This window comes from Thalassophryne amazonica, chromosome 15 (assembly GCF_902500255.1).
Source record: "Thalassophryne amazonica chromosome 15, fThaAma1.1, whole genome shotgun sequence".
Classification (NCBI taxonomy): Eukaryota; Metazoa; Chordata; class Actinopteri; order Batrachoidiformes; family Batrachoididae; genus Thalassophryne; species Thalassophryne amazonica.
This window is the reverse complement of record NC_047117.1, coordinates 58260901-58332989: the sequence shown is the minus strand read 5'-3', so window position 1 is coordinate 58332989 and position 72089 is coordinate 58260901. Positions and strand designations below refer to the sequence as shown.

The 72089-nt window shown below is 41.5% G+C and overlaps 3 protein-coding genes across 5 annotated transcripts; 1 reads left to right on the top strand and 2 right to left on the bottom strand.

The window, feature by feature from the left end:
• Positions 1-10046: 10046 nt before the first annotated feature.
• Positions 10047-17717, bottom strand: LOC117526896 (C-type lectin domain family 4 member E-like). Of its 2 annotated transcripts, XM_034188977.1 has the most exons (6): positions 17538-17717; positions 13475-13561; positions 13181-13300; positions 10782-10945; positions 10593-10702; positions 10047-10276 (listed from the first exon to the last, which is right to left on the bottom strand). In XM_034188977.1, exons 1-6 carry the CDS (start codon positions 17620-17622, stop codon positions 10111-10113), a joined length of 732 nt encoding a protein of 243 aa, XP_034044868.1. In that variant the 5' UTR covers positions 17623-17717; the 3' UTR covers positions 10047-10110. The 2 variants fall into 2 exon arrangements, with proteins under 2 accessions (XP_034044868.1, XP_034044869.1); XM_034188978.1 differs by lacking the exon at positions 13181-13300.
• Positions 17718-30115: 12398 nt separating this feature from the next.
• Positions 30116-48512, top strand: LOC117526890 (zinc finger MYM-type protein 1-like). Of its 2 annotated transcripts, XM_034188971.1 has the most exons (4): positions 30116-31090; positions 31174-31232; positions 45243-45332; positions 45641-48512. In XM_034188971.1, exon 4 carries the CDS (start codon positions 46910-46912, stop codon positions 47873-47875), a length of 966 nt encoding a protein of 321 aa, XP_034044862.1. In that variant the 5' UTR covers positions 30116-31090; positions 31174-31232; positions 45243-45332; positions 45641-46909; the 3' UTR covers positions 47876-48512. The 2 variants fall into 2 exon arrangements, with proteins under 2 accessions (XP_034044862.1, XP_034044861.1); XM_034188970.1 differs by having other exon boundaries at positions 30116-31232.
• LOC117526893 (CD209 antigen-like protein E) lies at positions 33509-54980 on the bottom strand. Its single transcript, XM_034188973.1, has 6 exons — positions 54714-54980; positions 54100-54195; positions 53861-54025; positions 53512-53660; positions 38723-38826; positions 33509-34130 (listed from the first exon to the last, which is right to left on the bottom strand). The coding sequence occupies exons 1-6, from the start codon at positions 54877-54879 to the stop codon at positions 33983-33985; spliced, it is 828 nt and encodes a 275-aa protein (XP_034044864.1). The 5' UTR covers positions 54880-54980; the 3' UTR covers positions 33509-33982.
• Positions 54981-72089: the final 17109 nt, after the last annotated feature.

The window sequence follows — 72089 nt, the reverse complement described above, 5'->3', positions numbered from 1 at the left end:
GGTGAGAAATTTGAATATCTGGGAGGGACTCAAAGTAGAGGCATTGCTTCTTCACATCAAAAGGAGCCAACTTAGGTTGTTCGGGCATCTGGTGAGGTTTCCCCGTTTGTCTCCCTTGGCAGACAACCAGGAAGAGACCCCAAGAAACACCCAAAGCATGCTGGAGAGGTTTTGTTTCCCAGCTGGCTTGAGAATGCTTCAGAATCGCCCAGGAAGAGTTAAAAGATGTGGCCAAAGAAAGGGACGTGTGGGATGACCTGCTTGGTCGACTGCCACATGACCCAGATAAGCTTTTGAAAACAAATGAATTGTCCAGTTAATTTTGGTAAGTTAAAATAGGTAACCACATATAAAAAGTGCTGTAATTTGTGCATTGTTCACCCTGTGTGGATTTAATTACATCCGCCAAGGACGTGTGGAGGCAAAAATGATTGTTAAGTCAAAGTGTCTGAGGCTGTTTGTGGAAATAAAGTCAAAGAATTGGCAGATTAAATAACAGGCTTTTAATTTGAGGCCTCGAAGACACACGCAAAGTCAAAAATCTGAACAGCAGGATTTTTTGTGCACAGCATTTCTGAGGGAGCTGTTTTGTACATGCAGAGAAAGGGTTTCTGCAAACAGTCACGTACGCATTTACCAGAATATGAAAGTTCCAAGTTTCCCATGAAAATCCTCGCTGAACAATGAATGAATGACTGATGTTATCCCAGGTGACCATCTCCGCTCTCAGTCTTTGTGCTGCTTGTCATTCAGCCACAGCCTGGATTTCTCACATTGTTGGACTGGAACGAGTGTCTTTAAGAGGCTGGTCAGTTCTTCACCTGTCAGTCTCCAGGCTTGACAGAAACTAGTCAGTTCTCCTGTAGCGAGGCTGCAGCTGGTGGATCTGGCTGGGGCCGGCAATAAACAGAACACCAGGCTTCCCCTTGCGGACTTTAACCTTTTGACCTCAGACCAACAAGGCTCAGGTTGGGTGGGGTGAGAGAGAGAAAAGGATTAATAGGTGATAATGTTTTGTCCCGCGGGTGTTTGTGTGTGTTTTCTTTTTTTCATCTGAATCCTTCTTGTCAACGTTTAAATGGACTGCATTTATATATCGCTTTTCCATCTGCATCAGACGCTCAAAGCAGTTTACAAATAATGCCTCGCATTCACCCCGATGTGAGGGTGCTGCCATACAAGGTATTCACTGCACACCGGGAGCAACCAAGGGATTAAGGACATTGCCTTTGGGCCCTTAGTGATTTTCCAGTCAGGCTGGGATTTGAATCAAAGATCCTCTGGTCTCAAGCCCAACTCTTTAACTATTTTAAGGTAGTCAGTGAAAAACCAGTGAACATTTTTTCACTGTTTTTGTTTTTATCTCTTAAATCACATTAATTTGACCACACAGCATACGATGAATTTCCTTTTAATATGTCCAGTTGATTTCAGCTTAAGGTCCTCCTTTTTGCTCAGACACCAAATCAGTGTCCTACCTCAGAGTCACCTCAATGACCCCTACACTCAGCAATAATACTTTTTTATTGACTACAGGTCAGAGAATTAAAATTCTCATACAACTCAGAGATAACACACAGAAGTGTGTTTTTTCCTACAGCTCAGAATTGTTTTTTGTGTGACTCCTACATAACTCAGAAAACCACAGGTCTCCAGCAAAGGCCCAAACTCAGTTAAAATAAAGTCTTATTTTAACCTGCGATGCCTGTTGTCAACCGGTCAGTTTTAATTTCCACAACAAAAAAAACAGCCTTGCTCACAGGTGCTGTGTTGTTGACACAATGCCCACGGTTGGTGGAAATGCTGCACTAACCCAAACCGGTCGGTTCCTCCTCCATCAACACCAGGTATGAGGCATATTTCGAGTTTCCCATGAAAACTCTTGCTGAACAGTTTTCAGCCTTGGAGAATAGACTGTGAGTTTTATCAGTGCAGCTGCAATGCTGCAATGTTACATAAAGACAATGAATAGAGTTTAGAAGCAAAAGTAAATGTTTTAAGCAGGCTATCTGTAAGACATTAAATGAATAATTTTGACACTACAGACGCAATTAAATCATTGGTGTTTATATATTTGTTTGTTTGTCTGTCTGTTAGCAGGAGTACATCAAAACCACTGCACGGATTTTGAAATTTTCAACACAGACGCATATTCAACCATAGAAGACTCCATTAAATTTGGGAGGTGATCCGGATCTAGATCCGATTGTGGGTCAGGTTTCACTTTATATAGGCTTTGAAGGATTACGTCAAAACTACTTCACGAATACTCACCACATTTCATGAAAGACTCCACTGAATTTTGGAGGTGATCCGGATTCTGGATCAAGATTTATGTAGGTTTTGAAGGACTATTTCAAATGTACTTCATGGATTCTCACCAGATTTGCACCACAGATAGGTATTAGGGAATAGAAGATTCTGTTTACAAATAAAATGCATTTAAAAGGGTAGAAAGCATAGTACCATACTATGCCTGTATACTAGCTGAACGAAAGGGAAAATAAGTCTGGACAGGAAAATCTCTACAGAATCTGACTTGACTGATGCAGGGAGCTCATTCCACAAAGCAGGTGCACGATAAGAGAAAGCTTTGTAAATGGACTGCATTTATATAGCGCTTTTCCATCTGCATCAGATGCTCAAAGTGCTTTACAATGATCCCTCACATTCACTCATTCACACAAACACACTCACACACCGATGTCAGGGTGCTGCCATACAAGGCATTCAATACATACCGGAAGCAACTTGGGGATTAGGGACCTTGTCCAAGGGCCCTAAGTGATTTTCCAGTCAGGTTGGGATTTGAACTGAGGATCCTCTGGACTCAAGCCCAACGCTTAACCACTAGACCATCACCTCCCCATATTTAAAAGTATTTAAATATGCAAAATAAATAAAACAAAACTGCACATCAAAATAATAAATCTACTCCCACCCAAAAAATGCAATAAAATCACAGAGCTCAAATGTCTTTAAGACATTTGAGACACCAGCTCATCTGTGATTACTGTCTTAATTAAACCTAATGTTCCCACACTGCAGCTTTGAAACAAAGTCTTTTGAAATTTATTCTCCCAAACATTCCGGTTGGGATTTCACAGTTGCCAGGAAAAACAACGGTTAGGGCCACTTCACACAGTGTGAATTGGATGATTTGTGTACAACTCCAGGGCGACACACTGCGGTAGAGTCGCATGAGCGCACCACAAAACATTGTGCCGACGGGCATGCGTGCATGACGCTGGCGCGATGGTTCATGCATGCAACAGTGTCTGTCGAGCAGGAATACAGTGTCAGCTGCTGCAGCTGCTCGCATTGTGTTCCATGGGATGAGCTGCACCACGTTGCGCTGCTGATGTGGAGGAAAATGAAATAAAAACCAGCTGTATAATTAGTGAATGTCACTGGGTTGATATAAATAATGCGTAAAGGGGGACGCAATACAGAACCCCTCAGTTAAATAACCCTGGTTAAAAAAAAGAAACACCACTCACATGATTTGAACCCGCACATCTTGATTACCAGATGGAAACTTTACCACTACACTACAATCACTATCTCATAATGGGAGTGTGAAATAGCTAAAATCAATAAGCAGACAAATGTATTTTCTAAAAAACAGAAGAAAAGCGCTGTGATAACTGGCGTATTTGTTGTACTGTGGCGTATTTGTCTTACTGTTGGCCTGTCATACGATCCTGCGGTGCCCCTCTCACTGGCCTGTCAGACAGACGTGATGTTCAAATTACCTGCTGCATCTCCACATAAACTGACGGTCCTGTCCAGCTGGAACAGACTGTCAATGTGCGCGCTCTCCAGCCCTTTCCAGAAGCAATATATGCTTTTATGTTTTTCGATGTGAGTACAACAAGCACTTACACACGCATGTCCATCAAAACACAGTGCGTGTTCTGCAGCTCTGATGTCCAGGACCTGAGATTTCAACAGCTGCCACACCCCCGTCCATTCAGAGCACAAACCAAGGTGTCACTCTGTGATCAGATGAGATGCACCTCGCCTGCTAGACATTCATGTTTCTGGGTCCTCAACCTTTGAAATCAAAAACTCCTGGGAAGAACTTCAGGAATCATGAGATTGTGAGCAGAGGTCTTTGGTGACTCAGATACCTTTGCAGAAGATTGAAGGGGCGATGTTGTTATGGTACTCGTGCTTGCTAGTGATGACTGCATGTCCTTGATACTAGGTCTCTTAGGATGACCTTTTGGATAGTGCTGGTATGACATTGTGTCAAACAAGCTGTTGCTGAGGCACCTATCTCCCTCAGCTGTGACTGTCAGAGAGTAGTTGGAGATCCAAATTAGCAGCCAAATATGCAAATGAGTAACAAATTCGCAATTGATATCTTAGTGTGGTACAAACATTTCGCATGGACTCGTGGTAATGATGTCCGCATAATATCACATGAGTGGCCATGTGGCACACTCATGGAAGTCTAACACCACTGTCAGATGAAATATGTAATGTCCAGTCGTCCATGCCACCGAAAAGCTCCTGGCTGCCACCGTCATGCAAGGATCACGTTCAGTCATCAACCGCAGGATGAAATATGTAATGTCCAGTGGCAAAGAGGTTCTGGTTGCCACCGTCACACATGGATAACATGGAATGTCTTCTTATGGACGGTTTCTGTGAAGGCTCTCAGTTGTCCAGGTGGTTTCCATAGTAGAGAAGCTTGAATCTTCGACTAGACTGGGTTGCTTGATGCGAGGACGTTTCACTTCTAATCGCAGAAACTTTCTCAGCTAAAATTCTTGTTCTGGTAGTCTGACTTCTGTCTTGACTCTTGTAGAGAAGAAGTCAAGAGTCAAGAGTCGATTAGAAGTGAAACGTCCTCGCGTCAACCAACCCAGTCCAGTCAAAGATTCAAGCTTCTCTACTCTTATGGACAGATGTCTACTGCTGTGCTGAAGCCCACCTCTGTGTGCACTGACTAACCATGCATGCACGTGGCTTATGGCTGCCAGCTTCAGACTTTTACCCATTGTGGTTCTGATTTAGAAGAAAAAAGATAATCCCAGCTGCTGCAGACAGGTGTGTTCAGCCTGCTGAGCATGAGCTATGGCTGTTGGACTCTTTTCCAGAAGCACTATCTCTCACTAATCATCTCTGCTATTTTGGTATGCTCCCAGAGTAGCTCGTGCATGCCTGCTATGGAGAATGTCAGCTCCTCATTTCTGTCTCCAATCACAATGCGGTTTCATCAATTGTAAACCCCTCACAAAGTTCTCTCATGATTCTTGCACTTTATAAGTTGCAGGGACTACATTCAGAGAGCTTCCTGATACTTGCGAAGGCTCTGGGAGTGTGTGGGACTGTGTAGCGAGGATGGATATCACCACACCAACTTTGAAATGTTCACAATACAGGCGCAATGCATAAGACATGCAGGATGCTGTGCAACACCCTGCAAGTCAAGTGAGGGAAGAGCACAAGCCAGCGAATATCGCACAAAATTAAGCAATTTCCCTCACAATTTCTGTCATCCAGTCAGATAGGTCTCTTAGAGGAACTAAGATGAGGAGCAGAAATTACATTTTGACGCAATGTCAGTTGTAATACTTTGTCTTGTGGTGCAGTTTTTCTGTGCATGATCCCAGACGACTGAAATGGGAGACCCCCAGCGGGAGCGGAAGCCCAAGTTTAAGCCCACATTTCACCTGGTTGTCACAGATAGATAATTACTTCCAAAACAATGGGATGACTGGTTGTCTACCTGGGTGGTTGCTATCCAGGACCCAGGGCAGTAAAGTTGTGCTGCTTTTTTCCACACGCTTTGAACTCTGTGGCTTAAACAACAACATATTTTAGTAAAATTGAGTAAAATTGATTGGCTGAGTAAAATACACATAGTAAATATAAATTCTTACCTGTTAGTTTCTGTGGGATTCATCTGAATCGATAATCCACATAAAGCGTCCTTTTTTTAATTGAAAACGGTGTCTAAACGTGAAGAAAAGTCCCTCCCTCTGTACACACAACTCCTCTCCCCCACCAAGTCTTGGCAATTAAATTACAGCCACAAAGAAATAAAATAAATTAATGTTAAAATTAGTTTTAGTTTTTGTGTCAAACGGACTCACTCACTGTAACATCCAAAGTGAACCTGAACTACACTACCCACAATGCTCCCTGTATCGACAGGCCAGTCCCTTTTGCGGTTCATGATGACGATATCAGCAAGCGACAGGCAGCCACACCCTGGTCAGAGTGCCGCTCTCATTGGACCGACATCTCTGTTATTTTGGACTTGTGGGACAGCTCGCACCCACAGATTGTGCTCACTGGACCTACTTTCGCCACCCTGTTCAGTGTGCCGCTCTCGTTGGAGCAACAACACATAGAATGTGTCTCTTCCCAGATAGATCTCTTTCAGTGCAGCTTCTTGTTCTGAATTTAACACCCAACTCTTTCATCGCCAACTGTAAATGGTAATCAAAACATTCCAATCATATCTTTCTGAAGTCTTCTGCATCAAACTCCATCGTGTCAATGTTTACAGTGTGCTTGAGTGATAACAAGCAAAGTTGCTCATAAACTTTAAGTTTCTTAAACATTTATTATGGCTACTCTTCAGTTATCTTTGTAATTTATTACTGGTAAAGTTTAGAATCAATTTAGATGAGATATAATCATTATCTCACAGGAATTATGACAATTATCTGGGAACTACTTTTTGCGCAGGAATTCATCAAGCATGTCAGCTGTGGGTGCGTACTAACACAATACCCCGAAACTGGCTAGAAGTTCGGCCAAAACGAGAGTGTCCACTTTAGCTTGCCATAAGCTAAGCTAGTGGCGCTCGTGAGAGTGTGAGCCAACCAGTCTGCTACAAACTCAGTTCAGTTCGTGTCCAATTTTGGAGGGAGTTCTGACGTCTCCTCGGGGTTTCCGTCAGTTTAACATCGGGCTACCATCCACAAACCAATGGTCAAACCGAATGTCTAAATCGGATTTAGAAAAGGGTCTCCGTATTCTTGCCTCACAACAGTCTCGCAGGTACCCTGGATAGAACTGGCCCATAATCAATTGCCCTCTGTATCTACCGGTTTATTCCCCTTTTCATGTCGTTTATGGTCACCTCCGTGTTGGAAACCATTCGGAAGATTCAGACGGCTTTCGGTGGCTTTCAGTCAAGTGAGTATCCGAGAAATTGGTGTAACAGCTGGGCATGCCACAACATGTCCTGTGAGACTTCCACATGGCGTTGTTTGTTGTTGTGCGCCATGAACGGTTCCGTCCCGACGCCGCGAATTCCTCCGCACATCTTTCATTACAAAATCTCCTGTAACAGTGGAATGTTGCCGCAAAAGTGCTGCTGTCCACATTTTTCTTGCGATTTCTTTGGTAGTCACACGACATGCCGGATCAACACAGCCTTCACTTTTGAAAATGATCTGGTCGTTTCAGCCTGTCGATGGCCGCTCGGAGCGCGGCGCGCCTCCGCCGGTGTGGGCCGTCTTTAATCCAGTTCTAATGGTCCTTAATCTGTGTGACGCCGATAGAATCTTCACCAAAAGCCATCTGAATTTTGCGAATGGTTTCCACCTGGCTGTCTCACAGTTTCTGAAAAAATTTTCATGGAGCAAAGCGGCAGTCACTCAGCCATTTCCCTGACAATGAAAATCCGACGAGGGGCTGGACCAGTGCTCACTCAAAGCCTGCCCACAGGTGAATGATGCAACTGACAGGTGTGAAAAAACTCACGCATGCGCATGAAGGTTCAAGCTTGGCTGATGCAAGCGCACATGATTCAAACCCATATAGTTTTTGAAAAAATAAAAAGGTCCTTTACTTTTTGGACAGACCTCGTAGATCAACAGGGATCTTTGACAACTTTTTGTTTTGGAGATTGAGGACAAGACAGGGGTGCCTGCTCTGTCCTGTTTGCTTATTTGTCAAATCCCTCACCCAAATAATAAGACAAATCAATATGGTTAAAGGTTAACGAGGTGGCAGGGATTGAACAGAGGGTTGCTGTTGTTGCAGATATGTCTCAATTATTTGTTTGTGGAAGTGCAAGGAACTGGTTCTAATGTCAGAAGCCTGTTCCAATTACATTCCAGAATAGCACCAACTTTGGGCTGTGCCAAGAGATAAGAACCTAGTAAGAACAACTGGCCTCTTTTCCACTAACAAGAAACCAGGTGGTGGCACCAAGTTGGATGTGTAAGACAGTTTGGAGTCGATTTTATTTTGAACCTTCTAAGAACCAGGTTGATTTTCCACAGACTGCGAGCTACAGTGGAGCAATGTCATTACATCACTGCCTGTTGTGTGTTGGGGGGCTTGGCTGGACACTGTTTTGCGGTTTTGTGTTTGTTTTCCTTCCCAGGTGGTTTGGGGCTGATCTCTGGGGAGAATGTGCTGCAGAAGAGTCTCTCACCTCTGTCACGGTGATCTGCTGCACCTGTTGCACTCACGTGCGATTCTCTAATCAGGACGATCTACGACACCTGTGACATTCACGTGCAGTTCTAAGGACTCTCAGCTGGTACCAATGAAGAGATGAAGAACTGCATTTAAGCCAGCAGTGATCTGGGCTTAATTGCGGAGAATACGACCTTGTGACGACCGTTTGGGGACGCTGAGGGCCGCTCCAGAATCTGACATTGCGCCTGTGAAGGAGGATGAGGGTGAGAGGCAAGCGCTGTCAGCACACGTCAGAGGTGATTATCCTTAAAAGCTTATCTGTGAATATAATATGGTGTTTTTGCGCAGCTAAATTTAAGTATTGAAGAAAATTGTCTCATTTGCTCCTCACAGCTGTGGCATGCGGATTGATAATCCTCCACAAGCTGTGAGCAGCTGTTCTTTTGAATTAAGTCTGAAATCAGACCTGAACGTGTTGCTGATAAGTGTGCCTCTAAATAGTTTTTCTTGATAATAGTACTGAATAACCTCACCTCTGTTCCTCCTTCACAGAGTACAGTCCTGGGAAAAGCCACCTGGGGGGTGTCGGCGGAACTCCTGAGTCCAGAACGTTCGGGCTCCGATCCGTTGAGGCGCTGAGAGAGCGCGCCGCCTCTTCACCTCACCAGACTCATTTATTTTGTATTTTGTGTACAGCACAGGGGGAAGAAAATTAATTTGTTTCTTTTGGAACTGCTTCTGGTTATTTAGCGCTGGGTTCAGTCAGACGCTGGATTGCTCCTCAACCCGCGTCCAGATCATAACAACTGCCTACGTCTCTGGTAATACGTCCCTGGTTATATGTCCCTGGTTCCCAGCATCACTTTTGAAAAGACTTCAGGAAAACAACAAATGTAGACAGCATTGTCTCTGTTTTAAGTGTTGCTCCTGGGTTTACAAATTTGGCACTGCTCTGAACCAGGACCAAAACCAGGTCGGTGGAAAAGGGCCTTTAGACTCATGGGGAAGATTGCGTCAAGGCTTCTCTGCCCGTGCATGTGTACATGTCATGTGGAAAGCCTTGCATGGATCAGGTAAACCTCCAGGTGACAAGTGGAGCCAAAAGCACATTAGTGAAAAATGCAATTACTTACAGTTTCTTTAAACTCCACTTTTTTCCAAAACATATTCAGTGACTTGGAAATGCTCATGTATCCATCCCAACTTGTCTAAAGAAAACTGGCTGTAAAAGTGATGTGTTAATCATTATTTTTACAATAAACCACTCACATCCCAACACTACATCATCCCAACATTTTCTGATGTGGGGTTATAACAGTTATTTTCATTATTGATGAATCTGTTGATGATGTGATTAAACCGTAAAATGTCAGAAAACTGTAAAATATATTGATCAGTGTTTCTCAAAGGATAAGATGACATCCTCAAATGTTTTGTCATCATCCCATTCTGTTTACTGTCAGGGAGGAGCAAACAAACCAGAAAATATTCACATTTAAAAAAAACTTAAAAAAAAAAAAAGAAGATTCAAAACAATTAATTGATAAACAAAGTAGTTGACAATTAATTTAATAATTAATTATTGCAGCTCTTGTATGAGCAGTACTGCACACAGTAACATAGAGTATCGCTTTCTAAAAAAAATGAGGTATTGCTGCACAAATACTTTATTTATTTATGTTAATATAAAGCAATTTGAAACACTTCTTCCAGCTATGTAGGCGTTGCACTGCCTGCATCCTTCTCACATATCCAGTGCCGCCTTACGTTACAGTTGAGGTCATTCCAGTTGGACAGGATATGGAAGGGCTTAAAAATCTCAATGCAGTTCTCCACTTTCAGGAAACGGCCCCGATCTGGTTGGCCCTGCTGCCAATATCTTTGAACAATACAACATTGGAGGTTAAAGAGAACAAGCTGAATGACTGATGTATTATTATGGAACCATCAGCAGTTTGTTGTCTCACTTGAAGCCACTGTAGCTTGCAGAAGGTGAAGCCATGCCATTTAAATGATGTTCAGACAAACCTCTAATTTTAAAGTGTAACAATAACAGTGGAGGTATTGTTGTTAAAACTTTGATTTCAGTCCTGTAGCCTAGTCAAGCATTGTCAGAGGTAGATTCACCCAAACAAAATCACAGTGATGTAATTCAAGTGAGCACAGCTACAAAAAATTAATTTTGAAACTCTTACGAAGTGTTCAGAGCAGTTCCATCCACCCATTTGAAGATTCCAGAAGTCTCTTCATAAAACAGTCCAATCCAGAATGCATCATTTAAATTCTCTAGTTGATACAAGTCTACCTGTGGAGAACAAGAACATGGCGAGTGTCCCTTAAAAAAACCTTCAAAACAGTTTATAACGTATTTTCTTGCGTCAGACCTGTTTGCGCTGGTTGTTGATCACCACGAGGTCAGCTCCTTTGCTGAGGCAGTCAGCTCTACTCTCCGTCCACGGCTTTGACTGAGTGGAGATGAAGTAACATTGGTTTCTGATGCGTGTCCACCCTGTAGGACACTTGCGTGAGACTACGCAACCACCTGGCTCTGGGACAAATGACAAAAAGGCACAACAATGAAAATAAGAAACACCTGATGTATTCCTAAGAACAAAAACAAAACCAGACATAGAACAGAAACATGTATTTGAAATAATGGTTAACAACATATTTTTTTTCTTTTGTTACAAAGTAAAATATTTTCTGTATATAATAATTTGGTGTTGAGTCCCATCTTCCCATCTTCCTCTGAACGTAATGCACATATTTGAATGACGAAGATACATTTACCAGTTGCAAGGCAGAAAGTAATGTTACTTTATGAATGCTGGTCTTTAGACATCATCATCATCTATGCTTGATGGACAAGTTCAAGATTCAAAGTGTCATACACAGCAAGAAGAAACAACTTTCTCTGTGCAATAAAATTCTTTGTTGTCCACACTGGCGCTGAATTATATATAAATAATAAAAAGAATGAAAAAAATAGTAAACGTAAAAATGCAACAAGTATAAAATATAATGGCAAAAATATCTGATCTTTGCAAAAGTGTCTGATACCTACAATGTAATGTGCAATGTGCAATATAAAATGGAATGCGCAATGTGCAACACAGTTGTGCAAAATGCAAGTGTGTATAAAATGTGCAGTAATGAGGAAGTCCATGATTGTGACTGTTCAGGAGTCTGGTGGCAGAGGGGAAGAAAGAGTTTTTCTGTTTGATGTTCTGCATTTCACACTTCTGTACCTCCGGCCTGAGGGTAGAAGTGTCAACAGTCTGTGTTGGGTGGGGTCTTTCAGCATGGAGGCAGCTCTCCTGTGGACTGAGGTGGTTAGACGCTCTGCAGAGAGGGCAGTGGAGTCATGGTGATCCTCTCAGCAGTCTTAACCACTCTAGTATGCAGCCGTAGTGCTGCTGTACCACGCTGTGATGCAGTTGGTTATGATTCTCTCAACAACTTAGCTGTAGAAGTTGCTGAGGCTCTTGGGAGACATGCCAAACTTCCTCAGCTTCCTCAAGAAATTCAGGTGTTGTTGGGCCTTCTTAACCAGCTGTGAGGTGTTCGGTGTCCAGGTGAGGTCCTCACTGATGTGGATACCATGTATTTAAAACTGCTCACCCTCTCCACTTCAACTCCTTGGTATGTCAAGTCCTGTCAACTTTATCTGTCAATTCTACATATTGATCGTATTGCTGTAGTGTATGGAAACGCATGTGGTCAGATCATTACGGCCATCCGATCACTGGCATGCACATTCATTATTACCGGTGCTGCACACACTGCATAGTACAGATACATCTTCTCAGTCATAAGATGGACTGACAATGTATCGGTCATATGATGCATATTACATTTGTGACACCCTGTTCAAATGCGCTGTGCTGGGACAAGCCACTGAAACCCATTGACATGCTGTGGCACAGCAGTGCGGCACAGTGCACTTGCACATTGTGTTACAGCTACAATGACCATAATATTACAGACACATTATCTAACCCATGAGAGGGACTGACAATGAATCTGTGACAATATGATTATTATGGATTTAGCACAGTGTCCAGGTGTCTGTGCTGCCCCACACTTCTGACATGCATGAACTCAGTGACACATGGTGTTTCAGTATGATTGCACAATGTTCACATCTACAAGTACTTCACAAAATGAATGCAGCCACAGAGTTTGCACATTACAATATTTCATTTGCACATCTCGAATAGGATGCACAGCGGGTGCAGTCTGGAACATGCCGGCAGGATTAGATGTGCCTGACCATGGCGAATGTCTCTCGCAATCAAACTGTTCCGAATGCTGTTTTGACACAGTGAGAATTTTAGAATGCAGTCAGAACACAGAGTCCACCTCGACTGCCGTTCGATATTTTTCCACTTTGAATGCACCGCGAAAGTAGAGACCTTGTACTCTACATTCAGGCTGGCCGCACAACTGTACTTGACTGTTTGGAGTGCACTCACAATGGTGTCTGAGGTTTACAAATGCACCTCGACTTTGCCTGAATGGAGGTCGAATTTTAATTTGGATGGCATTTGGCCTATAGCGTGACGGGGGTATAAAAGATGACAAAATGTAATTGTTATAATCTTAAAACACATTTATTATGTACTCAAGCAGATGTCTTTTAGTTGCACCATGTTTACTAGGAAAATGTGTTTTCAGATTCCTAAGTGGGCAAAACAATAGCGATTGTTGTGATATTTTATATATATTTTATTACATTGCTTTTCATTTTGTAGGTGAAATTAATAAAATAAATATGGCTCACCTGGTCCTGTCAAGTCTTTTATTTTCTCCACATTCTTTAGCTCAGTGGTGAGTTCACTGACCCTGTTTTGAAGCCGGTGTAGCTCACTAGTGAAGTTGTTGCTGCCACAGTAGGTTGGTTCTTTGTGAAAGGATAATGAATTTTAAAAGGAAAACATATTATTTCTGTTTTGTTTTTTGTTATTGTTGATCAAATGAAACCATTTTTTATTATAGTAATTTTTTACAGTAAGATGCATCATTTTATCATTCATGTTAAAAGAAAAAATTTTTGAAAGACAAAAAGCTTTTTCACCTGTGAGGCGCAAAGAAATATTAAGAATGGCTTGTAGAAGGCACAGTGGGCCAAAGCTGAAGTAGACCAGTTTACAGAGTCTTCTCTCTGCAAAATAAACATACATGCATCATACGGCACACATTAGCAAGAATCACACAGAGAGGGCTCTATCATCTCAACATCCTATGGTACATGGGCTTAAGCACAAAACATACCGTGCATCCGGAAAGTATTCACAACGCTTCACTTTTTTCCACATTTTACTATGTTACAGCCCTATTCCAAAATGGATGAAATTCATTTTTCCCCTCAGTATTCTACACACAATAACCCATAATGACAATGTGAAAATAGTTTTTGTTTGAGATTTTTGCTCATTTTTAATTTAAGATGTACTCAGAAGTGAGATGATTTCTTGTGAGGACAGGACTGAGCATGCACAAGCATCTGTGGAATAATCAGGTAACAGAGACATAACGTTGGAAGTGTAGTGACTACGTTGACAGTTAAATTAACATGATTGTTCACTGACGACTGTGCTTGCACCATGCATGCCGTAGCTGTTTCAGCTGGCTTTTGAGATGGACCTGAGATGAGGTAAATTTTGAGAATAGTCCACCTATGAAGTAGGTGCTCCAGCTTTTCCATTCAGTCATATTTAGTATTATGTAATTTATTGCCATTAGTACTAATTAGCAGGTGACTTTAGTTTCACTGATATTGCCACAGTTAATGGGGCTGGTCATAGTTTTTAACGCCCACACCCAAGTCACTCATACAAAAACCACTGCCACCCGTCTGTTAGGAATCTTAGTGTCATCTTTGACAGTTCTTTTAAATTTAAAAAGCAAATTAACTCTGTAATTAAGTCTAGCTTTTTTCAGCTTCGTCTCCTGGGTAAAGTTAAACCCTATTTGCCCCGGGCTGACTTGGAGAGAGTGATTCATGCTTTTGTCACCTGTTGTTTGGACTATTGTAACTCCCTGTATTGTGGGCTAGATCAAATGTCCATTCACCGTCTGCAATTGGTCCAAAACGCCGCAGCGCGGTTGCTTACGGGCACCAGAAAGCAGGACCACATAACTCCTGTACTGGCCTCTCTGCATTGGCTTCCAGTCAGTTACAGGATTCATTTCAAGTTGTTGATGTTGGTTTTTAAATGTTTAAATGGATTGGCTCCCTCCTACCTCTCCGAGCTTCTGTCGGTTCATGCTCCAGGTCGAAATATGAGATCGACCAATCAACTGACTCTGGAAGTGCCGAGATCCCGGCTGAAAACTAGGGGAGACCGTGCATTTTCAGTGGCAGCTCCGAGACTCTGGAACAGGCTTCCTTTGAATGTCCGTATGGCCCCGTCTTTAAACGTCTTCAAGTCTTAGTTAAAAACTCATTTGTTTGCTCTGGCTTTTGACTCAAGCTAGCCGATTCCTGATTTGGTTATGATTATCATTTTAGCCATTTTGTTCCTGTTGTGTTTTTCATTATTACTATTATTATTTTTTGGGTGTGTGCAGCACTTTGGACAATTTTTCTGTATTAAATGTGCTATATAAATAAATTTGACATTGACATTGACATTGACAAAAATAACCAGCCAGTCTGCACAAATGTGGTAGTCAAACACTGAATCAAAGTTAGCCTGATAGCCGTAACTTACGATGAGATTTGGGGAGCTTCATTCATCCCATACAAGTCACATCGCTAGATTGGGCGGGAGTTTGGTCAGGCAGTACGAAGATGACATTTGAATTTGCCATATTTAACTTGTTTGTGCCCAGATTTTTTATATAAGTTGCATTAGTATCTTTAAGATTTTTTTTATTGTGAGTAGAAAATGACAGTGATTTGGCAGCAGTTGTTGCCAGTGGGACAAAATGGGTTAAGGTTAAAACCAGGTCTTCAGAAAAGAAAACCTATGGGTGAGGGAGCATTGTGAGTGCATCAGCTTCAACATTTTGGTCAAGTGGAATGTTTCTCTATGTATGATTCAGCACACAGGTGCCTGCATGTTGAGGACCCCAGTGGCTGGATAAGGCCAAGGGAATGCCCTGGCTCATGGTGCCATGGATGTAGCAAATCTTGGCATGAAGGTATGATCCTGCACTTACCTTGACATCACAGAGTGTTTTTCCAGGCTGGATGGTCATGATGTCAATTTGCTTTTTTACAATTTATCAAGGTATTATACTGTATAAAGTCACTGACATGTGACAGAAAGTTTCCCTTTAAATCAAAATAAATTTGAATTGAATTAAATAATTATTTTATGCAGTCTCACTGTGATTTGGGCAAGATAAATCAAAAGCATGTCCACATTTTTTTCTAAATATTGCTCAGACATAACATATGGGGATCACCATCCATCCATCCATCCATTTTCTTCCGCTTTATCCGGAGTCGGGTCGCGGAGGCAGCAGCTCAAGCAAAGCCGCCCAGACCTCCCGATCCACACACACCTCCTCCAGCTCCTCCGGGGGAACCCCAAGGTGTTCCCAAGCCAGTCAAGAGATGTAGTCCCTCCAGCGTGTCTTGGGTCTTCCCCGGGGCCTCCTCCCAGTGGGACGTGCCCGGAACACCTCTCCAGCGAGGCGTCCAGGGGGCATCCGGAAAAATTGCCCGAGCCACCTCAACTGACTCCTTTCGACGTGGAGGAGCAGCGGCTCGACTCCGAGCTCCTCCTGAGTGACCGAGCTCCTCACCCTATCTCTAAGGGAGCGCCCAGCCACCCTGCGGAGGAAACTCATCTCGGCCGCTTGTACTCGCGATCTCGTTCTTTCAGTCATGAGCCAAATCTCATGACCATAGGTGAGGATCGGAACGTAGATCGATCGGTAAATCGAGAGCTTTGCCCCCCTACTCAGCTGTCTCTTCACCACGACGGTCCGATACAGCGACCGCATCACTGCAGATGCTGCACTGATCCGTCTATCGATCTCACGCTCCATCCGTCCCTCACTCGTGAACAAGACCCCGAGATACTTAAACTCCTCCACTTGAGGCAAGGACACTCCACCGACCTGAAGAGGGCAAAGCACCTTTTTCCGGTCGAGAACCATGGCCTCGGATTTGGAGGTGCTGATTTTCATCCCGGACGCTTCACACTCGGCTGCAAACCGCCCCAGTGCACGCTGAAGGTCCTGATTTGACGAAGCCAACAGAACCACATCGTCCGCAAACAGCAGAGACGAGATTCTGTGGTTCCCAAACCAGACCCCCTCTACACCCTGGCTGCGCCTAGAAATTCTGTCCATAAAAATAATGAACAGAACCGGTGACAAAGGGCAGCCCTGGCGGAGGCCAACGTGCACTGGAAACAGGTTTGACACAGGTTTGAGGGATCACACTCCTCAGCCTGCCCGGTAAGGTCTATTCCAGAGTACTGGAGAGGAGAATTCGACCGATGGTCGAACCTCAGATTCAGGAGGAGCAGTGTGGTTTTCGTCCTGGTTGCGGCACACTGGACCAGCTCTACACGCTCCATCAGGTGCTCGAGGGTTCATGGGAGTTTGCCCAACCAGTCCACATGTGTTTTGTGGATCTGGAGAAGGCATTCGACTGTGTCCCTCGGCGCACCCTGTGGGGAGTGCTCCGGGAGTACGTGGTCCGGGGTCCTTTGCTAAGGGCTATCTGGTCCCTGTACGACCGCAGCAGGAGCTTGGTTCACATTGCCGGTAGTAAGTCAAACCTGTTTCCAGTGCACGTTGGCCTCCACCAGGGCTGCCCTTTGTCACCGGTTCATATGGGGATCACAACTTAAAAAAATCCATTGCATAATTCTCATTATTTTCTCCCAATCTGCATGGAATGATCTAGAACAAATGATTCCTCTTGATCGAGTGGGTGTAGTGTTGAACCAACATGGCCAACACTGTCTGGCAAAAAACAGTAATGACAGTTGTCACAATTAATGTAAGTCCAGTAAATAATAATAGTTTATTGGTATAGTGGTTCCCAAACTGATTTTTAAGAAGTCATTTACAAAGTGAATATGATAAAAGATGATTGATATACAAACAACTACATTTACAGCACAGTCGAATGCTTAAGTCAGGCAAAAAGATTTAACATGAAGAGATGTTACCTGTTTGAATGGTGTCTCCATTTGGTCTCTGTCTTTGTGTGTGTCTTGAGTTTCTCACATACTCATCATTAATATAATCCGCCATCTCCACTCACAATGTGTGGTTGCCTTTTTAAACCTGGTGTTAACTTAAAAAAAAAAAATCACTGCTGCCTAATCTGAGCCCTCTGTTCCTTCAAGAGAAGCATTTCCTCTGTGAGCAAAAGCATCTAACATCATACTTCAAAAAAGCAGAAGTGATTCTGAAAAAAAGCTTCTTGTTCTTCCTCCTTAAGGAAAACAAGACAATTCATTTTCTTGGTACAGAACTCACTATAACTGCTATATTGTTTCATTTATTGCAGTTTTGCTGAAATGTAGCACAGTACAGTACATTCAAAATGGCATGAACCGTTTTCGTGATTTTTCGTAAAATGTAATGAGTCACTCTGTTCTCCAGATTTTTCTGTTCTGTGATGCAGTGAGCTGATGTGTCACCAACTGTCAGAGGAAAGCAGTGTTGGCAGCTGTTTACAGCATTTACTACTCTGAATAATCAAAATCAAATGAGCCATACAAGCAAAAAGTTATGCATTATTAATATCTACACTTTGCAATTACAAGTAAAATCATTTTAAAGTTTAAACAAATTTCAAAAGAATTTTCGATTTTTGTCTCTATACACCAATATAATGGAGTTGAAATGAGGAAGGGGGAAAAAAAACAAGATGTGTGTAGACTTTCAGATTTAATTCAAATGATTTAACAAAAATAGCACATTTGCATATATAGGCCTGTCCAGTTTCAGAGGCCACAAGTAACTGAATAGATTAAGGATTAATGTTGATACAAATCATCTTTTACACACATACCAGCCCAATCTCACACTTTTTTCATGCTCCCTTCATGAAATGAATCACATTTTAATGATGCATTTTTTAAATTTTACCATTTCAAACTCTACCCCTTCCCCTCCCCATAATCATAACCTAACCCTCTCCCTCCCCTAACCATAAACCCCAGCCTTATCTGTTTGATTTGTGTTTCCACTCAGTCAATGGCCACGGTTTGGATTTATCACAAACTGCTCGTTAATAGAATCTGACATCTCCAGTCTTGGCATCTGGTTGCCATTTTAATCTGGTAGTGTTGTGAAAAATCCCCTGTTGCCTGATATCTTTGCCGTCTGATATCTTTGCCGTCTGTTTCTTCAGTTTATTTTTTCTGGAAGTTATTACATTCATAAGTTGGTGAGTGACATAACTTTGGCTGCTGGTGAGATTCAAAAACAAAATTTTGCACTCCCAAGACCAATGCTATGCCAGGTCAGTCAACATGAAACTTCAAACAAAACAGAAGTGATTCAGAAGAAAGGGTTCCTACTTTTTCTCGCTTCCTCTTTTGGGACCTGATGAAAGTCAACCTGAAAGAAGCCACAGTGACATGGTGGCATGTGGGGCAAAATGCCTATTTGTGGATTAACTGTGAGCACAATGTGTTCCAAGGATCAGTTTGACCTTCATAGTGACTTATGAAAGACTTACAAAGACTTATGAAACCCACAATGCACCCTAACCCTTTGTGTAGCTCACAAGTCTGCAACTTCTGGTGGGCAAGGCTTGTTCCTATGGACAATAACACTCAAACATATGCAAGTGCTATAAAACAAAGAGACTACATGCCACAACTCAGAGTCTCTTTGCTTTATAGATGGTGCAGCAGTGTCACTTGTCAAAAAAAATTTACCATTTCATTGAGGTGGTGTCACAGTTAATAAATGTGTGCCGTGGTTAAAGCTGTTTGGGCTGTGTTTGAGCAGCATTCATGATAAGTCTTAAGCCCCGTTTACACATAGACGGTAAGAGCTCCCGGAAGCGTCCCGGAAGAGTTTTTGGCCGTCTTAAGGATCACACGCCGTTGTTAACGCCAGCACTAGGGGCCATGGCTTAGTTCCGGCTTTACCGGGAATCGTCGAAAAAATTATTCAACATGTTGAATAATTCTGGGAGCGCTCCCGGAGAATTCGCGTGACGATGGAGACAACCCGAACAACGGCGTTTGATACTTTTTAATCGCTGTTTCATCCTGCCCCTTCCTGTAGTGTTGCAGTTTACACCGCCGTAATTGGCTGCCAGCGTTGTATCCCTAATCAACGGCGTGTAAAACGGCGATAGAGCCCACATCGGCGTCCTCAAGGGCATTTTAACCGGCAACAGAGGCAGACAAAACAGTGGCTCTAGCGGACAGTACGCCATTCTAAACGCCACCTCCCGGTCAACGGCGTTCCAAACGGCCGATAGGCGGCGGTCAATATAAAAACGCTAGCACGCTGCATGCAGGCCTCTCACTCGCAGCCAGCTCCAGATATTTTTGGAGAGAAGCTCCAGTATGCCTCCTAAAAGAAAATTGGCAGCGGCAAGGACTTACCAAGAGGTCTGGTTCAGAAGCAGTGGGTAGCCCTGTGGTGGAGACAGAGCAACATGTTGAGGAGGGGAAAAGGAAAGAGAAGAAAAGGCTGAGTATGATCTCCCTCCCCCTGCAGTGACAGAGGCATGTATTCCTGCTGCTTCAGCCTATTATACTCTGGGGGCGGTGCCTATATGCAAAAGTTCCTGGAGTAACGCAAGATTTGCCTGGATAAATCCAGCGGTACACAGGGCATTATTGGCGGCAGCAGAACACCGCTGTTCTCACGCGCGTCTTAACCTGCGATTGTAAGGAATAGAACTGGGTATTAACCCCAGTTGCCTGACGTGTGCCAGATGCTACGGCGTCAAACTGCCGCTTTATTCGGCGGATTTAGCGGCGTTTTTTCCGCTTATTTGCGGCTAGTACGGCGGTCAAAACGCCGGCGAAATGCTCCGCCCCTTTCCATCGTGAAAACAGCCGGAACTACCGCGAACTTTGGTCTACGTACTAACCGCCGACAAAACCGTCTATGTGTAAACCATACTTTAAAGTTAAACCACATTCAGGAGTTTGACAATTATTCAATACAACATTGTTTCAGTGATTAAGTAAAAATCCTGGAGATTTTAGAGCCCCCTCACACATAGCAAGGATGAGGCCGGGATGGCCTCAGAATGACGAATCAGCCCACATTCAAAAATTGTTGAGGTGCAGTCTGAAAACTTCGGACAGCAGCCCGAGAGCAGTCTACATGGGCGGGCCCATTTGCACAGCTGCTAAGAATGTTGAAATTCCATGTGCAGTCTGAGTGCAATCCCACTGCAATCTACATATTTGTATGGCGTCGTAACAGCAGTCGGAGCAATCTGATCGTGGTTGGGTAACCCCGACATGGTTCAGCCGCATCAGATCCTGCTGGCATGTCCCACTTGTGCCATGTACGTGCACCTCCACTGGATCCCATTCAGGGAGCGTAAAGGATATGTTGATGTGCAACATGTATGTGGCACGCATCCATCGTGTGCAGTGGATGTGAACATTGTTCAATCAAACCAAAAGCACTGTTTGCCACTATGAGTCCATGCATCATTGCATGCGTCAGAGGCTCGATTCAGCACCCACCATGCAGCTGAACAGGATGTCACCACCGTAATACACAGATTATGACATATGTACCATCTAACTCTCTCGGGAAAATGATGTTGGAACTGTTTCACCAGCTTTATGACACCATAAATATACATGTGAACTCACCTCTGGTATAGCCTCATTCTGCATTTCACAATGCAGGGTGGACAACGGCCAAGGAAGCCCCTCTCGCCCCAGCTGCATCATTTGCTGATGACACTGGCTCACAAATGACCCATCCACTATGGCATGAAAATATTCCATTTCAGATGTGATCCAACCGGTCAGCGCGGACCTCAGCTCTCCCATGCACTCTGTTTGCTGCCAACATCGCCATTACTGTGCTGTGTCTATGAGCAAGGTGCAGACAGTCTGTCATGTGTGGAAGACGCATGTCCATCCTGCCGCCGCTATGTAATGCTCAGACAATCGGTGCGCATGCGGGAGTGAGTGGATGCGTGAATTGATGTATAAGTGGGTGAGTGACTGACAGCACTCAGGCACATCTGTGTACAAGTCTGGGTGCTTTATTTATGTTTCTGGTGCAGTCTGACTGCAGTCTGTGTCTCCGCACTGTTGTCCAACAATATTTGGGCTGTGGTTGTGCGGGTGAGCACAACTCAGTCCAGACTGGATTTGCCCACATTCCACGTGGCTGTCCGCCTGTCTGTTCCTCCCAACTGTGTCTGAAGGTTTGGGTTTTTTCCTATTCCAGCTGATTCTGCTTGATTCCTGCACATTCTTGCTATGTGTGAAAGGGCTCTAAGTATCCCGACGGCATTTCATCAGCCTTCCAAACATTCTGATCGCATTTGAGGGGAAATTGAAATGATCAGCCACATGAAATCCTGCCAGCATGTCCTGAATGTGCCATGGATGAGCCGGACTGCACCTCCAGTTACAGCGCTGCATTAGGACTGGTTCCCACGGGACCCAATGCAAGAGCGGGTGATTAGAACCCCGTTGTGATCAGGAGCGGTTGGATAAAAGAAATACAATAACTCACAGTCAACAAAGGAGAAGGTGTCAGAGGATGCGATGTCCACACACTACTTTCAGCTGAAATAAGACCATTTTCATTTAACAGGGCCAGCAGTAGTGCAGTGCTGTCAGTGCAGCTCCACAGACAAGCACAGCAAAGGTTACCATAGCAACACTGCATTCCCATATATGGCATACATATGAAACAGTCTTTGAAACACACAACCCCATGAATCTCTTTATTAATAGCCTGCATGACGTGAATTGCCAGGAGCCAAAAATGTTATTTAACATTCCTTGTTGGTTCATCATTCTAACTGGCTAATTTCCTAGAGGGAGGAAGAGAGCGCAAGAGAGGAAGCGAGCACTGTCTCTTGCATAATATCAAGACCTGCCATTCCTCTGTCACGTTTTGGCCCTGATTTGGGCCTTGATTCCATCCCCCCCCCCCCCCCCCTTTCTTTTGCTCACCATCTGCCCCAGGTTTGTTTTATTAGTTGTTTATTTCCTTCATGTGTTTATTCTGTGGTCCATTTTGCTTTGCCACTTTGTTTCTTTGTTGGCAGGGGTGGTGGTGAAGTGGTTAGTGCACTTGGTTTCGGTGCGGCAGGTTCCCGGTTCAAATCCAACCCCGGCCACATTTCTCCATGTTAAGTGGAGTTGCGTCAGGAAGGGCATCCGGCGTAAAACCTGTGCCAATTCAACATGCAGATCTACCTCGGATTTGCTGTGGCGACCCCGAGTACAAACAAGGGAGCAGCCGAAGGGTCTTACTTACTTTGTTTATTTGTTACTTCTATTCTGTAGCCATAAGTCCAGTTCCATTCTAGTTTGTTCTACCAGGTTGTGTTTTCATTGTTTATCATTTAGTTTATTTTTGCTGTTCTCATTCTGTTATTTTCTGTTACCAGTGTAGTTTTGTCGTGTTTATTTTCTTATTATTATTCTCTGATTTATTCTCATGTTCATGCTCTGTGCTAATCCGCTTCATGGTAATATTTTATTCTGTCCTCAGTCTCTGTTTTATCTTGGTTCATAGTTCCCTGTTTCCCTCACACCTATCTGATTATGTACTCACTCCACATCACTGCACCTGCCTTGTGTCTTTGTCTCTCACTTTGTTTCTTTCTGCTTTATGTTTTCATCCAATCACACTCTTGGCACTTGTTCACGTGTCTTTGTCTTTTCTTCACTCCATCTTGTGTTGTCCTCCCTCCTTATCTTGCACCATGCATAATCTTCGTTCACTGGCCACACCCCTTTCTAGGTTGTGCCTCATGAGCACCTTAACTCCTGTCTTATTTAAAGACCTCCCAGCCACCACTCCCCTGCCAGTTTGTTGTCTTTAGTACACATTCCAGCCTTTGCTCACAGTCCTGTTTTTGCCAAGCTGTGTACCATTTATTACTCTGTTCTCCTTGACCATCCCTCTTGCCTCATCTCGGAACTCTGTCTTTGCTCGTGCCTCTGACCCCTGCTCATCCATGACTGCGTCTCAGCCTAATCTGGATTGTACCTCTGCTCTACTGCTTGATTACCTGTGTACCGAACCTAGGCCTGGAATAAAGACCATGTTTCCTCTTACACCTGAACCTAGTCTGCATTGCGGGTCCAGCAGCTATGAGTGCCAGGCAGCCGCCCGTCCTGACATCCACTTTTCTGGATTTTAAAAGAAATCCAATTTATGAAGTGAAATGTGGTTTTTCTGGTTCTGGGATGCCTGAAATGCATCACAGACTGTTGGCTATTGATGGTGGCTGCACTCGTAATAACGGATAAGCACGGTGGTGCTTTGCTGACCACAATAATCTGATCTCTCGCATTTACATATACTACAGTAATGCGATAATCAGAGGAATCTGGTATACATTATTTCAGTTCACAGGTCAGATATCTTTCGAAATCCAGAAAACAGAAATGGCAGATCTTCAAAAAGGAGCAGACAACACCGCTCACTCTCCCCCTCCCCTCCACTTGATTGCCTTCCAACCAGACTTCGGATAGCAATCAAACCACACTCATTCAAAGTGCATTCTTTTCATATTCCTACTCCATCCTAACAGTATTCTGGGTATTCCTACTGTGGTCCAACTACATTTGAACAGCATTCAAAAGCTAAGGGCCCCATCACACTTCGCACAAACGAACACATATGAGGTAGGATCGGCAGAATGGGGAAAAGTGCCAAAGTTCAAGACGCATTTGGAAGGGACAGACATTCTGACAGCCATGTATGAATGCCATCTGAATACCCAGAATGTGTGTCAAAGCCTCCTTGAATGAATCACACATATTCAAAGCGCAGCAGCTCCCGAAGTCAGGTTGACTGCGGCGAGAACACGGAGACCCAGAGTGCAAGTCAGGTGTGTCCAGAACACAGCACGAAACCTCACAATGCAGCAGAAATATGCAGAATGCACATGTACATGTGCGGTTCAATCGCCACCCGAGGTCTGGGTGGAAGGCAAGCAAGGGGAGGGGCGTGGCAGAGAAAGCGCTGTGGCCCGCTCTTTTGAAGACCTGACAGAGACAGAGACAGCACACGTGCGGGGGGGGGGGGGGGGCGTGCATTAATGTCAGGGCCTGCCTTACCTCTCCTCTGGTCTTCGTTTTTTTTATCCAATATACGAACTGATGTACATCATACAGGGTCCCCTGATCATGGGTTTACTGCAATGCACCAGGGACTGGTGGCTGTTCCTGGTAATAATGACTGTGAGTGTGCACGTCAGTGATTACATGTCCGTAATAATCTGATCACACGCATCACATGCATTACAGTAATGCAATAGTCAGGGGACCCTGTAATCAGTCCTTGGGTTGGATGTCATTTAAAACTCAGCAGGGACCCATGAACCCATGATCAGGGGTTCATGCCCCTCCATTGCATGCGTGCTGTCTCTGTCTCTCTCACCCATGAGGAAATCAGCTGTTTGGCAGACTGCAGGATGCGCTGTCCAGATGGGCTCACGCACATGCAGCAAACAGATCAGCTGTTGTGAGCACACACACATGCAGCTGAGCTATCATTTGCTCCAGTCTCACACACACACAGCAGTGCAAACATCTGTAATGAGCATACACACGCAGCTGAATGATCATTTGATCCAGCCTCACGTACACGCAGTGGTTCAATCAGATGAGAGAGCCCCACACTTTTCTTCTCTCCAGGATATTAGGTTCAAGATCACACTGTGTTTCATGGGTGTGCCCTGGCAGTTAGTCAATTGTTTGGACATCCTGTTCAGCTGCATGTCATGTTACAGCTATGATGATCATATTATTTCACATAGAGTACATTATCTAACCCATGGGAGGGAATGACAGTGTATCTGTAACATGAAGTTTATTATGGATATAACATCCCATTCAGATGTGTGTGCTGCACTGCGGCTCTGAAACACATTGACCTGCAGTGACACACGGTGCATTGCATGCCCAATGTTCACGTCTGGATTACAAGATAAATGCGTCCCACATACATTGCACATGAGAATATTTCATTTGCGCTCCCTGAACGGGATCCAGTAGAAGTGCACATACAGCTCATCCGTACCACACTCGGGACATGAAGGCAGGATTTACCGTGCCTAACCATGGAGATTTACCCTTGAACATGATCAGACTGTTTCTTATGCTGTTTTGATGCCATCAGAACATTTAGAATGCAGTCAGATTGCGATCAAACTGCACTTCGACCGCTGTTCAAGCTTTCCCCATTCCAAGCGCACCTCGACAATGGAGAGCAAGTGCTCTACATATGGCCTGGCCATGCAAATGTGCCTGACTGTTTGGTGTGCACTCAGATAGCTGTCAAAGGTGTTCGATCGTGCCATGACTTTGGCCAAATGGTGGTAGAATATTTGTTCAGTTGACATTAAGCCTCTAGTGTGATGGGGATTTCAACATTCAGGGTGGCCGCATGACTGTGCCTGCCTGTTCGACTGCTCTGCAAATGCTGTCTGATGTTTCTGAAGGCACCTCAGCTCTTGCCAGTTGTGGTTGGGATTGTTATTGGTGCTAGGTGTGACTAAGGTGTAATACACATGGAATGTGCAAGAATCATTCGAGGCTGGTTCAACCAACATTCTAAGTATTCAAATGGCATTCTTAAGCTGGGCTGTACGATATTTTCAATTGCTGTACTCGGCTCCAGCTCAAACTGTACAACAAAACCGCAGGGTGTAAAAGTTCAGATTGCACAATTTATGTTCTCACACTGTACAGCCCGATGCTCTGATGCGATCTGACTACTCACATTGTATGTTCAAAAACCACACGTCGGACTCATGTTTCCAGAAGCAAAACGTAAACACAAGCTTCTTTTTTCTTTGTTTTCAAACTTTATTTAGATTTCTTATTTTTACAAAAACTTGATGGGAGACATCAAAGTTTTAACAAAAAAAAAAAACACAAGACTTTACATGAGCTGAAGAATAAGGGGGGAAAAGAAACAGAAGCTGCTCTCCCAAAGAGATGATCACTGTTTATGCTCTCTCCGGTGTTTGCACAGGCACAGTGCGAGAGGTAATCAGTGCGTAGACGCTTGTAGGGCTGCTTCAGCAGCGCAATACCCCCATGACGGCCAACCAGAATAGCAAACAGGTTTGATTTTCATCCGACCATATGATTGCCGATTGGGAGGTGGTCGTGAGATGTTAAATGCAGCTCGTTACTCTATGTATACTACACGATGCAGGAGGCGCGATTAAGCTAAAACTCGGAGTGATCCAAAAAATTCTCGCATGAGTGAAAAATCGGCTGAAAAACAGCCAAAACCTGCACAGTGTAAGCCCAGCTTTACACAGCTGTCAGAATATCTGTCCCTCCCAAATGTGGCTCGCATTTTGGATGTTTTTCCCCTTCCAGTTGATTTTGCTTGCTTCCTGCTCATTCCTAAGTGTGATGGGGCCTTTAGAAATTAACAGAATACCATTACCAGAACAATGGGAACCAACAATGAGAAATCCATCAAAACAGAAAACACTACAAATTAACCAAAGCTGAGACCACGTAAACAACAATAGAAACACACCACAGGACACTTCAGGGACACAGACAGATACAGATATCAAGATCAGAACAGATGCTTTGGAAATGAAAGAAACAAGCAAATAATCTCATTTCAAACTCCACAAAACCACACTTGTAATCATGTTAATTTGAGTTTTACATAATCAGTGTGAAAAAATAAGACATTAACAGTTCACTGATTTAGAAGATTTCTATGCACAAACCACATCAATCAATCAATTCAATCAATTTTATTTATATAGCGCCAAATCACAACAAACAGTTGCCCAAAGGTGCTTTATATTGTAAGGCAAGGCCATACAATAATTACGTAAAAACCCCAACGGTCAAAACGACCCCCTGTGAGCAAGCACTTGGCGACAGTGGGAAGGAAAAACTCCCTTTTAACAGGAAGAAACCTCCAGCAGAACCAGGCTCAGGGAGGGGCAGTCTTCTGCTGGGACTGGTTGGGGCTGAGGGAGAGAACCAGGAAAAAGACATGCTGTGGAGGGGAGCAGAGATCAATCACTAATGATTAAATGCAGAGTGGTGCATACAGAGCAAAAGGAGAAAGAAACACTCAGTGCATCATGGGAACCCCCCAGCAGTCTAAGTCTATAGCAGCATAACTAAGGGATGGTTCAGGGTCACCTGATCCAGCCCTAACTATAAGCTTTAGCAAAAAGGAAAGTTTTAAGCCTAATCTTAAAAGTAGAGAGGGTGTCTGTCTCCCTGATCTGAATTGGGAGCTGGTTCCACAGGAGAGGAGCCTGAAAGCTGAAGGCTCTGCCTCCCATTCTACTCTTACAAACCCTAGGAACTACAAGTAAGCCTGCAGTCTGAGAGCGAAGTGCTCTATTGGGGTGATATGGTACTATGAGGTCCCTAAGATAAGATGGGACCTGATTATTCAAAACCTTATAAGTAAGAAGAAGAAATTTAAATTCTATTCTAGAATTAACAGGAAGCCAATGAAGAGAGGCCAATATGGGTGAGATATGCTCTCTCCTTCTAGTCCCCGTTAGTACTCTAGCTGCAGCATTTTGAATTAACTGAAGGCTTTTCAGGGAACTTTTAGGACAACCTGATAATAATTAATTACAATAGTCCAGCCTAGGGGAAATAAATGCATGAATTAGTTTTTCAGCATCACTCTGAGACAAGACCTTTCTAATTTTAGAGATATTGCGTAAATGCAAAATTGCAGTCCTACATATTTGTTTAATATGCGCATTGAATGACATATCCTGATCAAAAATGACTCCAAGATTTCTCACAGTCCAGCTCTCCACAAGTTCTTTTATACTCACTCGACTGGTAAGCACTGAAAGCCGAGATAGACATGTCCCAACTTGTCCTCTAACACTCCGAAACGGAGGTGTTCCTTTGTCTCGCTTCATCAGCGAATCGGTCGTGACGCGCGAACCCTCCGCGCGGCTTTCCATGACAAAATCTCTTGTTAAAAGTGAAATCTGCCGGAAAATGGCTGATGTCCAGGTCTTGTGATAACCAGAGAAAGAGCACACGACGGTCTCGTATCCACAGAGCCATCAGCTTAGAAATGATCCAGTGGTTTGTGCCGCGACGTCGCAGCTCGCAGCGCGGCGCACCGACCGTCCTTAAAGGGGTCCTTAAACCTGTAGTTAAAGTCCTTATTCTCTGTGAAGCCCGTAAAATTTTCACTGAAAGCCAGATAAATTTTTCGAATGGTTTCTAGGTGCCAGTCTCTAACAGCTTCTGAAAAAATTCGGATGGAAAAAAAGTCCTTTTCATTCCGCCATTTCCAGACAATGAAAATCTGACGAGGGGGCGGGACCACTCTTTCCACAAGGCGTACTCACAGGCGAATGACGTCACCGACAGGCGTGGAAAAACTCACGCATGCGCACGAGGGTTCAAGCATGTCTGACGTAAAAACATATGAATGAAATCCATATAGTTTTTGAAAAAAATAAAAAGGTACGATACTTTATGGACAGACCTCGTATTGACCTCTAAATTGATCAACACTTGTGGGGTTATTACTATGGAAAAAAATCGAGATCACTCACCCATGCACTATAAGGGTGATTCTTAGACTACGGGCACTTATTATGTCCTTTGATCATATTGTATGAAGAAACAGAAAAAAGGGGAAATTTCACACTTTTGTAGTTATCTTTACAATGAAAGTGTTTTAAGAAATTTGTTCTAATGACTTTTTCACCTTTTTTCAGCATCATTATATGCAAATATTGCCGTTTTGTGCTTGTCCCACACCCAGACTTTTGATCTTCAATGATAAAAATGAATGGTAAAAAAACGTTTTTTCTAATGTTTTAAAAGATCTCTGAATAAAATATCAGTAAAACAATCAAAACATAATTGGGGTATTCAATGTCATACAACTGTTGTGATTTTTTTAAACAAAATGTAGTTGTCCCACACTATTGCCGTAATTTCCACCACAACACTGTAATGTCCCTTTAAACAGTTTGTATGAAAGATTGTTTGGGTAGTTTCTATGGAGATAAACAGTGACATCATGTATATAGCGCCAAATCACAACAAACAGTTGCCCCAAGGCACTTTATATTGTAAGGCAATGGTGTGGTGGAAATTACATTTACAAGGCCAATAGTGCCCGTAGTTAAAGAATCACCCATAAATACTCTGCATGCATGTGCATGTGTTTGTTTGTGTGGTTTCATACAGGAAATAAACTATACATGCTGGTGGGCGTAGGATTTGGTTTTCTGTGCATCCTGCAAGTTGCTGTCAACATTTCTCACTGTGAGTTGACAACACTGAGGACACTGACACCATCTGATTCTTTTTAGAAAATGTAAGTGGTCACCACACAAGCTCTGACTTACTGTTTTTGTGTTGTAACAGTTATTTGTAACACTGTCTGTTGTTGTGTATTGCAGCAGAATTTGTGGTTGGTCCTCTTTCCGAGAAAGAGATCACATTTTGGGAAATTTTGTTTTCAGATATTAAAATATCACAGAGAATAATGCAAGAGTGTGAAATCCCCACGAGGGGGTGATTTAATTTTGAGGGCATGCATCATGTTTTTGATGTTTTCTTTAAATGATCTTAATGGCAAGTGAGTTTCAGAACATGTTTTGCACTCCAGTGTTCACTGGGGCACAGTTACCATTTTTACTGACTCAGGTGGTTAACACAAGTGGTGTGGTGGTGTCTTTGTAGGTGGATAAACTGTAACCTTTACCCTTGTAAAACATACAACATATCTGTTGCTGCATGCATCACTTGGCAAATAGTGGCCAATTCAAGAATACAAAGAAGACATGAATTGGCAAATCCCCCTAACCCAGCAGTGAAGCTGGGAATGCAGCTGCCAGGGTGGAAAATTTGGTCAGAGTGTCAGATAGAAGTGGAGAGAACCTGAACAGCCTACGGGAGTGGCCGAGAACCGGGCGCTGCAGCAGGTAATGCTGGACACAAGGAGGTGTCACACATAGTTTGCCGACGAGATGGTGCATCTGGCTGTGCCGTGGCCAGAAGAAAAAGCCGTACCCGGGTTGGAACTGGTGAAACTGGAATCCAGACTGCAACCAAGACCACTGTAGCGGAATCAGAGACAGACCTCCAGCAGGAGTCAGATGGGTGCAACCTGCGCACCCCGGGGAGTCCTCTGGAAACCTGGTGGCAGCCAAGACCACCATACCGCAATCAGAGCAAGATCTCCAGCAGGAGACAGGTAGGTGCAAACTACGCACCCAAGGGAGTCCTCTGGAAACCTGGAGACCAGTATAACAGAATCAGTGAGAGATCTCCAGTGGGAGACAGGTAGGTGCAAACTATGCATCCAAAGGTGGAGTGCATGCAAAGGAACTGAGCTCTGGAGGAAATTTAATCAAATATGGCAGGACATAAAGTACAAGTGAGAAAGAGCTTTGGGTGTCATTTGCAAACAGAAAGGATGTTGTGCTGTCTTGTTTGTGGGCTTCTCTGTTTTCTCTCTCTCTCTCTCTGAATTCCCCAGGCACTGCAAGATGGAGCTGTTTAAACGCACCTGTCATCAATCATCTGCACCTGTATGTAAAGCCAGGTTCAGTCACTCCACCTACACCAGAAAGTCAGTGGCCATCCTGTGGTAACCTGGCCCCTATCTTTTCAGATAGTATCCATGTGTCACGACTTGGTGCTAGACAAAGACTAAAAGATTCACCAAAGCAGGTCAGCCCAGACAGAGTGTGGATTCAAAAAGTACAATCGTTTATTCACAAGAGGATGAGTTTAAACAGAGACAAATGTGGTGACTAGATTCAACCAAAGATTATCTTCAACTCACACAATGCGAGGGTAGTCCAGGAAGAACAAAAATACAATCGACCCACGAAGGGTGAGGGGATTCTGGTAGGCAAGGATAACAAGGAAAAAAGGTCAACTCATATAGTTATAAAATGAGTGCACAAAACCAAAATTAGGTACTCACTACCGATGATAAACACAGGAGGACACAGGAGAAGTTACTCGACATATAGCATACAATGGAGCAGCAAACTGAAGAAGACACAGGTGTGGCGATTACATGTGATAACAGAACCAAAACACCAGAGGGTGGCAGAGAACAGACTTCAGACAAAGATGGCTGAAACAAGTGATAATAAAACAAACCACAAGAGTCCAGCAGAGAACATACTTCACATAGGTGACAAGAATGAATCCCACTGAAACTAACAGATAAGAATTTATATTTACTATGTGTATTCTACTCTGCCAATCAATGCATTAATTGGCGTATTTCGTTTGTTTAAGCCGCAGGGTTGAAAGCGTGTGAAAAAACCAGCAGCATTTTAGTTAGTAAATGACAGTGTATGTAATACTGAGATAAACTGTGACTTCTAATGCTGTGTTTTACTGCTTTTGAAAGATGATCACAGTGTTTGGGGTTTTATTTTTTTATTCATTCATTTTTCATGCGTTCTTGTGTGTTTGTGATCCTTCAATTTACCCAGCAGCCCCTGCGGCGCTTAAAGTGAAACAGGTTTATCAGAAGCCGACAGTGTAAGCTGATGTGGCAGCGTCCAAATCAATACTAAAAGTTATTGGTTATCTGTAATAAAGATAGATTTTGTAGCAGTTTATTGGTTTATCATCATAAAAGATAACTTTTCAGTTATCTGATTAATGGTTTTCAAAGCTAACTTTTTGGTTAGCTGTGCCCACCACTGTGTGCACTATGTTTGCAAGGGGTAAGAGGAAATGGTTGAAAGATGGAGTGTTCCATTCAACGAGACGAAGCCATTTGAATAGCACATTGCATCTTTCACCTCATGAAATATTCATTCCATTGAATGAATGGAAAAAACATCCATTATTTGTTTTATATAATGCCTAAAAAATTGATATTTTATTAATTTCTAAACAAGAGAAAAGACACTTACAACCCCAATTCCAATGAAGTTGGGACATTGTGTAAAATGTAAATAAACACAGAATATGATTTGCAAATCCTCTTCAACCTATATTCAATTGAATACACCACAAAGATGTAACACAGTGGTAAAGATACCACTGTCCCAGCTTTTTTGAAATGTGCTGCAGGCATCCAAAATGAGAAAATATTTGCACAAAAATCAAGTTTGTCAGTTTGAACATTAAATATCTTGTCTTGTACTCAATTCAATATAGGTTGAAGAGGATTTGCAAATCATTATATCCTGTTTTTATTTACATTTTACACAATGTCCCAACTCCACTGGAATTGGGGTTGTACATGTTGGTGTGCGTCATGGTCCTTTGACATCAAGAGGTTCCAAATACTTGGTCCAAGTCCAAGTAGAGTTAAATATACTCTATCACAGTGCAAAATCAACTCTATCAAAGTGTAAAATCAACTTTTATTGGAGTAGAAACACTTGATTTGACAAGAGGGTAGAGCTGATTTCACTCTATAATAGAGTGTATTTTACTATATTTAGACTGGGACCAAATGTTATCCCGGCAGAGTATGTTTACTCAACAAAATTTACTGTGTAGCCATTCAGTCCAATCCAAAACTGTTCTCAGTCAAAATGCATAAACAATCAGATAATTTGAAAACAATCCTGACAATGTAGTCCATAACTGACACGTGCATTGACTTCGTCTGCTTTTCTCAGTCCAGTGAAGATTTGCGACAGAAATTTGTAGAGCTCTTCATCTGACAGAGGTTCTACTATGCTTCCAGATGGGTTACGGCACATTGGATTTGTTTTTTGTGTTAACAGAATGAGCTGCTAAGTGCCGTCCCCGCGAGTGTGAGCGCGTGCAGTGCGCATGCAGTGGTGGGAGAGAGCAATGATATGAATCATATGGAACCAAATTTGCAGGGAAAATGGAACGACAATTGCACGCTAAATGGAACACAATGGCAAATGGGACGAATGATCAATATCATGTGACATACAAACCACCAGTCAAATGGCAAGGATCTATTCAGGCGTTATAAAAAAGAACCCTCAAACGTGACGGACGCAGGGACGGAGTCCATTACAATGGTAACTCTTATTTCATGGCACGGGACAAAAAGATTTCAGACAGCATGTTACATCTCACTGTAATCACTGATGTGTCTATAAATAAATGCAGCATCGTCCCCACACCAGCAGGGGAAAGGTGAAGGTGAGAAAACAGCATTTACTCCACTGGTACTGAGGAGCTATTAAGCAAAGCTCTTACAGGCTCCTCACTAGAGGAGGTGGTTAACTGGCAACACATCACACAGAAGGTGTTTATATCAGTGTGAAAAAAGTTGGGGGGGGGGGGGGGGGGGGTTGGAGAACAAACATGAGGATTTTGTAGCAAGTTTCAGAGAAAGAAAAATCTGGAACCAATCACAAGTCTACTTTTTCTTTTGGCTGCTCCTGTTTTGGGGGCTGCAACAGTTCATCCATCTTCATGTCACTCGTGCCCATGTGGAACTCTGATTTAATATAGTAATTTCACTGATTTATTTCCTTTTCACAGATCCATCTATGGAGCAACTGCTGACAATTAAGATCATTCCAGTTATGCAGAGAGTTAGATGGTACAACAACAACACAGTCTTCATTGTTGCCACCGTTATTTGGTTCACCACTCCTCCAGTATCTACAAAGAAACATTTCCTTGGTCAGTCTTTAAAATCATCATATTGGAAACAACAGAAATCAAATTTGACTTCATTGTACTTTTTAAGTGTGTAACAATTACATTCAACATGATTCCAATGAAAAGGTCAAATTTTTAAAAGTTGGGAGAATTCTATCATTTATCATCAACGTCAGATACATCCTGAATGTTCATTTTTATAAAACAGCACTCGAGACAAAAACTATGTGCTCACAACTTCTGATGTTAATGATGTTAATGTCAATAATCAAATTACCACAGTGTGTAACTACTGGACTGTGATACATCTACTCGTATGTTGTTTAATGTAATTCAAACCAGAAGGTTAATGCAGACACAAACTGCCTTCAGAGCTGCAACATTTTTGAGCACATTTTTCAATCCGTGCATGGTCATGCATGCAGAGGTGTTGTTTTCCATCCTGTTTGTCCGTCCATCCATCTGTGTGTGAACAAAGTAACTCAGAAGTTTGATTTTGATTGATATCAAACTTGGTGAAATGTTTGAGGGTCAAAAAGACAAAATAATTTGATTTTGACACAAATCTGTTAAATGTCAAGGTCAAAAATATGGTCCAGTGCAGCATAGGGGATATTTAGAATGGTTAATAAACATGCACATATGATTAATGGTAACCATATTTGTATGATTACACATTTGATTATGTGTAATAATCATATGTGTGTCAGGTCGCTGGAGCTGTTGCCGCCACAACCGGATCTCGGATAAGTGGATAAAGATGAGATGAGCGATGAGATATGATTACCATTTAAAAATATTATATAATGGCTGAGTGGATTCTTGTCATTTGATTGGTGCTTTGTATGTCACGTGACATGGATTATTTGTCCCATTTGTGTTGCATTGCATTAAGCCTACAAATTGATTGGTTCCATTTACTGTTGAAATTTGGTTCTATACGTTTTGTACCATTGCACGGTGCAACCACCGCCCACACTAGTGGAGCCACTTCACACATAGTACGAATGTGGTTGAATTTTGCATGAAGCAGGAATCGTATGCAATATGTTTAAAATCATAGCTGCCTCCAACACCTCGTACACCTGTTGCTACAGCCATTTGCGCAAACCAGCGCCTGAAAGACGGAGTGGGTGCTGTGAGAGCCCATTCAATCCTTCTCGCGGTATGGTGTTGACCGAATTCCAGGTGATACACACGACATCTAACACCGCTCACTTGGCACTTAAAAAATGTGTGGCCATTCACAGTGTTAGCGTGAAAGCAGTGAGCAGACGACCCCCCCCCCCACCCAAAAAAAAACAAATAAATAAAAATCACAAAAAAAAAAAAAAAAAAACTTTTCTGATTAATTTTTTGTAACACTGAATTACAGATTACAGATTTTTTTTTTTTTTTTTTTTTTTTTTTTTGTCAGTATGTTGGCCAGAGGAACTATTTGTATTTATTTAATTTTATTTCCAAAAGCTCAATTTTGCATGGTGAATTCAGGTTTCACTTGGAATACATTATTATTAGCACAATATGCTAGTTACACTCCTTAATGACTGTTTCTACATTAAATATTTTGTCACACTTCAAAAGGGTTTCAAAAATCAATATGTTATTTAAAAGATTTGAGTGACAGTTCATTGTTATGAGTGCAACCATAAAACGAAAAGCAACATCTTAAAAATTATTTTGAGCTCCCATTAGCTCCCATTGTACTATTTAATGTCAGTGTTGCAGCTGTATTTCATATAGAAGAGAAACAGGAAATTATATTTAATTAATTCATAATTAGCCTGTTGTCCGTGGGGATCCACAGGCTCTAGATTGAGTAGTGTTTATAAAATAGGTAGCTGACATTTTTGTGGTAAGGGTGGTAATAAATTAAGCAAAGCTTGTATAATGACTTAGAATAGCGTGTGAGTCCACAATGTTTTTGGAACCTTAGGCCTCAACAGTTTTTTAGAAGAGGAACTCAACACTTTTATTTCCTGTTAATTATGTAATTTTTAATGTTAATTTACTGTCTTAATGTATTTAAAAATGGTTTAGGTTCCTGTTATCATATGCATGATTATTTTATTTCTACTTCTATTTTGTCATTTGATATTTAAATGGTCCACAATTCACGTTCTTGGGTCATCCGTGTATTTTTAACATACTTACAATTATAATTATATGGCTGAAGAATTAAAACTACTAAACATTTCACTCATGGTCCCAACATGGAACTTAAGTCACTCATGGTAATAGCAACATGAGCCTTATCTAAACTGACTAAGCCAATTGGGCTACAAAAACAAAATAAATCAATAACACTAACAACACTGTTAAACTAACATAAACCACAATAACATTTAAAACCTTAAAACCCTGAACTCCCATGATGCACTGCAGCACAGCATCCATTTGTTTATAGGTTAGATAAAATTGCTAATTTCTCCAAAAATATTTGTTCTATCAACTTTCCATTTTCACAGCGTTCATCCTTGACCCAAAAAACATAAGCATGCCAAACCTCTCCTCGGTTTTTGCGTAATCAAAGTCATGCACACACACACACACACTCGCGCACACAGAGGCCACTTGGCTATTATAATATAGATATCATGGGATAATTCACCCAAAATAATTAACTTTTAAACATAATGGGTGTCACAGGAGACATTTATATACTTATTTATTTTAATGTTAATGTGCTCTATGACTGACACACAGGTCGGGAGGCAGTGTACCCCACCTCCCAAATACTGCTCCCCCCCCCCCCCCCCCCCGTGACCCTTAATTGGAGTAAGTGGTTGAAGTTGAGTGAGTGTAATTTTAATGTTTAGCACTCTTTATTGTACAATATTTCATATTTAAAAGCTTATCATTTTTGTTTCCACTTTGCTTTTGTAATTTTTGCCATAGAACTGTAGGTATAGTTACCAATTTCTATGATCTTGTGCACATAATTTTTCTTATATTCTCAGGTAATCTACAGTCACGCCTCTTTCATGTATTACAGTAACCAGACATGTGACCATTCTAAATATTCACTATAGGAGCATTAGAAATGTTGACCTTGACGTGTGACCTTAAGCGCCCCTTCACAGATAATACAACTAAGTACTAATCAGGGCAAATCACGGTGGAACAGCTCGTATGAGCGAACCATGAAAACATTGAGCCGACAGGCTGGCATGCACGATGCTGCTGCGGCGGCTTCGTGCACACGGGAACACAGTGTGAGTAGCTGCAGCATGTGTAACCACATCGCGCAGCTGCTGTGAAAATTAAAAAAAAATACATGCCACCCACGGGATTCGAGCCTGCACTTTCCAAAAGCTGTGACTGCCAACCAGAAACTTTACCACTGAGCTACCATTGCTCTCCTGTAGAAAGTGTGGAAAATGCCTGATATCAAGAAGGATATTGACGTATTTAAAAAAAATAAAGCCACATACCATATAAAAACACCTCTTTTTATTGAATCCCTCTTATCAAGCGGACAATACAAGTATGATCCATCTGTTTCTCTGTAGTTCACAGACGTACAGTCATGAAATGACATGAATGAGAAGCAGGACGCTCTTATTATGTCCACATCTGCTGGCAGCGTGTCCAGCCGGCCCTGTGCGTGTGTCCTGCCTGACACGCGTGTCTTGTGGATGGCACGCTGCAGGACAGACACCAAGTCATGTGGAACAGAGCTCATGTGGGTGACATGACATTCAGATCACCCGCTGCGTGTTATGATCTGACGGTCTGTTTCACCTGGGGTAGCCTGTAAATGTGCGCGGCGTGCGCAAGCTCACTGCAGCCCATTGCAACACCAACTTAGATAGTTCATGTCTGTCCAAACACAGTACGTGTTCCCCAGCTGTGACATCCAGGACCACTGATCTCCACAACCGCTCCTGTCAGTGGACACACCCCCTGTCAGTTCAGCACACACACCAATATGTCACTGTGTCTGTTTGCAAAGCCACACTCATGGGGGCACTTAGATAAATTTCACATCCAGCTCTACAGTGATTGTCTGCTGACTGTTGTCATGCTAATAGCGTGAATGGCCAACCATTTTCTAAGGGCCAAATGAGCAGTGTTAGATGTTCGTTGTGTCTCAGCTGGAATTTGGCCAACACCTGCCGCGAGAGGGATCGATGGGCTCTCACAGCGCACACTCTGTCTTTCAGCATCTGGTATGTGCAAACAGTTGTGGCAACAGGTGTAAAAGGGGTTGGAAGCAGCTACGATTTTACACGTATTGCATACGATTCCTGCTTCATGCACACTTCATGCGCAATTTCACCACATTCATACTATGTGTGAAGGGGCCCTAACCTTTCCCCATTTCTTCTTCCTCACATAGGCTTGAAACTTTTCAAGTTAGATACAAATCAAAACAGTGTTACTCATAAAGAAACAGTTTGATCACACAAAATGCCCCTGCAAGTGTGGATGTAAAGTGTCTAAAATAAATATGTGATACAAAATTTCACAACTGGCCACATGTTTTGGATTTGCATGAACCTGTGGTTCACATGTATTTTTTCCACTATGTGGGACGACAGTCTTATACAGCTATAAAATAATGAATGAAAACAGTGAATATGTCTTACGTTGTGTTCAGTGGCGCTCCATTTACCCATTTCCAAGTACCTTCTTCCTCTTCATCAGTCAAACCAATCCAGTGTATCTCACTGACCTTGCTGGTGATAAATTTCTATGGTTCAAGAAACGTTAAATTTAAAGAAATGAACAAAGAAGTACATTAGAAATACAAATAAATTAATAATATATTAATACTAGCTGAGTTACCCATTCTACGCACGGTGTAATAGAGAAGAATTTTAGCCACGTCATTGTATATTTCATGTCACTTTAGTTAAAGTGTAGTAAGTTGCATTGCATTGTGTGTATGTTGGCATCATTCACTTTCATAGAGCAGTTTGTGGCATTCATGAGACTTAAGTGAATGATGATAAAAGGGGGAGGTCTTGTGGTTAAGTGTTGGGCTTGAGACCAGAGGATACTTGGTTCAAATCCCAGCATGACCGGAGAATCAATAAGGGCCCTTGGGCAAGGTCCTTAATCCCTGAGTTGCTCCCGGTGTGTATTGAATGCCTTGTATGGCAGCACCCTGACATGGGGGTAAATGTGAGGCACTATTGGAAAAGTGCTTTCAATGTCTGATGCAGATGGAAAAGTGCTATATAAATACAGTTCATTTACCATTTACATTTTATAAAAGGTAACATATCACTGCAATGCCCTAGTATACCATACACAGCAGATACATTGTAATTGAAAAAAACTAACTTTAACTTGCACACGGCACATGCTGGCCCATTCGGATTGTAATTAAAGTGCACCGGAGTCAGCCACTACTATTTAGTAAGTAAAGTGTGATGCTTGCTACCTGACCTGAGTACAATGTGAACAGCAAAAATTAGGGCTCCAGTGAGCGGGTTGTGATCTAATATATAAGGCTGACCATGTATGTGTTTGTGAGTGTGTATTCGTGCGCATAAGGGCCCCAGTGACCTCCCGCTTGGTGCCCTCAGTCACCATAGCAAGTTTGGTGTCAAATTCAATTGCTTAATTACTGTGGCTGTGCATAGCGAACACACATGCGCACACACACATACACACACACACACACACACACAGTCATAACATAAATAAACTCGATTTTGGATTTTAGTCAGTCCAACGACAACATGTAGAGATGTGTGCAATATCAGAAGGTTGCCGGCCACAGTGCAGCAATTTATATTTTTTCTCAGGATTTCAAAGACATATTGTCTGACATCAGTCTTGAAGATACTGATACTGTTCCCAAAGAACCATGTTCTTTTGCTGAAAAACAAAACTCATTGTTAAGAACAATTCACATTTCATTTTCAGTCATAAATTATTTTAATATCACACAGTCAACATGATGAAATATGCATAATTTATTTCAGTCCACACAAATCAAAGAAAATATAAGAGGCATCATGAAGGACCTGACACCTGTCTTCAGTTTCTGTCAAGCTGCCAAAACTGTGGAAAAATCACCAGCAAAGTTTTATGATATAAATTGAAATAAAAGTTTTGTAGTTTCAGAATTGTGCACATTGCTGGAGAAGCATCTGAGTTGTTGCATCATCAAGACATCCAGGATATTTGGGATCAACCGTGAGGCCTCACAGGCAGCGTTCCACCAGACGGCTGTTGACTGGATGACACAGGTGACCGCTGTCACCAGAGACCACCAGTTGACCATGTGGCTGGAACTGCGGGTGTTCACCAAACTGTTGGATGCTGAGTCAAGCAGTTCTCAGTCTGGCAGTGTGGACAGTGTCAGGGACTGGGCCCGGTCAGGGCGCTAAGCCCTTGATTTTCCTCTTTTCATGGTTTCCCGTCTGCTGCAGCTTTGATTTATTACTATTTATTTTCATCATGATTTATTCTGTCAAGTTTTTCTTGTCAGTTTGTTCTTGTTACTATTCACTAGTCATATTATTTTCATCATATGGTTATTCTCAGTTCTGTTTTTGTTACTTTCATCATGTGTTTATTCTACGTTCTAATTTTGCTTTGTCACTTTCCTTGTTACATTTATATTCAGATCATGTCTCAATTCCTTTCTATTAATCTGTGTTTTCATAGTTGATCATTTAGTTATCATTTGCTCATTTATGCTGTTCTCATTTCTGTTTGCACTTTGTCTGGTTTTGTTTCTTTTCTACTTAGAGTTTATGTCTGCCTGTTTCAGTATTAGTTCTGTCATGGTGTTTAATTTCTTATTATTCTCTAAGCAGTTTTATCTAGTTTATCTCCGGTCTGCTTTTCTGTCTTAAGTCTGTCTCGCCAGTTCATGTTTAGTCTAGTCTCTTGTTCATGTCTGATTCCTGTTCACGGAAATATGATTCAGATTTGTTTTTGGCTCTTGTTCCCACTTCACATCCTGCACCTGCTTTCATGTCCTTGTCTCACACCCAGTTATTTATGTTCACTTAACATGTCTCACGCCCAGTTAGTTATGTTCACTTCACATCCTGCACCTGTCATGTTTTTCTCTCACTTTAACTCTGTCTGCTTTGTCTTCTTTCACTCACTCCCGCTCTTGCACCTGCTCACACATCTTTGTCTGTTTCATCACCCCACTTTGTCTTACTGCCTTCACTATCTTGTCTCATGCCTATCTGTTCACTAGCCACGCCCCCTTCTTGACTGTTCCTTCATGTGCACCTAGTTAACTCCTGTCTTATTTAATCTCCACCCAGCCACCACACCCTTGCTCATTTGTTGTCTTTGTACACTCACCAGCGCTTTGTCTAGTCCTGTTTTTGCCGTGTATCCAGATCCTGCCTTGTGTTTTTTGACTGCGCCTTTTGCCTTGCCCATGATGTCTGTGTCTGCTCGTGCCTTTGAACCCTGCTTGCCCATGACTGCATTTTTGCCTGACCCTGTTTGTGCTTCTGCCTCGCCGACTGATCACCTGTGTACCGAACCAGAGCCTGAATTAAAGACCATGAGTACTTCTACATCCAGTAGTCCGAGAGTTTGCATTTTGGGTCCAAACACTTCGGGTGCCTGGCACCCGCCAGGCGTGACAGACAGCCTTGTTCCCTCAGATAAAATAGTATTTAGAGTAAAGCAGAAATCATCAGTATTTACAGAATTGATTAGTTAATTTTGTAAAATCAATATAAACACAGAAAGATCAATATATCAATGATACACAGATGGCACAATAAAACATAAAGGCTTATTTCCATTGTGGTCCATGTCAGGCTAAAACATTGAGGAGCTCGATTAAACATGTAGAGATTGCAACGACGTTATAATCTCATCAATTAATATAAGCAGTACTAAGTGTATAGTGTGTGTGTATATATATATATATATATATATATATACGAGGTCTGTTAGAAAACTATCCGACCTTTTTATTTTTTGCAAAAGCTATATTGATTTGAATCATGTGCGCTTGCATCAGCCAAGCTTGAACCTTTGTGCGCATCCGTGAGTTTTTTCACACTTGTTGGTTGCGTCCTTCGCCTGTGAGCACGCTTTGAGTGAGCACTGGTCCACCCCCCTCGTCGGATGGAGGAAAATGTCTGAACGATTTGGAGCTTTGCTGCATCAAATTTTTCCAGAAACTGTGAGAGACAGCCAGGTGGAAACCATTTGGAAGATTCAGACGGCTTTCAGGGACGATTCTATGGGGACCACACAGATTAAGGAGTGTTACAACCGGTTTAAAGACGGCGCACAATGGTGGAGGGCACACCGCGCTCCGAGCACCGATCGACAGGCTGAAATGACCAGATCATTTCCAAACTGAACACTGTGTTGATCCGGGACATTGTCTGACTACTACAGAAATGGCAGAAGAGGTGGACATACCACTTTTTCAGCACATTCCACTGTTACAGGAGTTTTTGTCATGGAAAGAGGAGCGGAGGAATTCGCCATGGAGCTGCTAATGGCGCGGGACAAAAGCACCTCCGTGTTGGTCTCACAGGACATGTTGTAACATGCCCAGCTCTTGCACCATTTGGAAGATTCAGACGGCTTTCGGTGGCTTTTCAGTCGTGTGACTATCCGAGAAATTGTGGACGAGCTGGACATGCCACAACATGTCCTGTGAGGCTTCATCACGGCGTTGCTTTTTGTCCCGCGCCATTAGCAGCTCCATTCCGACGCGTGAATTCCTCCGCACGTCAACTTGCAGATCAACTCCAAGATCTATATTTTATATAAGATATATTTTATCTGAATAGTTCCCGACGTGTGGGATATGTGGGTTACATCTTGATCTTTCAATCTAATCTAAACCTTCGCAGCAATAACAGTGCGGCACCGACAAAGCATTTTCATTCTGAGAGCAGCGTGAATTTGTGAGCGATAATCAGGGCAGCTACAAAATGTAAGGTTCTGTAAATTATTCAGAATAACTGATAATAACTTTTAACCTTATTTTGTGATGTTTGATATTGTCGATTCCAAGCAGAATACTGGAGTTTATAATATCTGTGGACGAGGCGCTGGCTGCAGAGCAAAAGACTGCAAGTGAAAAACCCCAAGTCCTCTCGCACATGTGCGGCACAACCTCAGTCTCTGAGATCAGAAGTTGGTGTTCCGTCTCTCTACTTCTATGATCAGGTGTCACATAGTGGCAGTAGGAGCCCGACTCGACTTTTCTGTTAAGCTAGCCTGCTTTAGGCTCTTAGAAGACAATGGATCATCTGGATAATCAACAGATGTGGCCAATGCAAACTCCACTTTTTCATTGAGAATCCATGGGCACTAACACACCCCCATACATCATAGATGCTGGCTTTTGAACTTTGCGCTGGTAACAATCTGGATGGTCTTTTTCCTCTTTTGTCTGGAGGACACAACGTCCATGATTTCCAAAAACAATTTGAAATGTGGACTCATCAGACCACAGCACAATTTTCCACTTTGCGTCTGTCCATTTCAAATGAGCTCAGGCCCAGAGAAGGCGACGGTGTTTCTGGATGTTGTTGATGTATGGATTTCGCTTTGCATGGTACAGTTTTAACTTGCACTTATAGATGTAGTGACGAACTGTGTTAATTGAAATTGGTTTTCTGAAGTGTTCATGAGCCCACGTGGTAAGATCTTTTATGATGTCTGTTTTTAATGCAGTGCCGCTTGAGGGATCAAAGGTCACAGTCATTCAACATTTGTTTTTGGCCTTGCCACTTACATGTAGAAAGTTCTTCTGATTAGATTATGGACTATAGATGATGGAATCCCTAAATTCCTTGCAATTGAACATTGAGAAACATTGTTCCTAAACTGCTGGACTATTTTTTTTTTTTTACGCAGTTGTTCACAAAGTGGTGATCATCACCCCATCTTAGCTTGTGAATGGCTGAGCCTTTTGGGGATGCTCCTTTTATACCAAATCATGACATTCACCTGTTTCTAATTAACTTGTTCACCTGCGGAATGTTCCAAACAGGTGTTCTTTGAGCATTCATCAACTTTCCCAGTCTTTTGTAGCCCCTGTCCCAGCTTATTTGAAATGTGTTGCAAGCATCCATTGCAAAATGAGCAAATATTTGCACAAAAACAAAAAAGTCTATTGGTTTGAACATTAAATATCTTGTCTTTGTGGCATATTCAATAGAATATAGGTTGAAGAGGATTTGCAAATCATTGTATTCTGTTTTTATTTACATTTCACACAACATCCCAAATTCATTGGAATTGGGGTTGTACAGATGGAGGCCACTGTAATCATTGGGACCTTCAAAGCAGCAGAAATGCTTCTGTACCCTTCCCCAGATTTGTGACTAGTCTTGGAGGTCTACAGACAATTCCTTTGACTTCATGCTTTGTTTGTGCTCTGACATGCACTGTCAACTGTGGGGTCTTATATGTAGACAGGTGTGTGCAGGCCCGGCCCTGGGCACGGGCGAACCGGGCGGTAGCCCGGGGCGCCATGTAGTGGGCAGGGCACCAAACTGCAACCCTTTCCAAAAAAAAAAAAAAATCATAATCATTAAAAAAAAGATAAAATTGTGCCATGTTGTTATGTATAAAATACATTTCAATGTGTTACATATAATAATATACAAATTATTTTGACTCCTCGTCTGAATCTGTGAGAGCAAGAGGTCATGACCTGGCGCCCTGAACCTGACCCGCTGTTTACAGTGAAAGGTGGGGGGAGGGGGGCAGCGCGCATCATCCTGATGTTAGCGCTATTGATAGATGGACGTCACTCACACAGGTGGTGTTAAGACATCAAAAACTAACAATGAAAAGATAAAAGCCCTTGGGTGCTGCTCTGAGAAAGCCACGAAAGGAGGAGGAGGAAAAACGGGCCCAGGGTAGATGTATGTCAGTTGTTTTACAACACAATTTAACATGAAAATAGCGTTAACTTCTTAGCTTGTTGACTCCCCATTATATCCATCAGTCCATGACGCTCCTACACAACAGCGTGCCAAGCTACAAACTAGGATTTTAAAGAAACATACAGAATGTACAGATACCTGTAAATATATACACTCATCCTTAGTTTCACATAACCACGTTAATTTATGCAAGATTAGAACTGCGGGCTAGTGTAAACTATAAAAATATATGTAAACCTTCTTTTTTGTATAGATGCTCTGAGAAAGTATCTGCAGTCACAACAAGCACCTGTCGAAGCTGCAGCAGAGAATCCCTTGGTGTCAACTTCACAAACTGAAGAATGTAAGTGCATGCATGATTTAATTATGAACAGCAGTTATAATTTTTTTGTTTACTTTTTCCAAAAGCTAATGTTTTGTTTTTGTCATAATACTGTAAAAACACACACTCAAAGAATAATAGGTGGTTTGTGTTTTGTGCACAGCTGAATCAGCAGAAAGTCAAACTCCAACCATCAGTGCTATTCATGTTTTATATCGGTCTATATATTGTCCACAGAAAAACTGTATGCACATCTCTCCACATGGATGCTCAGGCTACTATTTTTTAGAAATTAATTATTGCTGCAATGTGTATGTTTCTTTTTACAGAGGAAGGAGCCAGTACCAGTAGACTTAATATCCATCAGTCTGGAGAAACACCAGCCACTTCAGCAGTTGTTTGTGAGCCCATTGACCCAGCTGATTGGCCCAGCCTGACTGATGGTGTAAGGACCGAGCTAGTCACCCGAGGGCCTCCTGTTATCAATTCAGACTTCACGTTTCCAAAAAATGAGGATGGGAGAAGTTTCCACCATCACTATTTCTTTAGGCACCTGATGAATGGGGAGAAGATGAAGAGAACATGGCTCATATTCTCCACCAAAAATGACAGTTTATACTGCTTCTGTTGCAAACTGTTCTCACAAAAAATATTCAAATTAGGCAGAGAAGGTTTCAATAACTGGGAGCACTGCTCAGATACACTTAAAATGCATGAGACCAGCCCTGAACACTGCAAAAACATGGCATCATGGAAAGAGAAAGCCGTATTAAGAGTGGCCAGACAATAGACAAGGCAGAAATGGCACTAATAAATGCAGAGAGGAGAAGGTGGCGAGACGTTCTAACCAGGTTGGTGGCAATAATTCAGTCATTGGTAGAACGAAATATTGCATTTTGGGGAATCTCAGACAAACTGCATGATTTAAATAATGGAAATTTTCTGAAAGAAGTAGAACTCATGGCACTTTTTGACCCTGTACTCAAAGAGCATATTGAAAAGGTGGATAGAAGAGAAAGCCACACAACATACCTCGGAAAAACTATTCAGAATGAACTAATAAATTCCATAGGTGAACAAATTTTGGACTCCATTGTGGCAGAAATTAAAGTAAGCAAATATTATTCCATTATTTTGGACTGTACTCCAGATCTAAGCCACAAGGAGCAAATGTCAGTGATAATAAGAATAGTAACAGTAGAAGGCGCTCCTCAAATAAAGGAACATTTTTGGGGATTTCTGGAGGCAGAAGAAACCACCAGAGAAAGCCTCTCAGCACTCATCCTCAACAGACTAAAAGAACTAAACACTCAATTTAAGGACTGTAGAGGACAGTCATATGACAATGGGGCAAACATGAAGGGAAAACAAAAGGGTGTTCAAGCTAGAATACGTGAGTTAAACTCAAGAGCTCTGTTTGTTCCCTGTGGAGCACATACAGTTAATCTTGTTTCAGATGCAGCAAAAAGCTCCACAGATGCTATAGGGTACTTTGGCTACCTGCAGAAGCTTTTTAATATTTTTTCAGCATCTACACAAAGATGGACACTTTTTAAAAAACATGTGGACATATCTTTGAAATCCTGGGCTGACACTAGATGGGGGAGCAGGATAGACAGTGTAGTGCCTGTAAGGTTTCAGGCATTAGGGATGCTCTTTTAGAGGTAAGAGACTCTACAAATGACCCTACAATAAAAATAGAGGCACAGACTTTAGCCGAAGAGATTGGTTCATACCGCTTTTCAATTTGCTCTGTTGTGTGGCATGACATTTTGTCAAAAATACAAGTAAACAAATTACTGCAGTCAGAATCAATGCACATGGATGTAGCAGTTGACCTCTTAAGAAAAACTGAAGCATCTCTTTCAGAATACAGGAGTACAGGATTTGTTACTGCCCAAGCATGTGCCAGAGATTTGTGTGAGGAGATGAATGTTATTGCTGCATTGAAAGAAAAGAGACTGAGAGTTACCAAGAGGCAATTCTCTTACGAAGCTCCAGATGAATACCAAACAGATGCCATGAAAAAAATGGAAGTGACATTTTTCAATGCAGTTGTAGATATGACCATTGCATCACTAAAGGAGAGAACAGAGATAAGTGATGTTTCCAATATCTTTCATGTGCTCACCAACTTCCCCAATCTGCCTCCAGAAGAAGTAAAAAAGCAAACCAAAGAATTGTGCAATACATTGACCTGTGGAGACCACACAGACATAGAGGAGCAACAACTGGTGATGGAGTTGCAGTCCTTTCCCACCTGGCCAAAACCCAAAATGACTGTCATGGAACTTTTAGTTTTCCTTGAGGAAAAACAACTCAAGGAGATCTATCCCAACATCTGGGTAGCACTCAGAATAGCTGCAACCATTCCAGTCACTGTAGCATCAGCTGAGAGAAGCTTTTCTAAGCTTAAGCTTATAAAAAACTACTTAAGGTCCACAATGTCACAAGAGCGACTAAATGGACTTATAAGTATTAATCAAGAAGTGTCCAGGCAGCTATCTTTTGATGCAACTATTGACGCCTTTGCAGCAAGGAAGTCCAGGCGTGTACAGTTTTAAGTATTTGTTTACATTGTGTTAAGTTATTTTGTTAAGAGGCTTTTTTTGCACACTGTTTGTGTTATGTGTGAATATTGTTACCAGAGTTTACGTCAAATCTAGATTTTGTTAAATTTTTAATATCTGTCATGATATATTTTAAGTTTGACCAAAACAATTGCACTACACTCTACTTTGCACTGTTAGTTTATTTACTTTATTTCTGTATTTATCATTCAAGTTTTTATATTTTGTGTGATGTGCGGTTATTATCAATACAAAATAAGGAAAAAAATATATACATTTGTGGGTTTGTGTGTGTGGGGGGGGGGGGGCATTCTACATTTTCGCCCGGGGCTCCAAATCATCCAGGGCCGGCCCTGGGTGTGTGTCTTTCCAAATCATGTCCAATCAAATGAATTTACCCCAGGTGGACTCCAGTTAAGCTGTAAAAACATTTCAAGGATGATCAGTGGAAACACACCTAAGCTCAATTTTGAACTTTATGGTGTGATTGGTGTGATTTTTTTTTTCTTCATATATACATTTTCAAAAATCTTTAAGAAAATTTTTATAGTGTCATTATGAGGCATTGTTTGTAAAAGTTTGATGGAAAAAAAATGAATTTCATCCATTTTTGAATAAGGCTGTAACATAACAAAATTGTTTTTGAAAATATGGAGCACCGTTAATACTTCCTAGATACACTATGTGTCCCTATACACTATATATATATATATATATATATATATATATATATATATATATATATATATATATATATATATATATATATAAAGTATTTGAACACCCTGCGATTTTGCAAATTCTCCCACCTAGAAATCATGGAGGGGTCTGAAATTTTCATCTTAGGTGCACATCCACTGTGAGAGACATAATCCAAAAAAAAAAAATAAAATCTGGAAATCACAATGTATGATTTTTTTAATAATTTATTTGTATGTTACTGCTGCAAATAAGCATTTGAACACCTACCAACCAGCAAGAATTCTGGCTCACACAGACCTGTTAATTTTTCTTTAAGAAGCCCTCTAATTCTGCTTTCTTTACCTGTATTAATTGCACCTGTTTGAACTTGTTACATGTATAAAAGACACCTGTTCACACACTCAGTCAATCACACTCCAACCTGTCGACCATAGCCAAGACCAAAGAGCTGTCTAAGGACACCAGGGACAAAACTGTAGACCTGCACAAGGCTGGGATGGACTACAGGACAATAGGCAAGCAGCTTGGTAGAAGACAACAACTGTTATGATTATTTATTAGAAAGTGGAAGAAACACAAGATGACTGTCAGTCTCCCTCGGTCTGGGATTCCATGCAAGATCTCACTTTGTGGGGTAAGGATGATTCTGAGAAAGCTCCGAACTACACAGGAGGACCTGGTCAATGACCTGAAGAGAGCTGGGACCACAGTCACAAAGATTACATTTGTAACACATGATGCTGTCATGGTTTAAAATCCTGCAGAGCAGCAAGGTCCCCCTGCTGAAGCCAGCACATGTCCAGGCCTGTTTGAAGTTCACCAGTGACCATCTGGATGATCCAGAGGAGGCATGGGAGAAGGTCATGTGGTCAGATGAGACCAGAATAGAGCTTTTTGGAATCAACTCCACTTACCATGTTTAGAGGATGAGAACAACACCAAGAAAACCATCCCAACCGTGAAGCATGGGGGTGGAAACATCATACTCTGAGGGTGCTCTTCTGCAAAGGGGACAGGACGACTGCACGGTATTGAAGGGAGGATGAATGGGGTCATGTATTGCGAGATTTTGGCAAACAACCTCCTTCCCTCAGTAAGAGCATTGAAGATGGGTCATGGCTGGGTCTTCCAGCATGACAATGACCCCAAACACACAGCCAGGGCAACTAAGGAGGGGCTCCGTAAGAAGCATTTCAAGGTCCTGGAGTGGCCTGGCCAGTCTCCAGACCTGAACTCAATAGAAAATCTTTGGAGGGAGCTGAAACTCCAAAGCTGAAAGATCTGGAGAAGATCTGTATGGAGGAGTGGACCAAAATCCCTGCTGCAGTGTGTGCAAACCTGGTGAAAAACTACAGGAAACGTTTGACCTCTGTAACTGCAAAGAAAGGCTACTGTACCAAATATTAACATTGATTTTCACAGAAGTTCAAATACTTATTTGCAGCAGTAACATACAAATAAATTATTTAAAAAAATCATACATTGTGATTTCCAGATTTTTTTTTTTTTTTTTTTTTTTTTGATTATGTCTGTCACAGTGGACATGCACCTAACATGAAAATTTCAGACCCCTCCATGATTTCTAAGTGGGAGAACTTGCAAAATCGCAGGGTGTTCAAATACTTATTTTTTCCTCACTATATATATATATATATATATATATATATATATATATATATATATATATATATATATATAATACAAATGACTTGAGACAGAATATGTGGCCATGTGTGGCGGCTCATTCAGGCTTTCCTTGTCACACACCAAAGATGGATCGAAGTCACTGTCAAGTCATCCTCAAGTCATCAGTCTGCAAGTCCCAAGTCAAGTGTCCAGTCAGCTTTTAAACAATTGGTGGTCATTATGACTTGAGACTCGATTTGGGACTTGCTGATTCATGACTTGAAGGTGACTTGATGGTGACTTCACTCCATCTCCGCCACACACAACACTGCTGTAATTCATTCAGATTTCATTATCTACTGATATAACTTTCTCTGATCTTTTGGTGTTAAAAAAAAACACAAAAAAGGACTTGATTTGAGTCACAAGAAGACTTCATGCAGAACACGACGGCCCAGCTGGGCAATGTTCCAAAGAGAACTTCCAGAAATCCTTCTCTCAATGGAAGAACTACTTGGAGAAGTATGTGTGAGACCGTAGGGATTCACAGGAGGAATCGTGGGAGTGTTCTGTTTGGCCACGAAAGCCTGAATCAGCTGAGTGGAATGAGCAGCTGTGGGGCTTCCAGAGGCAATTGGTTCTACTCTGCCAACAGCTGCTTCCGCACAAATTTTGCTGACACTCTCCAGGCAGCACAGTGGCTGAGTGATTTGCACTGTTGCCTTATAGCACAAGGTTGTGGGATCGCTACCCACCTGGGGCCTTTCTACGTGGAGTTTGCATGTTCTCTCCATGTTTGCATGGGTTTCCTCCCTGTGCTCTGGCTTCCACCCACATGCAAAGAAATGCATGTTAGGTGGATTAAACCTTTTTTAATTGACCACAGGTGTGAATGTGTTTGTCTGTCTATATGTGGCCCTGCAACAAACTGGCATCCCATCAGAAGTCTTAAAGCGTGGGAAACCTGTGCTGCTAAAACACCTGCACAATCTTTTCTGCTTCTGCTGGGAACAGGGACACATTCCCCAGGACATGCAAAATGTGAGCATCATCACCTTGTATAAGAACAAAGAAGACAGAAGTGACTGCAATAATTATTGAGGCATCTCCCTTCTCAGCACTGTTGGAAAAGCCTTCACTCATGGTGCCTTAGCCCATCTACAGACCTTGGCCTCGCGTGTATACCCAGAGTCCCAGTGTAGCTTTCGAGCTAGAAGGTCTACCATGGACATGATCTTTTCAATACGCCAGCTGCAGGAGAAGTGTCAAGAGCAGCAAATGCCACTCTACATCGCCTTCATCGAGCTGACCAAGGCTTTTGACTCGGTCAGTGGAAGCGGCTCCTGCAGAAGATCGGCTGTCCCCCAAAACCCCTTGTAGTGGTCTTTTCGTTCCATGAGAACATGCACAGTACAGTTTGCTTCAATGGCACAACATCAGAGGCCTTCCCAGTTACCAGTGGGGAGAAACGGGGTTGTGTCCTTGCCCCAGCGCTCTTCAGAATCTTCTTCTCCATGCTCCTCCAGTATGCTTTGAAGGATTTCAGCTAGGGAGTGTACATTCACACCAGGGCCAACGGCAAGCTCTTCAACATCGCCAGACTTTGCACCAAGACCAAGGTTGTGAAGGTACTCATCCGTGAGATGCTCTTTGCTGATGATGCAGCCTTGACATGACACTCAAACAATCTGCAGCAGCTTGTTAGTCACCTCTCTCATGCCTGCAAGGAGTTTGGACCGACTATCAGTTTGAAGAAGACAAGCATCGTGGCACAGGGCACAGTTACTTCCCCTAACATTGACACTGATGGGTACAGCCTGGAAGTTGTGGAGCACTTCACATACCTTGGGTCAACCATCTCTAACTCGCTCTCCATTGATGCAGAGGTGAACAACAGGATTGTGAAGGCAGCAGCAGTTATGGCAAGACTAAGCCACAGAGTCTCGAACAACTCCAGCCTCACTGAGAAGACAAAACTGCGCGTCTACCGGATCTGCATACTCAGCACACTCCTCTACGATAGCAAGGTATGGACCACCTACGCCAGACATGAGAAAAAGCTGAACAGCTACCATCTGAGGTGCCTTAGACAAATTCTGCACATCGGATGGCAGGACAAGGTGTCCAACACTGAGGTCTTGGAATGCGCCAACATGTTCAGACAGCATGTTCACCATTCTTGGCGAAAGGCACCTTTGTTGGCTTGGCCACATCAGGGGATTGGATCCAGGCCACATTCCTAAAGATCTACTGTACGGTGAGCTGGCAGAGGGCACTCGTTTGGCTGGTCGACCACCCCTGCGCTTCAAGGATGTCTGCAAGAAGTACATGAAAATGTGCAGCATCAATGTCACCACGTGGAAGCAGTCAGAACAGGGGCACAGAGGGCTGAGCAGGAGAGGAACCAAGGTCTTGCTGAGCAATGAGCTAGGAGGAAGGAGCGACAGCACCAGCCTCAACAGGCATCACAGTACATGTGCAACAAATGGAGCAGAGATTGTCACTCGCGTATTGGACTGATAAGTCATTCGCACAGGTGCAGATAGAAACAAAAGACAAAAATTTCTTGATATATTTGTATTGTCAACTGTGTCAGTAGCATGGCCCAAGCAGAGGGTTACCCTTTTGAGTCTGGTCTGCTTGAGGTTTCTTCCTCAAATCATCAGAGAAAGTTTTAAGTTACCACTGTTGCCCGTGTGCTTGCTGTAGGGGTTGGTAAGGTTAGACCTTACATGTGGTGGCTTTGTTGTGATTTGGCATTACATTACATTGAATTTGAATTGAAAAGTAAAAAAAAAAAAAGCAAAAAACAAACTGGACGCAACTTGCTACACCATTGTCTCCTGCAGACAGACGGATGCCAGGAGAATGTGGCCCTTCAACAGACTGGCATCCTGTCCAGGATGTATCCTGCCTCACGCCCTATGACTGCTGGGATTGGCTCCACCCCCATCCCCCCAGCTTGAAATTTATTTAGAGTAAGTGGGTGTAGAGAATAGGTGGGAGTAGGGTGTAATATGTAGGTTCATGTATGTAACTACAGAACCTTCTTTAAAGGCGTACACACAATCAAACGGATCAATAATGTGAAGACAGAGTCAACAAAAAGTGATGGCAGGATGAATACAGACATTTGTTGTGGAAGAGAAAACGGTTAATAAACAAGAATAGTTGTTGAAATAAGAACCTGCAGCTTTCTGAGAGTTGTGTCAACAAGATTGTGAAGGAATAAAACATGATTCATCTGTTAACATTGTGGGCAAATCAAACGTTTTAATTGTTCGATTCAACATCTGACTCACCTGTTCGGCTTCATGAGTTATAATCACCAGGTGGGCACCAAGTTTTTCACATTCTGCTTTGCTGTTGTACCAGTCTTTTTGTGTGATGGAGAACAAATAACAGCTGCCACTGGAACTTATCGAATAATTCCATACATCTGTCAATGTCTCTGTTTGGGGAAAAAAAAAAATATATATATATATATATATATATATATATATATATATAAATTTGTCAATCTTCACTCACAAAACACCACAGTAAAATAATGAAGCATATCAAAGACATTAAACAACGGTCAACGGTCAGCTTTCAAATAACATATGTTTTAGTTTGTCCTCTTGTATGACACAAAACTATTTCACTTACTTGAAAGCTGAGCCTGTAATTCATTTTTTTCTCGTGTGAGGTTCCTATTAATGGTCTCTAACTGGCTCATGTTTTGGGTCAGGTTGTAGTTGAGTTCTTTTAGTTGACTGTAACTGCTCTGCAGCTCGTCTCTCTCCTTGGACAGGTTCCTTCTGTCTTCACTGACTGTCACAGAAAAGAAAGAACACACTAATGGTTCAAGCATTAATTATATTAATCAACTATGCTGGAAAACTGACTCTGGAGGACTAGGACTATGACGGCAACCAGCAGGAGACTCAGCAGACCCAGAATCACCACAACAGTCACAAGCTTCTTCCTTCCTGACCCAACAACTGTGGACATAAAAAGCAGTGGAGGACAGAGTCAGTTTAAAAGTAACTAATGCTGGGCAGCACAGTGGCTTGGTGGTTAGCACTGTTGCCTCACAGCAATTAGGTCATGGGTTTGATTCCCACCAGTGGCCTTTCTGTGTGGAGTTTGCATGTTCTCCCGGTGTTTGTGTGAGTTTCATCCCACTTTCAAAGAAATACAGGTTCTCTGAATTGTAAACTTTATAATTGTCCAGGTTCCTCACTTTCAGCTCAGACTTTCAAAATGGACAAACGTTATATTATGAAGATGTTTGACTTTATGAAGACTTTTAAAAACAAAAACATCTACACTTCATAGACTTTAAAGGCATTTCATATTTAAATACTGATCCATATCAGATCGGCTGTGATGACCCCGATCAAAGACGAAGAAGCCAAAAGAACTTACTGTAGTCATGACAACATGTGTTTCAGACCCTTCCCATTGGAATAATGGCAAATCCATTAATACCAGACATATGAAACAAATGGTACCGTACTTGTCTGTTGGTCTGCAGTAGATTTGTCCTCTAATTTTGGCTCCACGAAGTTGTCATAAGTGACATCTGCTGTCTTACTAGTTTCTTCCACGTCATCTTCTTTTTTCCCTGCCTTAGATCCAGTGTTTTTGGTAAATTTGACTGTGCTGTAGATAAGCTCAGACATTTCCTTAACCACTGCCTTTTCTCACTAAACGTCAGGTCTAAGTTTGATCTCCTTAAGTTAGTTTACCTAACTCATGTCTTCTTTCTTCTGGGTGATCCAAGTAGACAAGGGTTGGCTATATGTACAACCATGTGATCCATGAAGCAATAAAAACAGGGAACTAATTGTAGAAACCATGCAAAGAGCAGAAAATAGAGGAAGTCAAGAGCAAAATTTTACATGTGGCTGTTTTACACGGACCAGACCAGACAGTAAGTCATCAACAGCAGGCTCATGGTCCTGCTCATCTCCCTGAAGAAGACTAACAATAACTATCATCAGCAAACTTTAAGATGTGTCTGTTACTGACACTGCTACGGCACTCATTAGTGTACAAAATAAAGAGCAGGGGTGACAAGTAGCAACCCCGAGGAGCGCCAGTAGAAGTGGAGATCACATGAGAAAAAAACACCGCTGACTCTCACACACTGTGACCTGTGAGTTAAAAAGTCAGTTATCCAACTAATCAGGTGAGGATCAAGTTTAAAATGATGGAGGAGCCTATCAGCAAGCAGAAAGGGTTGGATGGTATTGAATGCTGAGGAAAAGTCTATAAATAAGAGTCTGGCATGTGTCTTCTGCCCCTCCAATTGCCTAAACAAGAAGTGCAATAATGTTACCACTGCATCCTCGACACCTCTGCCAGTTCTGTATGCAGAGTGCAGTGGGTCAAGCTGTTGTTCAACATGCAACAAAATTTCCGACCTGATGATCTTCTCAAAAGCCTTTATCACTAAAGAAGTCAACGCTACAGGTCTGAAATCGTTAAGTACTTTGGGGGAGCCACTCTTTGCTATTGGAACAATAACTGAATGTTTCCAAAGCTTAGGTACTTTGTGCAGCTCAAGAGACAGTGAAAAAATATAGTGGAAATTGCTGCTCAGCTGATCCGCATAAGTTTTTAATACTTTGCCACAGATCTTGTCAGGTCCAGGGCTCTTAGCCTTAGTTTTCTTAAAAAGATTTGACACATCATCAGAAAATGCCGGAGACATAGACAAAGTATCTTTAAAAACACCTGTCCGTGCAATAAAATTCTGATTCTCAAATCGAAGATAAAATCTGTTTAAATCATCTGTTAACTCTTTATCTGAAGTAAAACCATCCAATGAAATTTTGTCATTCCCCTTCCTCAGTCACTGTTCTCATTCCATTCCAGACTTTCCTCAGGTTGTTACTGCTCAGTTCAGCCTCAATTTTATCTTTATGCCTTAATTTTGCCTTTTTTATTTCAGACCTCACTTCCTTCTTTAATTTTCTTTCTGTAAGGACATCGCCCATATTAAAGGCAATTTTCCTTTTGTGAGTAAGTCCCCTAATATCTTTAGAGAGCCATGGTTTGTTATTAGGAAAAAGATTTACCTCCATAGAAGCAATCACGGAGTCTCTGCAAAATGAGATATAGCTACACACAACATCAGTAAGTTCATCAATATCTGAGCAGTCATCCTGGGAAAGAGACCAGTCTGTGCAATCAAAGCATCCTTGTAGGGCAAGTGAACTGTCATTGCTCCAGACTTTGACATGCTTTTTGCAAGTCTTTCCCCTCCTCAGCACAGATTTATACGTGGGAAGGAGGTGAACAGTGTTATGATCTGAAGAGCCCAGTGCGGGTCCTGCCTCAGATTTATACGCCCCTTTAATAGATCCATAACAAAGATCTAAAGTTTTGTTGCGCCTTGTAGGACAGGTGATGTACTGATAAAAATTATTCAGTGATTTCTTAAGATTGCAGTGATTAAAATCCCCCAAAATAAAATTTGGAGCATCAGGAGAAATAGATTGCAGGTTGTGTATCACTTTAAAGATTGTGTCAGAAGCAGATGTGACATCAGCTTTGGGGTGGATGTAGACCACTGTGATGAATATTTGGGAAATTCCCTTGGGAGGTAGAACGGCCTCAGTGACACAGACAAAAGCTCAATATCAGGTAGGCACAGTCGCTGACGCACAGTTACCTGACTGCACCATCTGTGGTTTATGTACAAACATACTCCTCCTCCCTGAGTTTTACGCATCGCTTCACTGTCCCGATCCAGACGCACAGGAACACCGAAGCTGATAAGTTCCAGAAAAGAGTCACAGTCTGAATCAGACAGCCATGTCTCAGTAAATGCTAAGACACATGCATCCCTGAATTCCCGTAAGTGAAGAACATTTCCCTGTAGTTCATCAGTCTTATTCCTCAAAGACTGGACATTTGCCATAATCATAGAAGGCAGAAGAATACGGTTCTTACTCTGAAGTTTCCTGATGCGCTGACGCACGCCGCCTCTCTGTCTGTATTTCCAACATCTCGGCTTCCCAAAGCTCTCCCGAAATACAAAAGATAAATCTTTTGTAAAGTTTTTGACCAGCCAAGAGTGTGTAGGATCATTCCCGGCTAGACAGTGCCGTCTTAATCCTATGAGAGCCTCCCGTGTATACGTGATTGTTTGGGAGTGCTCATAACTCCAGGTAAAATTCGCAATGAACAATGCGAATAAGAAATAAATCATCTCCATTACGGCAGGGACTCTGTTAAAACAAATCACAAATGTACAGGTTTCCAAAACCAAACACTTAAAACAGATTAAAAAGAACATAAAATAGACACACAGAGAACACCAGCTGCGTGTCGCCACAAGAGCAGTGCCTTGTGGCGCGCAATTAAGGGCCACTTCACACATAGCGCAAAGTTTGGTCGACATGTGCACGAAGCAAGAATTTCATGCAAAACGTGTGGAATTGTACCTGTCTCTAACACCTCTTACACCTGTTGATACAACTATTTGCGCACAGCAGCGGCTGAAAGACAGAGTGCGTGCTGTGCGAACCCATTGCACCCTCTCGCGGCAGGGGCCAGCCAAATTCTAGGTGACACGCACAAACATCTAACACTGCTCGCATGGCACTTAGAAAATGTGTGGACAGTCGCACTCTTGGCATGACAGCAGACTGCAGGCAACCACACTTACGCGTAGCCAGGGGCGGGCCTGGATGGGCCTGGGCCCGCCCACTTGCCAGCCAGGCCCGCCCCATCCAATGAGAAGGCTGAGTCGACACTCGACAGTCACCTGTTGTTGCCTCATTGTATTCCAGTGATATGGTATTGCATTAGCACTGAGCGCCAATTAATAAATTTTGTCAAAAAAATCTGGTTCATCTTCTGTGATTTTTATTAATTCATTTTCAGAGTATCAATTTTGGGTGGCATAATGCTTACGCTACATCTTCAAATGCCAATCAGATTGTAATTGCGTGACAACGTGCCCCCCCCCCCCCCCTTCTTCAACGTCTCTCAAAGCGTCAGACATTTTGTGGTACACCATGTAGGCTAGTGTTAGCAGAAAGTCAAGAAATATGTCTAAGCAGTGTAAGCAAAGAAGTTTGTTGAATTTTGTTGTTCGTGGGCGTCATCATGAATTGGAGAACGACCCATCTTGTTCTTCTCAATCGGAGGTGGCAAACTGTGATACCGACAACAAGTTACCAGCAAAGCTTGCTGATACGCAGGTCGAATGTAGCATGGGCAAAGCCGCACCTGTGAGGGACAAGGCGGACCTTAAGCGAATATGGATCGATGTACTGGATCGGCAGCTTATGGAACTGAACACCCGCTTCAAGGATGAGCCATACGGCTTTATGAAGGCAGTTGCTGCTTGCATGCCTTATTCGAGCACCTTTGGTGAAAAAACATCACTGCAACCTGTCGCAGGACACTTAAAAATTGCAATCGAAGGCCCTGAACATGCAGTGTTTGTTCAGCTTTTGAATAGGAAGCTGGCGCAGGGCAGCGCATTTCCATCACTTTTGGAAGTCCTTGACTCTTGCCCGAATTACATTTTTCCTCAAATAAATAGTCTTCTGCGGGCCCTCATCACAATGCCAATAACAACATGCACTGTCGAACAGCTGTTTTCTACTGTTAATCGGATAAAAACGTCCACCAGAACATCCATGTTGACTCACAGACTAAATGCACTCTCCGTGCTTTCCCTTGAAAGAGAACTGACCGAATCGTTGGACTATGATGACGTGATAAGAGAGTTCAACAAAAAAACCCGTCGTCTCCTGCTGTGCATTAAAAGGATTCATCAAATGTGTGAGACCATTAATTACTTTTTCTTCTAAATAGGCCTAATTGTTAATATTATATTGCAACTGCCACAAATCATGTTGGTGTCCATTCTGATGGTTTTTAATTTGGCCGCCGAGCCATAGTTTCCATTGTTTATCAATTTCAGAATTTGGCCGCCGAGCCAACCTGTTTTCATGTTGCGGATATATTTAGAATTTTTATTTTAAAGGACTTTACATGACTAAGCGTTGCGTTGCTGCTTGCATTGTCCATGGGGTGCTTGTGTCTGACACTTTGCGTCTGTGTAACTGTGCACACAGCGTCTGTGCAGTTGGCTGAGATGTGTTCATCATTAAACTTGGAATTCATTTTTGAAACAATGCCTTATTTAAATTTATTTCATTAAATTTATGAATGTGTGTGTGTGTGTGTGTGTGTGTGTGTGTGTGTGTGTGTGTGTGTGTGTGTGTGTGTGTGTGTGTGTGTGTGTGTGTGTGTGTGTGTGTGTCTGGCGCTGCACTGCAGCTTGCATTATCCATGAAGAGTACTTGTGTCTGACGTGTCGCGTCTGTGTATTCACTTTGCCAGTGCTGTAGGCTAAGTGATAACGTTGCTTGCGATGTCCAAACGAGGCATACTTTTTCAGACAGTGTATTATAATACCTCCACCTTACCTACAACCCCAAAGGTTGGGCCCGTCTGATTTTTTCGGGGCCCACCCGTTTTATGATTTCTGCCTACGCCCCTGCAACCACAGTCGTACTGTTGTGAAATTTGTCTAAGTTCCCCACGAGTGTGATTTTGCAAACACACACACTGACACATGGGTGTGTGCGCTCCACTCACAGAAGGTGTGGCTTCCAACAGAAGCAGCTATGAGAATCTGTGGATCTGGACATTCCAGCTGGACAACACCTACTGTGTTTCGACAATCATGGACTAACAAAGGTCCACTGTGTGGTGCGTGTGTCTGATTACTGTACTTAGGTGTACATAAATAAAAACATATATCGCCGTGGTGGCGACAAGCTGCAGCAAGCGAGTGCGCACACGCAGCAGACACTTGACAGCCCCCCAGGATGAAACGGAGCGTCAGATCAGAACACGCAGCGAGCGATCTGATGTCACGTCACCCACGTGAGCTCTGTTCCTTATGACGCGGTGTCTGTGCTGCGGCACGCCGTCCACAAGACACACATGTTGGGCAGAACACGCGTGTGGCTGACTAGACACACAAGACCAGTAGATGTGGACATCAGAGCACAATGTTTCTCATTCATGCCATTTCATGACTGTATGTCTGTGACCATGGGTCATCACCAGAGAAACAGACGGATCATATTTGTATTGCTCGCTTGATAAATGCAGCGTTTTTATATGGTGTGGGTTTTTTTTTTTTTTTTGGTAATACTTCCATGTCCTTCCTGATATGAGGCAGATTCCTGCAGCTTTCAAAGGACAGCTCTGTAGCTCAGTGATAAAGTTGCTGACTACAGTGCATCCAGAATGTATTCACAGTGCTTCACATTTTCTACATTTTTTTATGTTACAGCTTTATTCCAAAATAGATGAAATTCATTTTTTCATCAAAAATTCTACTCAGAACACCCCATAATAAGAATGTGAAAAATTGTTTGTTTTTTTGTTTTGTTTTGTCTTTTGAAAATGTATTAAAAATAAAATACAAACTAAGAAATCACATGTATATAAGTGGTCACACCCTTTGACGTGAAGCTCAAAATTGAACTCAGGTGCATCCTGTTTCCACTCATCATCCTTGAGATGTTTTTACAGTTTAATTGGACTCCACCGGGGGTAAATTTAGTTGATTTGACATGATGTGGAAAAGCACAGCTGTCTACATATAAGGTCCCACATTTGACAGTGCATGTCAGAGCACAAACCAAGCATGAAGTCAAAGGAACTGTCTGTAGACCTCTGAGACAGGATTGTCTTGAGGCACAAATGTGGAGAAGGGTACCAAAACATTTCTGCTGCCTTGAAGGCACCAAAGAGCAAAGTGGCCTCCATCATCCATGAATGGAAGAAGTTCAGTTCCACCAGGACTCTTCATACAGCTGGCCGCCCATCCAAACTGACCAATCGCTTTGAAGAGCCTTAGTCAGGCAGGTGACGAGGAGCCTGATGGTCACCCATGTTACAGCTCCAACATTCCTCTGTGAAAAGAGGAGAAGCGCAGCCATCTCTGCAGCAATCCACTAATCAGACGTGCATGGTAGAGTGGCCAGATGGAAGCCACTCTACCATGCAGTCGTGTTTGTATTATATTTCCATTTGTTGTTCTTCTGTGGTCTTGGTTATTGTTTATCATTTTCCTAAATTAGTAGAAATCATTTTCCTACTCACCCCTTGTCAGATTTATTATCTTTCTCCCATTGTTGTCTGGGTAGTTGTTTTTTCCATGTGTTCCACTCAGTTGCATCTTTGGCTCCACCCTCTCATGCCTGCACACCTGTTGTTCATTTTTTAAGTCTTTATAGTCACTCCTTGTGTGCTGTTCGGTACGGGTCGATTGTATATTGTTATGAATTTGGTTGTGAGTGTGAAACGTCCTCTTGTATTTCCTCCTGTGGTAAGTATTTTTGGTGTCTCTCCTCTCTGTGTCACTCCTGTATTTTTGTTATCCATTACTCCCGGTTCCGTTACAGTCAGTTCACCTCCTCTTTTTATGTTGTACACTGTATCACTTTGAATGATTAAAGCACTGTGGGTTTTGTATCACAACATCTCAGTCCTGGCTGCCTGCATTTGGTTTCTTTTGGCTCTTTCCCTGCTCAAACTGTAACATCTTCATTAACATGAGCTGTAATTTTGCAGCATGTTACAAAAATAAACCTACATTATAATGCTTGGATTTCAGTAGAAACTAACTTTTGTCAGTTTTGTGAAATTTGAATGGCTGTACAGCTCGAAGCTTCTTTTGGATGACTAAGTAATCGTTAAGAATGTTAAAAAGTTGTGTCAACTTAAAATTTCAAGGCAACAGTCTCCACTAGATTTTTGGGTTTTGAGGCCAACTAAAAATCTTAAGTTTGAATAAACAAATAAGTTTTTGTTGAGATAACTTATTATTCATGTGTAATGTAACTTACATTTTTGAGCTGCACACACAAAGAATTCAGATAAATGAAAGCTGTGCCAACTTCTTATTTTTTGTTCAGAAAATGTACCTTTCATATGTATAATAACTTCAAATTTCAAGTTCTACAAACTAAGAATTCTGAAAAATTAAAGATGTGCAAACATTATTTTTTGTTCAGAAAATGTACCTTTCATATGTATTAAGACATCAAGTTTTGAGTTCTACATACTAAGACTCATTTTGTCAACATGTCTGTCACACAGATAACAAACAAAACCAAGTCAGTTCAAATGTTTATTAACCTTAACTGTATAACTATAAACACTTTTCTGTATCATACAGAACAACACACTTGACAGTCAACAACCTAGTTGTTCAAGTGTTCTACTTGACAGTAAAAGCTCAAATGCTTTTTAATAGTCACAGGGCCAACAGCCTGGTTTTCAGCTCTTCTACTAAACAATAAAAGCTCAAATGGTTTTAAACAGTTTGGGTACCAACAGCCTGGTTTTCAGCTCTTAAAAGCTTAAATGGTTTTAAACAGTCACAGTACCAACAGCCTGGTTTTCAGCTCTTCTACTAAACAGTAAAAGCTCAAATGGTTTTAAACAGTCACAGTACCAACAGCCTGGTTTTCAGCTCTTCTACTAAACAGTAAAAGCTCAAATGGTTTTAAACAGTCACAGTACCAACAGCCTGGTTTTCAGCTCTTCTACTAAACAATAAAAGCTCAAATGGTTTTAAACAGTTTGGGTACCAACAGCCTGGTTTTCAGCTCTTAAAAGCTTAAATGGTTTTAAACAGTCACAGTACCAACAGCCTGGTTTTCAGCTCTTCTACTAAACAGTAAAAGCTCAAATGGTTTTAAACAGTCACAGTACCAACAGCCTGGTTTTCAGCTCTTCTACTAAACAGTAAAAGCTCAAATGGTTTTAAACAGTCACAGTACCAACAGCCTGGTTTTCAGCTCTTCTACTAAACAATAAAAGCTCAAATGGTTTTAAACAGTTTGGGTACCAACAGCCTGGTTTTCAGCTCTTAAAAGCTTAAATGGTTTTAAACAGTCACAGTACCAACAGCCTGGTTTTCAGCTCTTCTACTAAACAGTAAAAGCTCAAATGGTTTTAAACAGTCACAGTACCAACAGCCTGGTTTTCAGCTCTTCTACTAAACAGTAAAAGCTCAAATGGTTTTAAACAGTCACAGTACCAACAGCCTGGTTTTCAGCTCTTCTACTAAACAGTAAAAGCTCAAATGGTTTTAAACAGTCACAGTACCAACAGCCTGGTTTTCAGCTCTTCTACTAAACAATAAAAGCTCAAATGGTTTTAAACAGTTTGGGTACCAACAGCCTGGTTTTCAGCTCTTAAAAGCTTAAATGGTTTTAAACAGTCACAGTACCAACAGCCTGGTTTTCAGCTCTTCTACTAAACAGTAAAAGCTCAAATGGTTTTAAACAGTCACAGTACCAACAGCCTGGTTTTCAGCTCTTCTACTAAACAGTAAAAGCTCAAATGGTTTTAAACAGTCACAGTACCAACAGCCTGGTTTTCAGCTCTTCTACTAAACAATAAAAGCTCAAATGGTTTTAAACAGTCACAGTACCAACAGCCTGGTTTTCAGCTCTTCTACTAAACAGTAAAAGCTCAAATGGTTTTAAACAGTCACAGTACCAACAGCCTGGTTTTCAGCTCTTCTACTAAACAGTAAAAGCTCAAATGGTTTTAAACAGTCACAGTACCAACAGCCTGGTTTTCAGCTCTTCTACTAAACAATAAAAGCTCAAATGGTTTTAAACAGTTATAGTACCAACAGCCTGGTTTTCAGCTCTTAAAAGCTTAAATGGTTTTAAACAGTCACAGTACCAACAGCCTGGTTTTCAGCTCTTCTACTAAACAGTAAAAGCTCAAATTGTTTTAAACAGTCACAGTACCAACAGCCTGGTTTTCAGCTCTTCTACTAAACAGTAAAAGCTCAAATGGTTTTAAACAGTTATAGTACCAACAGCCTGGTTTTCAGCTCTTAAAAGCTTAAATGGTTTTAAACAGTCACAGTACCAACAGCCTGGTTTTCAGCTCTTCTACTAAACAGTAAAAGCTCAAATGGTTTTAAACAGTCACAGTACCAACAGCCTGGTTTTCAGCTCTTCTACTAAACAGTAAAAGCTCAAATGGTTTTAAACAGTCACAGTACCAACAGCCTGGTTTTCAGCTCTTCTACTAAACAGTAAAAGCTCAAATGGTTTTAAACAGTCACAGTACCAACAGCCTGGTTTTCAGCTCTTCTACTAAACAATAAAAGCTCAAATGGTTTTAAACAGTTATAGTACCAACAGCCTGGTTTTCAGCTCTTAAAAGCTTAAATGGTTTTAAACAGTCACAGTACCAACAGCCTGGTTTTCAGCTCTTCTACTAAACAATAAAAGCTCAAATGGTTTTAAACAGTTATAGTACCAACAGCCTGGTTTTCAGCTCTTAAAAGCTTAAATGGTTTTAAACAGTCACAGTACCAACAGCCTGGTTTTCAGCTCTTCTACTAAACAGTAAAAGCTCAAATTGTTTTAAACAGTCACAGTACCAACAGCCTGGTTTTCAGCTCTTCTACTAAACAGTAAAAGCTCAAATGGTTTTAAACAGTTATAGTACCAACAGCCTGGTTTTCAGCTCTTAAAAGCTTAAATGGTTTTAAACAGTCACAGTACCAACAGCCTGGTTTTCAGCTCTTCTACTAAACAGTAAAAGCTCAAATGGTTTTAAACAGTCACAGTACCAACAGCCTGGTTTTCAGCTCTTCTACTAAACAGTAAAAGCTCAAATGGTTTTAAACAGTCACAGTACCAACAGCCTGGTTTTCAGCTCTTCTACTAAACAGTAAAAGCTCAAATGGTTTTAAACAGTCACAGTACCAACAGCCTGGTTTTCAGCTCTTCTACTAAACAGTAAAAGCTCAAATGGTTTTAAACAGTCACAGTACCAACAGCCTGGTTTTCAGCTCTTCTACTAAACAGTAAAAGCTCAAATGGTTTTAAACAGTCACAGTACCAACAGCCTGGTTTTCAGCTCTTCTACTAAACAATAAAAGCTCAAATGGTTTTAAACAGTTATAGTACCAACAGCCTGGTTTTCAGCTCTTAAAAGCTTAAATGGTTTTAAACAGTCACAGTACCAACAGCCTGGTTTTCAGCTCTTCTACTAAACAGTAAAAGCTCAAATTGTTTTAAACAGTCACAGTACCAACAGCCTGGTTTTCAGCTCTTCTACTAAACAGTAAAAGCTCAAATGGTTTTAAACAGTTATAGTACCAACAGCCTGGTTTTCAGCTCTTAAAAGCTTAAATGGTTTTAAACAGTCACAGTACCAACAGCCTGGTTTTCAGCTCTTCTACTAAACAGTAAAAGCTCAAATGGTTTTAAACAGTCACAGTACCAACAGCCTGATTTTCAGCTCTTCTACTAAACAGTAAAAGCTCAAATGGTTTTAAACAGTCACAGTACCAACAGCCTGGTTTTCAGCTCTTCTACTAAACAGTAAAAGCTCAAATGGTTTTAAACAGTCACAGTACCAACAGCCTGGTTTTCAGCTCTTCTACTAAACAGTAAAAGCTCAAATGGTTTTAAACAGTCACAGTACCAACAGCCTGGTTTTCAGCTCTTCTACTAAACAATAAAAGCTCAAATGGTTTTAAACAGTTATAGTACCAACAGCCTGGTTTTCAGCTCTTAAAAGCTTAAATGGTTTTAAACAGTCACAGTACCAACAGCCTGGTTTTCAGCTCTTCTACTAAACAGTAAAAGCTCAAATTGTTTTAAACAGTCACAGTACCAACAGCCTGGTTTTCAGCTCTTCTACTAAACAGTAAAAGCTCAAATGGTTTTAAACAGTTATAGTACCAACAGCCTGGTTTTCAGCTCTTAAAAGCTTAAATGGTTTTAAACAGTCACAGTACCAACAGCCTGGTTTTCAGCTCTTCTACTAAACAGTAAAAGCTCAAATGGTTTTAAACAGTCACAGTACCAACAGCCTGGTTTTCAGCTCTTCTACTAAACAGTAAAAGCTCAAATGGTTTTAAACAGTCACAGTACCAACAGCCTGGTTTTCAGCTCTTCTACTAAACAGTAAAAGCTCAAATGGTTTTAAACAGTTATAGTACCAACAGCCTGGTTTTCAGCTCTTAAAAACTTAAATGGTTTTAAACAGTCACAGTACCAACAGCCCGGTTTTCAGCTCTTCTACTAAACAGTAAAAGCTCAAATGGTTTTAAACAGTCACAGTACCAACAGCCTGGTTTTCAGCTCTTAAAAGCTCAAATGGTTTTAAACAGTCACATTGCCAACAGCCTGGTTTTTCAACTGTTCTATATAACAGTAAAAGCTCAAATGTTTTTTTCATTAAAAAAGAATAGAGGTCCAGCATGAAGAAGAAGGAAAAAAAAAAAAAAAAAAACAAGCAAAAATGCAGGACAATAACAGTACAAATGTTGGCCAATGCCATAAAACTTTTTGGAACTCCAACTTTAAGTCATTTAGAGGCCTGAAAGACAGGCAAATCCAGTGGGGAGCACTTTAAAATCTATGAGGACAATTTCCATCTCCGTTTTATTGTAAGAGCTTAGTTTTCAAGCTCCTGACGCACTGTGAGCAACTGGTCGAAAGTCCCATGAAGATGTGCTGAATAGTTTCAAAAGTGTACCTGAGTTCCTTTGGAAACTCTATGTTCAGGGCATAGAGTAGGCCAAAAAGGTAGGCAAATGCAGTGGGAAGGTCAGGTAGATCTGTGAGGACAATGGCCTCTTCCAAAACAACAGCAATACTGTTGATCGTTTGAAATGAAGTACGTGCATCATCATCTACGACAACAGTGAGGATACCCATCTTCACACCAGCAGTCTGCCTATCAACCACATCAGAGTCCTGTTGAAAAAATGTGAACCAAATTTAAATAAAACCACAGGGGTTCTACATATCAACTGCCTCACTAATAACTTGGTAGCAGGTCTAGTGAGCATAACACTTAACATGAATTTATTATTTATGGAAAAAGTATTGATAATGTACACACCAAGCATTTCAGGAAAAGCTTCTCTGGAATGTCACGGACAAATAAGGGCAGACCTTCCAGACAGGCTCTCTTCCGATGCTGTGCAATGTCAGATGTCTGGAAATCAAAAATAAACAGAAATAGGACTTTTAAACAAGTGGTTTCCACCAAATGGGTTCCATTTCCATGTTGCAAGTCCACCAAATTAAAGTATTTTTTAAATTTATTTTTCAAAACTAAATCGAGCAGCACACATATTTAACTATTTAAAATGAACATTGGTCAATCTTAAGTGACTATTTAATTTTTTACACGTCTTAGGACAAAGATGGCTGCAGTCCTGTTACCAAAACTCATGTTACATTTTAAAAGCATGTTTAGAAGCATGTCATTTAATTCCTTCATATGCCCCTCAAGAAAGAGTCTCTTTTCATGGAATGGTTGGTTTTATGTTCAAATAATTAATGTTTGTTACTAAAAAATTAATACTTTCCAACCAAAGTTGTATTTTTCCTAGAACATCCAAAGCCATATTTATCATTTCAAGGAGACCCAAAGCTCAATTAAAATAAATTTACTATCATGTAATCTAATAAACAATTAGATAAATGATGGCCCAAACATAATTGATCTTTTTTTTTTTTTTTTTACCTTTTTGGGGTTTTTTTTTAATAAAATGATTAACAGGAATGAGCAAGGGGTAACAGGAATGAAAAAGATGTAAAAGGAATGAACAATGAACAACAGAAAGATGTGCCATGTGTGCATGAATGTGTAGATGCGAGTGTGCATGTGTGTCCGTGTGAATTTAAAGAAACTTGTGAGTTGGAATCAAAAGAAGTTGTTTCCAACTCGGGAACCGTGACATGGTTCTCAGACTCCAAACGGTTGGTGACCCCTGCTCTACAGAGGAGCATCTCTTCATCTTGATTGTTGCTCATCAGAGGATCATCAAATGATCAGTCAGTAAATGACATATATTTATAACTTAAGTTCTGACGGGACAGCGGCCTGCAACTGTATAAACTCCCTGTTGTTTGTGTTGACTTCACAGTAGGGATGGGTATTGATAAGATTTTATTGATAGATAACATTATCAATATCTCTTGTGAATTTTCTGTGTACTAAATGTAGGCTTTACAGGTTTTCTTTGTCAACAACATTTTATTGAATCTTAAATAAATATGAAAATAGTAACTGAATCCTTAAACTCTGGGCATAAATAAACTCCACGTGGTGGATTCTTGATCTCTGGACATAAATAGAAATAAACAAAATCTGTAGTTTTTGTCAACAGCATTTTCTTTCAGACATTATTGGAATGCATGTCACACCATACTTCTGAGCTGAGCTCTTGCAGCTGGCTGTGCTGCACGTCAGCATCAATGTAATTCATAAAAAATGCAGGACGTCTCATTTTGGGAGGAAAAAAACATTTTAGTTGATTGCAACAGCAGTGCTACAGTAATTTCATAGTTGTTGTTACCTTTAAGAAATAACAACTGTTTTATTCATAGACATACAATGGGAAATTTGTCCAATCTCATGGTAAACAGTAAAAGTGGCTTTTTTGTGACTATTTTCATAACTGCTGGGTAGATTGGAAAATGCTGCTTTCAGTGTCTGCTGGCTTCCTGCTCCAGCGTCATGTAGCGAATTCTCCACTTTCAGTTTGTTTTTGTTCCCCACGGACAGATGTGATGTTGCACCAGGTAAAGTGTCGAAGAAAGCATTTCGCTCTCTGCTGGAGAAAAGCGGTAACTTTTTACAAACCTGGCTGATAAACGGAGTCTAAAATGAAGCATTCAAATTTATAAAAATGTCAATAGTTTTGTTAAAAAATCAATTTAATAACTGTAAAAGAAAAAAATTGCGATACTTAAGTGAATCGATTTTTCTCCTACCCCTATTACATTTTATTCTAATGTGTAATGTTATAGAGTAGGGACAGGTGGAAAATGACATTTTTCACTGTTCAGGCTCATTTTTATTAACCTTAACCATCATATTTGTTAAATTTACAATAAGATTATTGTGCAGGACACTTTACTGTATACGAAAATGTATTTAACAATTAATTTTCATGCATATTCACGCATATTTACACATAAAATTTCCTGGGGATGGAAAAGGCACCCACTCCGTGGAATGGCCCATGTATGAAGTTAGCCAAGACATACTCTGGTAGAGAAGTCACAAATAGATCATATTACTTTTTGGAAAGTGATCATTTTGAAAATTGCCACTTAAAACAGGCTATATCTGATCCTCATAATACATGGATATGTAAATATAAATGCAAATATTAAACATCATTTTAGTAAGCTTTATGAGATAACAGTGATAGTGAAGTTGATCACCAAAATCTGAACAGCTGTATCCAAGTTGAATCCCGTAAATACATTCCTAAAATAATATATTAAAAAAAAACAAGAATTTTCGCCCTTAAGAAGTAAAATATTAGCTCATTCTATTTATTATTTTTTTTATTTGCCAAAAATGTGTTTGTAAGGTAACAGATACCATGACCTCTGACCTCCAGGATCAAACACCAGACAGTTCATTCTGATTCAATTTGATTTACTTACTCTCATTTGAAAAAAAAAAGAAAAAAAAAAACAGATCAATATATAGGGCTGTCACGATTAGGAATTTCTGGAGACGATTAATTGTCAGTGAAAAGTCTGTGAAGACGAGAAAAAAACACAAGTGCATGGCTGTCAACTTGGCTCAAATGATTAACGAAGTACTAAGTCACTACAGCATTCACTGCATACATAAATATGTTAAAAAAAAATACTAAGAATTTAATTTTTTTTAGTGGAAATTTTAATATATCAGATGTTTAATGCATATGAATGTATGTGTGTTGTATGTTCATGCATGTATGTTAATTGTGTACAGTAACTTTGAAAGCTCACAAAAAGTCAGGCACAAAACCTCTACATATTATTTTCCTTATTTTCATTCTAGTTGAACTGAACAGAATACTATCAGTGTGTGTGTGGTGTGGTGTATGTATATTTATATCATCCTAATCCAAACATAATCCATTATTATGCACATCCATAGTACATACCATTACATTTAATGAAGCAGGCACATCTGTGGGGTCACCATTAACTTTCCAGCTACTGGGTAGTCAGTCAGTGGATGGTAATCATTCAAAGCCTCTGGATCCAGGATTTCTATTTCAGTGTAGCTGCTGTCAATCACCTGGTAAGACCTGTAGTGTTCCATGTACCAAGAGGAGAGCTTTGCAGTTACAAAGGATACTTTCTCAAAGTTGACCACAATGTTCAGTATTCTGTAGAAATCTGGCAGACCACTGCATTGTCCAGCAGAAACAATCATGCCCTTAACATATAGGGTCCCATACAGATGAACATCTTTGGCAAGGAACACAGTGTCTTGATGTGGATACTTAATTCCAATTGCTATCCTTAGCTTTTCCTCCAATGATGATATTTTAACTCTGTCAGCACTGCCAATGTACAGTTTTGGTTTGAATAGATTTTGGCTATCAAGGTAGTATGCCATCATTTGTTGATGTTTACGAGAGAGGGTAAGAAGCACATTCTTGAAATTGAGAACATCATGCACCACTTTCTTGAAGAAGTTATGCTTGGACTCAAATCGCATAGTCCATAAATCCACGAGAGGTCCAAAGCAACGTGTGAGATGTACATAATGCTCAACAAAGTGATGTTTTGGCAGAAGCTTAAAGTCAGGAAATGTATCAAGAAGCAGCTTCCGATGGCCAGATATTTTGGTCTCCAGATAACACAGTATTTCCTCTGACAGTGTAGTAGTGACAATGATTTCCATAATCTCTTTAAGGTCCATCAATATTTCCCATGACGGTTCCTGTTCTGGAATGCTGCTCCCAATCATCAGAGAGAGTAAACGTAAAAGTGTCCAATTTTCATGTCCATTGCCACTGATTCTTCCCTTTCCAAAGCTTGCCTTTGTAATTTGCTGTGGCTTGTTGACCTTATCAGAATATTTATATGGAAACAACTTAATGCGTCTGTTCAGACCATCAAATGAAATGAATCCTTTTCTAATCAGTTCCCTTAGACACAAACATAACTCTACTGGGATAACGCCTTCAAAGAAGTCATGTAAAATATCTGGGGGAAACCCAGTAACTGGATGAAAATAGGACAAATGCTTATTCAGCACACATGCCTGTTTAACACCATTAATGCTTTGTCTGTCACTAGATTCAAGCTGTTTCACAAACGTGTTGTGCTGTTCTACAGTTCTTAATGGACATTCTCTTGCCTCAGTAGTTGCAATTTGGTCTCGATTAACACAACAAAATCTGCAAAATTTTTCAACATTGAAAGATTCATGAAAACCTGCTAAACTGTGGGCCCCAAGGTTATCTGCACAGACACAAAATACTGAGCCCTTCACAAACTTATCTAAAACCTCAACAAACAACCCATTCTTTTCCAGAGACTGTAAGTCCTTAATCAGTGGATAAAGAAGTGCATCATACCCAAACTCTTTAACATCAACACTTTTTCCAAGAAGAGCCAGCTCAATCAAAGGTAGAGTAGAGCGAAACTTTGATGGTAAATTAGACAGAACCCAATAGACAGCAGTGATTTTGTGAAATTTTCTAGATGTTCCCAAAGGATTACATATTTCAAAGTCATCAATATACAGTCCAATGGAAAGACTTGTCTCTTGCAACCCGAAAAGTTTGTTCACTTTGAAATACTGTCCATCTTGAAATGACTTGTATTGGCCAGGTTTACTTTCATTATTAAACACTAACTTAGCTAAAAAAATCGCACTCTCTCAATAAGTTATCCAAAACCTGTGTTGTGAAAGTGTCGTGACACAGACCCACAACAGGGGGCGTTAATGAACAGACAATGGATAAGCCAAAAAGTAACAATTTAATGTTGTGAATCGCACAACGAAGTACAAACAATAACAATACGGTGGAATGTCAATT

Excerpts from the sequence above, each read along its gene's own strand:
- LOC117526896 (XM_034188977.1), bottom strand. The coding sequence starts at position 17,622 with ATGGCGGATTATATTAATGATGAGTATGTGAGAAACTCAAGACACACA. Across the intron at positions 13,301-13,474 it reads TATTTCTTTGCGCCTCACAG|AACCAACCTACTGTGGCAGC; the intron begins GTGAAAAAGCTT and ends CCTTTCACAAAG. Across the intron at positions 10,277-10,592 it reads GGAACTGCTCTGAACACTTC|ATATTGGCAGCAGGGCCAAC; the intron begins GTAAGAGTTTCA and ends TATTGTTCAAAG.
- LOC117526890 (XM_034188971.1), top strand. The coding sequence starts at position 46,910 with ATGGGGGAGCAGGATAGACAGTGTAGTGCCTGTAAGGTTTCAGGCATT.
- LOC117526893 (XM_034188973.1), bottom strand. The coding sequence starts at position 54,879 with ATGTCTGAGCTTATCTACAGCACAGTCAAATTTACCAAAAACACTGGA. Across the intron at positions 54,196-54,713 it reads TACTGCAGACCAACAGACAA|TTGTTGGGTCAGGAAGGAAG; the intron begins GTACGGTACCAT and ends TTATGTCCACAG. Across the intron at positions 38,827-53,511 it reads TAACTCATGAAGCCGAACAG|AAATTTATCACCAGCAAGGT; the intron begins GTGAGTCAGATG and ends CTTGAACCATAG.